This window comes from Helianthus annuus, chromosome 5 (genome assembly GCF_002127325.2).
Source record: "Helianthus annuus cultivar XRQ/B chromosome 5, HanXRQr2.0-SUNRISE, whole genome shotgun sequence".
Classification (NCBI taxonomy): Eukaryota; Viridiplantae; Streptophyta; class Magnoliopsida; order Asterales; family Asteraceae; genus Helianthus; species Helianthus annuus.
The window spans coordinates 149,838,889-149,910,977 of NC_035437.2; the positions used below are offsets into that span (position 1 = coordinate 149,838,889).

At 36.5% G+C, this 72,089-nt stretch overlaps 4 protein-coding genes and 1 long non-coding RNA gene across 8 annotated transcripts; 2 read left to right on the forward strand and 3 right to left on the reverse strand.

Moving 5' to 3' along the window:
- Positions 1 to 16,337: 16,337 nt before the first annotated feature.
- LOC110941837 (B3 domain-containing transcription factor VAL3) lies at positions 16,338 to 19,780 on the forward strand. 2 transcript variants are annotated; one of them, XM_022183521.2, is made up of 8 exons: positions 16,338 to 16,683; positions 17,618 to 17,699; positions 17,778 to 17,876; positions 17,993 to 18,099; positions 18,496 to 18,595; positions 18,692 to 18,866; positions 19,127 to 19,206; positions 19,569 to 19,780. In XM_022183521.2, the coding sequence occupies exons 1-8, from the start codon at positions 16,559 to 16,561 to the stop codon at positions 19,578 to 19,580; spliced, it is 780 nt and encodes a 259-aa protein (XP_022039213.1). In that variant the 5' UTR covers positions 16,338 to 16,558; the 3' UTR covers positions 19,581 to 19,780. The 2 variants fall into 2 exon arrangements, with proteins under 2 accessions (XP_022039213.1, XP_022039214.1); XM_022183522.2 differs by having other exon boundaries at positions 16,343 to 16,683; positions 18,692 to 18,857.
- Positions 19,781 to 23,178: 3,398 nt separating this feature from the next.
- Positions 23,179 to 28,053, forward strand: LOC110941835 (cytochrome c-type biogenesis ccda-like chloroplastic protein). Its single transcript, XM_022183518.2, has 12 exons — positions 23,179 to 23,338; positions 23,419 to 23,553; positions 24,205 to 24,260; positions 24,483 to 24,616; positions 24,707 to 24,792; positions 24,879 to 24,910; positions 25,476 to 25,637; positions 26,597 to 26,669; positions 26,773 to 26,873; positions 27,204 to 27,296; positions 27,665 to 27,711; positions 27,814 to 28,053. The coding sequence occupies exons 1-12, from the start codon at positions 23,263 to 23,265 to the stop codon at positions 27,887 to 27,889; spliced, it is 1,071 nt and encodes a 356-aa protein (XP_022039210.1). The 5' UTR covers positions 23,179 to 23,262; the 3' UTR covers positions 27,890 to 28,053.
- A 289-nt stretch (positions 28,054 to 28,342) lies between these two features.
- On the reverse strand, positions 28,343 to 33,907 carry LOC110941834 (ADP-ribosylation factor GTPase-activating protein AGD5). Of its 3 annotated transcripts, none has more exons than XM_022183517.2 (11): positions 33,693 to 33,907; positions 32,659 to 32,717; positions 32,469 to 32,559; positions 32,257 to 32,311; positions 32,048 to 32,138; positions 31,014 to 31,221; positions 30,673 to 30,853; positions 29,724 to 29,896; positions 29,400 to 29,645; positions 29,074 to 29,132; positions 28,343 to 28,685 (listed from the first exon to the last, which is right to left on the reverse strand). In XM_022183517.2, exons 1-11 carry the CDS (start codon positions 33,741 to 33,743, stop codon positions 28,490 to 28,492), a joined length of 1,410 nt encoding a protein of 469 aa, XP_022039209.1. In that variant the 5' UTR covers positions 33,744 to 33,907; the 3' UTR covers positions 28,343 to 28,489. The 3 variants fall into 3 exon arrangements, with proteins under 3 accessions (XP_022039209.1, XP_022039208.1, XP_022039207.1); XM_022183516.2 differs by having other exon boundaries at positions 28,343 to 28,682; positions 29,400 to 29,648; XM_022183515.2 differs by having other exon boundaries at positions 29,400 to 29,648.
- Positions 33,908 to 38,549: 4,642 nt separating this feature from the next.
- On the reverse strand, positions 38,550 to 41,461 carry LOC110943938 (protein NRT1/ PTR FAMILY 5.2). The gene is made up of 4 exons (XM_022185669.2): positions 41,332 to 41,461; positions 41,013 to 41,230; positions 40,110 to 40,666; positions 38,550 to 39,491 (listed from the first exon to the last, which is right to left on the reverse strand). The coding sequence occupies exons 1-4, from the start codon at positions 41,459 to 41,461 to the stop codon at positions 38,642 to 38,644; spliced, it is 1,755 nt and encodes a 584-aa protein (XP_022041361.1). The 3' UTR covers positions 38,550 to 38,641.
- Positions 41,462 to 57,220: 15,759 nt separating this feature from the next.
- On the reverse strand, positions 57,221 to 57,534 carry LOC110939382. The gene is made up of 2 exons (XR_002592216.2): positions 57,474 to 57,534; positions 57,221 to 57,398 (listed from the first exon to the last, which is right to left on the reverse strand). It is a non-coding gene; the product is annotated as an uncharacterized LOC110939382 (long non-coding RNA).
- Between the last annotated feature and the right edge of the window lie 14,555 nt (positions 57,535 to 72,089).

Below are 72,089 nucleotides of genomic sequence, written 5' to 3' on the forward strand. Positions count from 1 at the left end.
TCCTAACGGGTCGTTTATTTAAGCTTAAGCTTTGACCGGTTAGTTTAAGGATGATTCGGTTCACGCACGATTAAGCGAAAGACCGGATAGAATGTGATTTAGACCCAACAAGTTTGAATACTTGTATAATATGGGTATACTAAATACATTCTGGATTTTGAGATAAAAATGATGACGTCTGACCCGTTTCGGTCAATTTACGCAAACTAGTTACGTAAACCGAACCGAACGCAATAAGGGCGTTACGGGTAGCCAAAAGAGTCAAATGCAAGTTCCCTGAGATAATATGCTTAAAATATGATATTATATCAGTAAGTTATGTTCTATATTGCCCGGAATAATTTTAAACCCAATTTATGCCTTAGAAGGGCATTTTGGACATTTAAAAGATAATAAAAGAGTAAAATTAGAAATCTGAGTTTCGGGTCTGGTTCATACAGTAAATATACTTAATATAACATATTATATCAGTAGGGTATGGCCCATATATCAAATTTATCATTTAAAACCAAACTATGCACCGTAGGGGTATTTTAGTAATTTCACAAGGGCTAAAAATGCCAAAACTGGAAATCTGAGTTCATATACTTATACTTACTGTTATTATATGAAAATATGCAAATTACATCAGTAGGTATAAGTCTTATATGTTTAAAACGAGTATAACGCTTACTATGCGCTTAAAATGCTAAAAATGCGATTTAAGGGCGTTTTCGGGTTTTCACAATAAATCTGAGATTTTTATATTTCCAGAATACTTAAAATAATTTATTTAACTTATAAAATCAGTAGAAAAAGGTTTCGGGTCAAAAGAATGTGTAAAACTCATTTTATGGCCTAAACGATCTAAACCGACATAACCCGAAATAACTAGGCGATCTAGGATCCGTTCAGCCAAAAATTAATTAAAAATCATCAAAATTCCCAGAATATTATAATACATCAGTTGGTAAAAAGTTTTGCATCAAAACGTGGCCAGAAATAGGTTATACGCGAAAAGGGCCGTTTATGTAAATTAAGAACATAGTTTTACGCTAATGGCCATAACTCAAAATCTGGACCACCAACTGATCCGAAATTTTTGGTGCAGGTTTATATATTAGAAATAAAGATTTCTACTCTTTCACTTTTCCAAAAATCACGTTTTATATCAAAAAGGGCAAAATAGTCAACTTTATGCATAAATCGGAAACATGCATTCGAATCGGCTAAGCATAGACTTAATCAACGAAAATTCCAGAAAGTTTAACTAAAATAAAAATAGTCAAAAATACTCTCCAATACAGATCTCAAACATGCATGTACGAATCCGAATCGATAGTCTACGAATTAGTCGTTTTATAGGACTTTCGGCTCCGATTCGTATTTATACTATAGATTGTCGAGTTGATGATGATAAAACACATTCTTATATGTATTACAAGTTATTTATGATGATCAATCAGATTGCATGTCTAATATATTAACATTCAAGCTTATTTTTGCAAAAATCACTTCTGTTGACTTTTTAGAAATACGTTTGACTCGACAATTAGCATGCATATAGTGGGAATCAGATAATACCCTTTAGAGGGTTTGTTTCCCACATAAATACCAACATAAATCTGGTTTCAATTCGAGAAATGACTGATTGAAACTTGTTTAATCAGAAAGTCAAAGTGTATGATCAAACAGTTTGACTTTTAGCAATAATCAAAGCAAGAACGGATTAGAGATCGAATTAGAAGCTTACCAAGGTCCTATTGATGTTAAGCTAACACTAGAAATCGGCCTTGATGTCCAGAAATGCTTCAGAGATGCTTGAGAGCTTTTGCAAGTTTGGAAGTTCTTGTTCACAACACAAGTGTTTAGTAAAATGAGCTTTGGATCAGATTTAAAGCTGAATTGTTGATGTTTGCAAGGGGTTACTGTGGCCTAGGCATGCATGCAATGTTATTGGAGCTTTTGGGAGGTGAAAACAGCTGTTACCCACCTAAATTCGGACCCAAATCGCTGCTGTTCGCGGATTCTGCACCTGGGTTTATTGGCAGCTCCAAAGTTTGCCCATTTGTTGCAGTTTTGGTCCCTGTACTTTGGTTGCGATGATTTGGCCATGAATCTTGACTCGTAAACCCTCGAATCTGGTTTTTAAGAACCCTTGGACATTTACCAACATGGTAATGTCCTCGTTTGATTTTGCGCTCGCCCGAAAAGCCATAAAATTTGACGTTGACGCTTTTAACCCCTCAAGTACGGTTTTGGCCATAACTTTCTCATATGATAACGAAACTTCATGAAATTTTTACCACATATTCTAGTGAGTATATTTTAGCTTTACAAAGCTTCGGGTCTGCCAAAAGATCACTCAGAGGTATAAATTCAACATGTTGACACTTTTAGCCCCTATAGTTACGGTTTTGGCCATAACTTTCTCATACGATGTCACACCTGAGCAAAATCCGCGGCAATCTTGATTTCCTCACTTCACTCCTCAATGCTTACTTGCCAAATTTCGGGACGAAATTTCTTTCAAGTTGGGGATGATGTGACAACCCGAACTTCCGAGGTTAGTTTGTAATCTCGATTCCGCGCTATTTCTCTTTCATGATCTTTGCTTTGTTAAACGGGTTAAACATGTAACCTAGTCCGGCCCATACGAATCAAATCACATAAGTTGTTTGGGCTTATCTTCGGCCCACGCGACTTGGCAACAATCTATCGGCCCATTTGTGTAGGTGTTATTTAATTTGGCCCACTTGTGTATTAACTAACAATCTATCAGCCCACATGACTATGTTGTTATGATCAGCCCACTTAATGCACATATTATCGCATATATACTGTTTACTTATACTGTTTACTTGGGCTTGAGCCCATGACCGGCTAAATGACCCACCGGCCCCAACATCCTTATTAATTAGTTAACCGGCCCAACACCCCATATGTATTGTAATCTAAGCCCAACACCCTATACGTATTGTAATCTAAATCAAAGTGCGATTAGTTTAAAACATAACAACCCTACCTATTCCTTGGTTACACACGGCTGTGGAGCAGAAACCCCCCCCCCCCCATTCGCGTAGCAACAGTTCCACATCCGGAATCTTGGTCAGTAAGTTTATGTGTGTGATATTTGTTAATTGTTAATGCTTATTAGTCATGTATGATGAGTGATCGACAACATGACTTGTATATTTGATAAACATGACAGTATGATCGTATATGATGAGTTATGCTTAGGATCCATGCTAGAGTTATGAATGATACATGAATCAGTATTGTTAGGGTCGAATAATAGCATTGACTATTCGATTTGAGATTGTTTATTCGTATGAGTAAAGAGGATAGGTAATTATTATTTGCTGATGATATGTGAAATCAGTTAGTGTAATCTTTCTTGGCTATAATTTTGATTAAACAAATTTAATACGTATGATGGAATTCTTGTGATGCTATGCATGATCCTAGACCGAAATAAACATTAGTGTTAAACGACCTTTGGGCCTTGCTTAGATGGGTCGCTCACCGATTAGCGGGCTACGGGTAAGGATGGGTTATACATAGTAACAGTTATGGGCGGCTCATAAATGGTGAGGTATGTGATGTACATTTGGTCAGTAGGTTAGGAAGTTAAAACTAACCGAGTGATGGCATCAACAACTACACAAAAAGGATTGGGTGGCTTGGCTTCCATTTAAACTATGCAACCGGAACTAATGATTAAGTGGGTTGGGAATTTGGAATAATGTAAACTGGTAGGTTTGGGCTTAACGCATTGGGCCGGGGACTGCGGATAAGTATATTGGACTTGGGGCTTTAACTAGCGAATCGGGTAAAAGGTTGGTTTAACTGAACAAATGATATTTGGGCCGCACTTTAAATGGATTGACGTAATGAACTTGCAATGTGAATATGAGTTGGATTGAGTTTAATATTGGGCCAGTTGATGTAATATGGATTATTTAGTTCACTGATCTTATGTTGAATAATTATTGTTCTTGCTTGAATTGCTGCTTAACTGTTATATATGCCATACGTGACAACCACTGATGCGGTCTATGTGTAAACAAACTGTAAAACTGATCATTACCAAACACTCTTCTAGGTTGTGAGTATTGAACTTATTTAACGAGTAACTTGTCTAACCGAGCAAACCTCAGGTGAGTTCGTTGCATTTTCTCAAGCATGCGTCCCGGTGGTTTGGGACAACTGGTAAACATTCGGAAGGGAAACATTGGGTAAATAACTTAATCGGTTTTGGTTATTGCCTGGAGGGCAATGGGGGTGATTAGTTGATAGCGCTATTAGGTGGGAAACCTCACACCGGGCCGTAAGGACGGGCGTGAACTAATTATCTGGGTATGGCTATGGTTGTTAGAGGCACACTCCTCGGATACATATGGGCACCCTCCCTAGGGTATCTAACGAAGGCAACATAGCAATCGGTTGTTAAGGGGTACCCACTCCCCGGATACATATGGGCACATTCCCTAGGGTATCTAGCATGAGCAACATTGTATCGCAGCGTTAAATCGTATTAACATACATATGGTAACATAACTTGTTAACAAAACCTTGAACTCACCAGCGTAGTCTGACACACTTGTTGCATGCTTGTAGGTAATTATTGAAGGAACTTGGGAGCTTGCCGTCTGATGCGGCTGGAGTGGTTGTGGTCATGATAAACAATTACATTGATTTGGTTTCGATACATTTACACACTTATACATTTATGCTTCCGCTCAATACTTTGGTTTTGGTTTAACTTTTCAAACGATACATTTCTTTCAATTGGGTATTTCAATACATTATAATTTGTGTTTGATATGATTGGTGGCTCTTTGTTGGATCGTTGCACCTCCAATAGGGACATACCCTAGGTGGTAATTTGGGGGTGTGACAGTTTGGTATCAGAGCCACTGGTTATAGAGAACTCGGTTTTAAAAATGTTTTCATAAAACCAGACTATAACCGAATTGATCCAAACGATGACCATGACACTCAGCTTCAGACTGCAAGGTTCGTTCCTCGTTAGCTTATGCTTTATATGCCTAGTAAACGTAACTATATTTACAGCATGCACGATACGACATGGTAGGCATCATGACACATTGATAGTGTAACATAACACGTGCATCTAGTAAATTCTAATCTTGTTGGTAGTGCTTATTTTGTGTTGATTGGGGTGGGAGAAACTTCAAACATAAGTTAAGAAGCATCGAGAGGAGCATGCAAACCGCCTTATTATCATGGGTGCACACATAATAATAACGCGTGGTGCATGTAAATCCCAATGGGGCTTAACGAGTGTAAGAGGGGTTCTTCCCTGTTTGTATATGAACATGGTAGTTAATCGTCCCTAACGTGATAAACCTGAACACTCTTCTCGTTCTCGACTCCTAAATTTGTTCCCTTCCCCTATTATAGAACCATGAGTGGACGAGGAAACGGACGTAGCAACTGTTGATTGAAACCTTGTGTGCTTACTCTTTCTGTCATTTTTTTCTTCTTTTCTGCGTTAATACCCTCTTTTGGTACGTTGTGAGTGTGCATTCTTTCGTTTGACTTGCGTTACGTCATCAACTCGACAGGCATGTCTGCACCGTCCGCATCTTTCGACCAATCCCGGGCGCCAGGGAAGGCACCCGCTGCTACTCACTCACCCCCGCGTCAGATGGAGACGCGTGCTGCTTATAGGAAGAGACTCGCACAGGGCGGGGAGTCGTCCTCCCGACCTACGCATGCACTACCAGTTAACTCCCTCAGCGCTCAGGCCGAGTCGGCTGTGAGTAAGGCCCTCCGAGATTATAACCAGATTCTAATAGGACAAAACCAAGTCTTAATGGAGCAAAATCAGAAATTACTAAGAAAGGTTGATACCCTAGGAGGGCGAGTGGAAGCTCAAGAGAAGCAGATACAGGAACTTAATAGGAGAACTACTGACTTGAAGGCAGAAGCCCTAAAAGGGCGTGAGGTACAAGGTCTGATACTGAGAGACGCTCGAGTGGATCATGAAAGGCTTAACTCGCATGCCGAAAGGATAGGTATGATGGATTGGAGGGTCCATCAGTTGGAGGAAGCCCGCTTCGCACCTGAACCCGAGCCAGCTCCAGTCCCGGCACCTCCCGAACCAGAGGCGGAAGAGTCTGATGAAGAGCCCGAAGAGGAAGAGGAAGAGCCGGAAGAGGAGGAAGAAGAGCCAGAGGAGGTCTCGGATAATGACGGAGACGATGATGATGGTAGTGACCTCGGGGATGGTGACGTGGACGACTGACTCGTCTTTCAATCGTTTATCTAGTTATTTTTCTTTCAGTTGTTTTCATATAAACAATCATGGTGATTAAAACTTTTGCGGATATTCGATGTAGTGACTATATGGTTTAATTTGAATGGGTTTCTTATTTTATCGTTTAAAGGATATTTCTTGTACCGAGTCGTCACCTTACCTCTTTTTACCCTTGCACCACAAGAGTCACATCTTTGACTCTACGACAGTTACCTTAATTATGGTAAACCTCTCGCTGGCCTTTGTACTATCCGGTGCCTATGGGTGGATGCAATGCCTCTATTGGTTGATGCAATACTCTTGTAAGTTTTGACATGGTCGTTGACATGAACTTGGTTATCTAGGTATCAAGCGGAAAATTCTCTGCAAACAGAAAATCGCGCGTTCCCTCTCCCCAGTGGGGAATCCTTATCAGTTTAAGATCATCGTAGTGGTGCCGTTGTTGGCATTGTCACAGTCGTGAAAGCCCAGAAGTATCTACGGGAGGGCTACCCTACCATACTAGCTCTTGTCACCGATTCGCCACTTTAAGAAAGGAAGATCGAGTGTCTTCCACTTATCCATGAATTTTCTGACATGCCTTCTGAAGAGTGAGCTGGTTTACTTCCACATCGTTAGGCGGAATTTCAGATTGACCTTATGCAATTTCAGATTCCTTATGGGAAACAGAAATCCCTTAGGTTTGCTAGATACTATCACAGCTTCATCATAGGATTTTCGAAGGTTTCGCAACTTCAACCTCCTTAGCATAGCGGGGAGCTGTGAATTCCTGAGAAATAAAATCGGAGAACGTCCTTACAGCTTTTGAAACCCAACCCTACAACACGCGAAGCATCGCTTCTATCCGAGGGTACCGATGATCCAGCGATATACCATGATGGTGTTACGGAGAGGAACTGCACGACCTACAACCTCCGGTGGAAACCGTGGTCATTGGATTTAAGTGGGAGGCATTACTTGGACGGTACCGAAGGCACCAATTAGACCGATCACAAGATTAGCCCCCAGGCGTTGTAAAGTATCTATAGATCGAGTTCGTCGGAACTCACTTCAAGCCATTGTTTTAGATCAATGTTCGGGATGGAAATTCTTTCAAGTAGGGGATGATGTGACACCCCGCGAAAACGCTTAACAAAACTAGCTTCCTCAGCGACTGTTTGCTAAATTTCGGGACGAAATTTCCTTCAAGTTGGGGATGATGTCACACCTGAGCAAAATCCGCGGCAATCTTGATTTCCTCACTTCACTCCTCAATGCTTACTTGCCAAATTTCGGGACGAAATTTCTTTCAAGTTGGGGATGATGTGACAACCCGAACTTCCGAGGTTAGTTTGTAATCTCGATTCCGCGCTATTTCTCTTTCATGATCTTTGCTTTGTTAAACGGGTTAAACATGTAACCTAGTCCGGCCCATACGAATCAAATCACATAAGTTGTTTGGGCTTATCTTCGGCCCACGCGACTTGGCAACAATCTATCGGCCCATTTGTGTAGGTGTTATTTAATTTGGCCCACTTGTGTATTAACTAACAATCTATCAGCCCACATGACTATGTTGTTATGATCAGCCCACTTAATGCACATATTATCGCATATATACTGTTTACTTATACTGTTTACTTGGGCTTGAGCCCATGACCGGCTAAATGACCCACCGGCCCCAACATCCTTATTAATTAGTTAACCGGCCCAACACCCCATATGTATTGTAATCTAAGCCCAACACCCTATACGTATTGTAATCTAAATCAAAGTGCGATTAGTTTAAAACATAACAACCCTACCTATTCCTTGGTTACACACGGCTGTGGAGCAGAAACCCCCCCCATTCGCGTAGCAACAGTTCCACATCCGGAATCTTGGTCAGTAAGTTTATGTGTGTGATATTTGTTAATTGTTAATGCTTAGATTTCATGTATGATGAGTGATCGAAAACATGACTTGTATATTTGATAAACATGACAGTATGATCGTATATGATGAGTTATGCTTAGGATCCATGCTAGAGTTATGAATGATACATGAATCAGTATTGTTAGGGTCGAATAATAACATTGACTATTCGATTTGAGATTGTTTATTCGTATGAGTAAAGAGGATAGGTAATTATTATTTGCTGATGATATGTGAAATCAGTTAGTGTAATCTTTCTTGGCTATAATTTTGATTAAACAAATTTAATACGTATGATGGAATTCTAGTGATGCTATGCATGATCCTAGACCGAAATAAACATTAGTGTTAAACGACCTTTGGGCCTTGCTTAGATGGGTCGCTCACCGATTAGCGGGCTACGGGTAAGGATGGGTTATACATAGTAACAGTTATGGGCGGCTCATAAATGGTGAGGTATGTGATGTACATTTGGTCAGTAGGTTAGGAAGTTAAAACTAACCGAGTGATGGCATCAACAACTACACAAAAAGGATTGGGTTGATTAATGGGCTTGGCTTCCATTTAAACTATGCAACCGGAACTAATGATTAAGTGGGTTGGGAATTTGGAATAATGTAAACTGGTAGGTTTGGGCTTAACGCATTGGGCCGGGGACTGCGGATAAGTATATTGGACTTGGGGCTTTAACTAGCGAATCGGGTAAAAGGTTGGTTTAACTGAACAAATGATATTTGGGCCGCACTTTAAATGGATTGACGTAATGAACTTGCAATGTGAATATGAGTTGGATTGAGTTTAATATTGGGCCAGTTGATGTAATATGGATTATTTAGTTCACTGATCTTATGTTGAATAATTATTGTTCTTGCTTGAATTGCTGCTTAACTGTTATATATGCCATACGTGACAACCACTGATGCGGTCTATGTGTAAACAAACTGTAAAACTGATCATTACCAAACACTCTTCTAGGTTGTGAGTATTGAACTTATTTAACGAGTAACTTGTCTAACCGAGCAAACCTCAGGTGAGTTCGTTGCATTTTCTCAAGCATGCGTCCCGGTGGTTTGGGACAACTGGTAAACATTCGGAAGGGAAACATTGGGTAAATAACTTAATCGGTTTTGGTTATTGCCTGGAGGGCAATGGGGGTGATTAGTTGATAGCGCTATTAGGTGGGAAACCTCACACCGGGCCGTAAGGACGGGCGTGAAATAATTATCTGGGTATGGCTATGGTTGTTAGAGGCACACTCCTCGGATACATATGGGCACTCTCCCTAGGGTATCTAACGAAGGCAACATAGCAATCGGTTGTTAAGGGGTACCCACTCCCCGGATACATATGGGCACATTCCTTAGGGTATCTAGCATGAGCAACATTGTATCGCAGCGTTAAATCGTATTAACATACATATGGTAACATAACTTGTTAACAAAACCTTGAACTCACCAGCGTAGTCTGACACACTTGTTGCATGCTTGTAGGTAATTATTGAAGGAACTTGGGAGCTTGCCGTCTGATGCGGCTGGAGTGGTTGTGGTCATGATAAACAATTACATTGATTTGGTTTCGATACATTTACACACTTATACATTTATGCTTCCGCTCAATACTTTGGTTTTGGTTTAACTTTTCAAATGATACATTTCTTTCAATTGGGTATTTCAATACATTATAATTTGTGTTTGATATGATTGGTGGCTCTTTGTTGGATCGTTGCACCTCCAATAGGGACATACCCTAGGTGGTAATTTGGGGGTGTGACATACGATAACGAAACTTCATGAAATTTTTACCACATATTCTAGTGAGTATATTTTAGCTTTACAAAGCTTCGGGTCTGCCAAAAGTTCACTCAGAGGTATAAATTAAACATGTTGACACTTTTGGCCCCTATAGTTTGCAATACTTCACTTTTGTGCAATTTCCGCGTCGTATGATCCATGAACCATCCGTTTAAGGTTATAAACATTATGTAGGGTTATCATAGAGCCTATTTATCCATTGTTGACACTTTGGACCCTTACGTTCCATAGTTTTCACTGTTTGTCACTTTTAGTCCTCCTAAAGTATGTTTTCACATACCGGAACCTTATGACACGTGTCAAGACATTATTGGACGAAATTTTTCGAGGTGTTACACTAGGAAAATCCCACAGGGGCCGTGCCCAGGAGAAATTCTTGGTTCATAAGACATGCCTTGCCTGCTAAATCACCAACGCTTTTTGGGCTTAGTTGGTTGTGGTGTACATGAAAACTCCGCAGTTAAGCATGCTCATGTGGGAGAAGTACCAGGATGAGTGACCTCCTGGGAAGTCTCCACCGGGGTAACCAAAAACAAATCCGTGAGTTCTTGGATGGGCAACCCATCGAGGACAAAGCGAACAACATTGGTGGTGCGAGAGGCTGAATGTTACATAGTCTCATCACAGCTAACATATTGAATCATAAACATGGTTTTAAAATCTAAAATATTATGTTAACAAACAAGTTTATTCGTTTATACAATTTAATAAGCAAGAACATCCATAAAAACTTGTTTTACATGCAAACTGTTAACATCAGAGTTTTAACAGCAGCAAAATCCGACTTTCAACGGGTCATAAGTTGATGAAAATTAAACCAAATAGATCGATTATTGACTCTAAATTATAGTTCAAGAAAGTATCCTTTCATAAAACTGAGTTTCATAATTTTTCGATAAGAATATGTTAATATTTTTTATTTTATAAAAATGTGTGTCAAAACTGATTTCGGATCAGAAACATTAGGGTGTCTTATGAGGGTCATAACTCACAAAATATAAGTTCAAATAACCTAAAATTATACATAAGGTAATACTATAGGTTATAAACATTTTCCAACTGGAATGTCATGATTTTAGTAAACATAGAATTTTAATAATTTTTGGTGTAAACTGTCACTGAAAAATCGCGGATACCACCTTTCAGTGTTCTACAATTTTTCATAACTTTTCTGCTCACTGTAAAAATATAACAAAAATATTTTTAAAGAACATAGGCGTGTGGTAGCATGTCATAATATTTTCATAGTTTATTTTGACTGTTTAGTTAGTCAATAAAATCCGAAAGCTTAGCCTTTAAAATTGATCCAAAAATAACCTGCTGATTTGTTTTATTTACAACTTGATTCAAAACAATAACATATAAATAATGTGAAAACCCTAAATTACCCTTTTTAACATTAATTAGTCATAAATTGCAAAACCTAACTTGTAAACCCTAAGATAACACTCAAGCAATTGTTAAAGCACCAACATTATTCGCAATGCTTATAATTAAATACGGATTAGTCATTACATGCGACATCTATATTGTAGTCATCGCATAAGACACGCTTTGCTACTATTTGTGAGCTTGTGTGGAATTATCTGACAACACAATCATGTGAGTTAACACAGCCTTTTCTTTAATTTTTGGGGTGAAACATGTTTCTTAAACTTATCAATTAACTTTTATCTCTATACTGATTATCTTAAACATAACTTTGGGAGCTTACATAACTTAGTACAATCATTAACTTCGGCCAAGCCCACTGTAGTAGATTATAGCGCTATGTGTCTGTCAAACCCATCCCCGTATGGATCTAGGGATGATTGAAACAACAACATCCACAAAGGTTAACTTTTCGCAGTTCCTTCAGTCACAAGGTTTGATTATGCACCCCATTTGTTCCTGAGTCTTGTTTTCACAAGATAGTTTTAGATAAGCTTGACATGCTACTTACGTACTTACTTATTTTAGTAAACTATGTATGCTCACCAACTTCTTTGTAGTTGACCCAATTATTTTCCACATGTTTCAGGTAATAGAATTTGTTGATGCTTACAAGATTTACTACTCACATAGGAAGCATATCGAGACTTAGATAAATTTAACAGAGATTACTTTGTATTACTTGTTTTCATGATGTATATGCTTCAAATTAATTAATAAATATTTAAATTTTAGTTCCATGTGCTGTTGAACAATCTACCAAAGTGATGCCCTGATGTTTCCGCCATCGGTTGCGGTGTTACAAAGATTTCCACAAGAAGAATAAGAAATAAATACAAGTTGTAAAAGTTTTATAAAAATAGAATTTAATCCTCAATTTGGACCTCAAATATAGTGATGTTCCAATTTAGTTTACCATGGTAAACTTATGAAAACACTCCTAGAGGTTGTCCAAGTGGAATGGAAGAAGAAAACAAGAAGAAATGAAGAATAAAGTGAGTTGAAAGCTCACTTGAACACTTGAAACTTTCTGCCCAACTTAGAGAATTTCTTGGTGATTTTGGAGTGTTTGAGAGTGATATGGAGCTGTGGGAAATGAAAACATGTTAGAGGAGGCTTGGTATTATAGTGGTAAATTAGGGTTTATGTTTTAAAGAGGTTAGAAGATGATTGGAGGTAAAAAGAGGTGGAAATGGTGAAATCCGATTGGTTGGAAAATCCTGCTACGGATTGAGCATCCTCGCGCCACGCGACCAACTACAGGCTCTCCCGTCGCGTGGCGCGACAGGCCAATTTTCCAAACCTTTGTTTTTGTTCATGTTTGGCCCTACACTTGGTTTTTAGGTTATTTTATGACACAAACTTGCATTTTAACTTGTTTTTAGGTATACAAGGTGTATTTGAGTAGGGTATAAGTATGATGCATATATGGTTGATGTTTTGATTTTTGATAGTATTTCAAGTCTTTGTTTCGTGTATAAACGCGTATTTGTTGATTGATTGAATAACAATTAAGTATGAATGAAACATGTATATAAAAACATGAATTTACATTTTGATCGAAGTCTCCGATTATAAATGTGGAAATGAAATAAGAATTACAAGTGACAGAACGTTACACTTGTGGTTTTGATTTGACATAGAAATATTACAAACAAACACAACTTTTAACACACTAACAACATTAACAAAGTATTTTGTAAAAATCACACACAAAGTTAGGGAAGAACAAGTATTTAGCAAAATCACACACAATATTAAGTAATCGCAAAACGCGCACACAATATTAGGGTTTTGATTTGACATAGAAATAAGTAATAGCAAAAATTAGGGTATAAACAAGCATTAGCAAAACGCGCACACAATATTAGGAACGTTACACTTGTGGTTTTGATTTGACATAGAAATAAGTAATAGCAAAACGCGCACACAATATTAGGGTATAAACAAGCATTAGCAAAAATTACACAGGAAATTAGTGGACCAAGTATTCAACGAAATTCATAACAAGTATTTAGCAAAACCATACACGAAATTAGGGTGGAACAAGACAACTAGTGTTTAGTAAAGAAGTTGTCAAATAAATAATAAGTTATTAAATTGTAGTACCTTCAAGTGTTTGAATTAGGGTGACTTTATAGGACTGTAATCAAGAGTCTACGCGGATGAAGTAGAGACTAGGAGGAGAGGACTCTAAAGAGCAAATTTGTTCAAATAATTGACGGAGCATGAGTATAGGAGTCCGAAGAGAACTATAAACTCGACACTTCAACTTCCATTGTTAACGCAAGAAACAAGGAAATAGTGAGGATTTTAGTTCGAACCTCGCTTTGATGAATTTCCACATGTCCTATTCGCGAGATCAACGTCTAGCATCTTCATTTCTAGCTTTTACCATCCAACACTCGCTTCAATTCCTAGCATTATCCAATTTCCCCTTTCCCTTGGTTATAAAACCTTAACCTAATCTCATTCTTTTAGCTATGGAATGTGGGGCTCAAGTCTTTTTATAACTCATAAGAACCGGGGTTAGTTCCAGTACAAACCATATTTATCCTACAAACCGTATTAACAGATCCTAGCATTTAAAAAAAGTTAAATCAACATGTACCAAAACAATACATACATAAAAGTAGCACTTTTGAATTATATTAGCACATGAAATTAATCAAGATAATTGATTTTAGCACATATTTGAATGATATCAGCACTTTTCTTAATTAGCACATTGAAAACAAAAGGAAGATCCAAATAAAGAATTAATTGTTTGTTTGCATATTTATAGGGAATTAAATATAATTGATATTATTTTATCATTTCTCTATAATTGGTTGGATACCAGGTGACACTTTTTAAATGGTTCTTACAGTTTAGGGGAGTGGGGGCGGTCTGTTATGGCCGTCCCACCACGCGTGGAAAATTCACGAACACCTCCACCACATATATGATCACGCGTTATATTTGTAACGCGTTGAAACAATCACGCGTTGAAAGTTTACAAAATTCGAACGCTGGGCTGTGTTTTGGACCGTTATTCAACGGTAAACTTCAATAAAAAAAATAATCTTTAAACCCTTTATCTATTTATATCTCCATTTTAAACCATTTTACACACACCAAACCATAAACCCATTTCACACAATCTACATCTTTCTCAAATGGAGTTCCCTACGGATTCGACGTTTCCGATGTCTAGCGATAGTGATACCGAGTCGTCTTCCGACAATGAGACGCTAAAATATTTTGTGTCGGTGTATAACGAACTTGATACTAGTTCGTCCCGCCCAAAGAAGAAGATGGTAGACCATGATCGTGATCGTATACGTGCCAACGAAGTGTTAATGAACGATTATTTTGTGGAAAATCCGCTTTACAATGCCGAAACGTTTAGAGATTGGTTTCGTTTACCCAAAGAATTATTTTTAAAGATTGTTGGAGACATCGAAGCAAGCGAGGAATGGTTTCAAGAACGTTACGATGCGAGGGGCAAACCAAGTTTCACGCCGATACAAAAATGCACGTCGGCCATTCGCCAACTAGCGACAGGTAACCCTCCCGATCAATATGATGAATACCTAGCTATGGCGGCCAGAACTTCACGTGAATGTTTGCATTTTTTTTGCAACATGGTCATTAAGTTGTATGGTAAAGAGTTTTTACGTAAACCGATGAGCCACGACATCTCACGTATTTACGCCGCACATGAGGCTAGATGGCATTTTCCCGGGATGCTCGGTAGCATCGATTGTACACATATCGAGTGGAAAAATTGTCCAAGAGAGTTGCGAGGGGCGTATGTTAGGGGTGACATTAAAAGACCAACCATCATACTAGAAGCGGTGACGTCGAAAAATTTATGGATTTGGCATTCGTATTTCGGTGTTCCAGGTTCAAACAACGACATCAATGTGTTGCACACGTCACCGTTGTTTCAAACCGTAACGGATGGTACCGCACCTTCCTCTCCTTTCTATGTTAACGGACGACATTACAAACGAGACTTTTTTCTTGTGGATGGTATCTACCCGTCATGGTCTGTTTTTGTGAAAGCTCCCTCATTTCCTGTCGAGGCTAAAGAAATCGTGTTCAAAAAATTGTAAGAATCGGCAAGAAAAGATGTTGAGAGGGCATTTGGTGTTTTAAAGGGTAGATGGGGTATACTACACCGACCGATTCGTGCGATGAACAAGAAAGCAATACATAGCATAGTGTATGCATGTATCATATTGCACAATATGATAATCAAAGAAGATGGACGTGCAATATCCCCGGATTGGGTGCCGGATCCTCCTACACAAGTTCAAGTTCCACAAAATATCCAACAAGAATTGCGTAACGAAGAAACTCACTTTCGGTTGAGATATGATTTAATCAAACTAGTACGTTCTCTAGGTTTGGAGTTTCATGAGTCGGACGAGGAGTAGTTTTTTTTTTTTAAATTGTAGCCTAAAATATTTCTAGTATGTTAAATTAAACTAGTATGTTTTAATTTTAATGAAATTTATAATTTTAGTGTTTTATTGTTAATTTCTAATTTAAAATAAAAAATTAAAAAAATTTGTGAGTGATGGAATTCTATCACTAGTGATGACAACCGCTACTACAAAATGCTTGTGAGTGATAGAATAGTGGCTGATGATATGGCAGAAGTTGATTGGATATTGTGAGTGATAGAATTCTATCACTAGTGAGTAATGACCACCCCACTCCCTTATATATGAAATGTGGTTTGTATTTAATCCTACATCTACAATTATAATTATCTCATCCAATAAAAGTAGAAAGATATTATATTATACTCAAAGATAAAAAATCACCAAGGACAGCCCACCAATTCCTTCTCAGAAATCAGAAAAAAATTATGATCACAACTTAAAAAAACCCGTCCGAATTTCAGTAATTTGGATTTAAAAAAAAAAAAAAAAGCCACATTCATTCATTTCCAACAACTTAAAAAAAACCCGTCCAAATTTCAGTAATTTGGATTAAAAAAAAAACCTTGCCACATTCATTCACATTCATTTCCAACAATTTCTTGTATTGCTGCCTCTGCCCAACAGTCTGCAATTAATTACATTCTCTAAAGATGCTTATTTTGCATTTATTACAAGCTACACAACCCTCTTTCAACAATTTCTAGGGTTTATTGCAGGCTTCAATGGCGTCTTCTTCTTCCTCATCAAAAACTTCTTGCTTTCAGTGTCATGATTCCACCGTCAATTGCTTCCGAAACGGATGGAGACTCCGTAACGGCGAACGCGCTCACCTTTGCTATCGCTGCGCGTAAGCTTCTCCGATTCTCCTTATTTTGTTTGATTTTGTGTTGTTTGATAAGTTTTATGTGTTAATTGTTTCTGTAATTGAGTGAATTTTATGGATGATAGTTGCTTGCGTTGCAAGTAATCTGGTAGGGTTTAAGTTGGTACCATTGCATGCTATGAGTTCTAGGTTTAAAGTTTGTGCTGATATTTTTGTTGTGCAAGTGTTTGATCTGAAAACATAAATCTCATTGGTGTATTAAACAGTTTCATTTGTTTTGGGGATGTGTTTTTGAAAGAGCTTATTGTGATTTGATCATTTGAACAATGAAATTGAGATAATTTGTTGATTAAGTATGTGTTTACAAAAGAACGCCTATGCGCGAGGCGCGTTAAGCCGACAAGCATGTGTTTTTGGAGGCCTTCTTTCTCTTTTTTTATAGTCGTTAGGTTTTTAATGGAATAAACGGGTCGTCATCTTTAAAAGACCAAAGGATTCTAAAAGTTGAGAAATGTAAGCAACGTTGCAATCGTGGTCTTTCTCTTTTTACAAGGATTCCTGTCTTCTCATTGTTCATGTTTTGTTTTAATCATGTTATTAACTGGATTTAGATATATAATCTGTTTCGTGAAGCTACGTATAATTTTTCAATTTCCACTTGTGTGCAACAAGCACACCTCGCGACTTGCGTACATGATTAAAATACAGATTAAAGGTAGAAAAAAATGTTGATTAAACTTGGAGTTTGGTAGGTAATTCAATATTTGGATTCATATCATCAAATTAGATGACGCTTAAGAATTCAAATATGCAACCTTGTTGAATCAACAATAAAACATCAAGAATTCGGTTTTATCTTTGTTGAAATCTGTGCTTATGTTGTTGATTCACCAGAAGTTTGAATTACAAATTATGCAATTTTTTATTTTTATTTTTATTTTTATTTTTATTTCGTTAGATGTGTTTATGAGGATGGAAGGTTCTGTGAAACATTTCATTCAAACGATGATGGTTGGAGAGACTGCGAATCTTGTGGGAAGGTGAGTATAATTACGAGAACACATACTTAATGATGTGTCATGCATAAAAGTGTTTTTGTAAAAATATTAATTTTGCAGCTGGTTCATTGTGGATGTGTTGTGTCATTCAATCAATATTTTCTGCTGGATTTTGGTGGTGTGATCTGCATGGAATGTTCTAAGAAAAACCTCATTCTGGTGAGTTGTAGTTTACTTTTACTTGTCATATTTTTAAATTTTACCAATTATTTTGATATTTTCATATTTCTACAACCGGAAATGAAAACTATTTCTATAATATTTTACATTTACAGGCACGAAATCGGCGGTATGCACGTGAATTTCAAACGGATCCCGTAGATTTTCCAGATCTTGCCAAGAAAGTACAAAGTGACTCAGACATACAATGCATCCCGAGGACGTATCCTGTAGTTTTTACCTATATAATTTCATTCACCATTTTAGGGGGTGTTTGAAATTGCAAATTAAAATTTTGATTTCTAATTATTTAGGGTTAAAATAATCAGTTATAAGTTTTATGTTTGGATAGACAGATTCTGCTTTTGATAAGTGATTTTTATTAAACCAATCAGTTTCATACCAGCTGCAAAAAAAAAAAAAAAAAAAAAAAAAAAAAAAAAAAAAAAAAAAAAACTTAATATCGAAGGGTAAATAAGTTTAACGCAGTTTGTATTTTTCACATAAATTTCATATTATGGTCATTTTAGCTATTGCCTATTAAGTTCTTAAATAATCAGAACTTGCAAAACATTAATAATATATATCTGATTAATGTAAATCCTTGATTGTATATTAGCAACAAGTCTGTTCTGAGTCCATTGTTTGAAAAATTACTGACTGCTAGCGATGCTGACATCAGAACAGGTCGTATAGTGATCCCAAAGAAATACGCTGAGGTAAGACAATAATCATGCTTATATAATAAAAAAAGTTATCATTGTGATAAAGCATTATACTATTATATGACATTAATAATATTAACAATTGTGCAGACTTTTTTTCCAGAAATTTCTGAGCCGAAAGGGTTAATGATGAATATTCTGGATATAGAAAACAAAGAATGGAAGTTCGCCTTTCGTTATTGGCCTAATTGCGGTAGCAGAACGTATGTTTTAGAAGGCATCAGAGAATTTTTGGCTGTAAAGAAATTGCAAGCAGGTGATACAGGTAACTAATATAATACTATAATACTCATAATACACCACACACACACTTGTATAGATTTGGTCAACAGGTCAAAACACGTTTAGATTGATAGTTAATCACAACCCAAATTCATCCAAGGTGAAGGGTCGTTTAAACTTTGCAGACTTATAATCTGCCAACTAAACATCACTAGTTTCGCTTTATGTTAAACATGTTGGTTCATTCTGTTTATAACTAAACGTTATTATTTGAATTCGAGTGTGCAATTTATATCTTTTCAGTGACGTTTTATCGAGTGGAACCGGGGGGAAATATGGCAATTGGAATTCGGAAGACTTCTGCTGTGAAGCTGCCTCATCAAGTATGACATTTGCTATTTCGACCCGTTTGCTTATACAGTGACAATTTGAGTTCTTTTTTAATGGGCCGAATGAGTAAAATAAAAAAGCTTAAAAGGAAACGGGTCAGATTTTTCAAAATTGATTTATTAAAGTTTAGATCATGGTAATAAACTAATAATATAGTTTTAGTAATTATCTTCTTCATCACACTAATTATTTAAAAAAATATGGTCAAAAGTGTTTCGGTCAACCAACTCGGCTCGACCCGCAACACAAAAAGTTACTGACCCGTCACCAAAACCCCTTGACCGGCTCATAAGTTTTCAATATTTGCGTTACGATGCCTATATCCTTATGGGCTGAATGTTCTAAATATTTGCAGGCATCCACCTGATGCTGTGAAACAACATAACTGCGGGATGTCTTCTTCACAAAACGATCTTTCGTACTTGTGTTGTAAACTGGAAATTTTTGCCCTTCGAAATTGATGTGATTTTTGGAACGAATTGAATATTTATTCTTATTTATTATATTTTGAAAATAGATTTGAGACTTTGAGGGTTTTTTGCATTTATAAAAGTACTTGGTTTAATACAAGTGTATAAGTTCATTAGGCCATACATTTGTCATTTTAGAAGTTATAAAATATACATGGTTTCATTATCAAAGATGTATATTTATCATTCAAAATCTAAAAAAATGTATATATATTCTCATAAATGGCCTTTCGTTATCGGTACTAAAAGTGTACTTGTTATTTATATTGGTCGAGTATATATTATTGTTTATTGTAATTTGCTAGTATTGAGATTGTTTTATCCAGTTGATCTCCTACACATGAGGTTTATTGTTCTGTATAATAAGAAAACCATGAAATTTGTCATGGTATCAAAGCCTGAAAAATCCGAGATCAAAACCCTTGTATCAGCCATGGTCTTCATCAAAATCGGCTTAATTCATCTAGCCGATTCTATCCTAAAAAACTCTAAATATCACTATTGCTCTCCATCATCAAATCGATTCTATTCATCGAGACTATCTACTCTATAAAACAACTATGGCAGCAACCAGTACACATGATGAGGCACGACCACAATCGCTAACAAATATCACCAGAATCACAAGCTTCGTCTCTGTAAAAGTCAACAACAAGACTACCTTAGCTAGAAACGTTAGGTGGTTGCCATATTTACTTAAAAGTCATGGGACTGCTGCAATACATCGAATCTGCCAATACAACGTTCTTCAGATTCTGCGAGGTTTGAACTTGATTTTTTATCCGTTTGTTCGTGGTGTCGAAACTGCTGAAAAACAAACATTTACACAACTGAGATATAAACTACTTGTCTATGAGGAGTGTCTCGATCAATAATGTAGCTGTTGTTCCCAACCTAACTAAAAACTTGTTATCTATTACCCAACTTGTTATTGATCATCCTATTTCTTTCGTTTTCTCATACTCTAGTTTGTCACTGCATACCGCACCAACTCTACTCTCTCACTACTTCTACCACCACCTCGCACTCACTTTGGCATTCCCGTCTTGGACATCCGACTGATTATGTTTTTTCTTGTATTTCCTTTGCATATAACCCACTAGGACATATGTGGACCCTCTTCTGTTACAACCCGTTAAGGTTATACATTTCATCACTTTTACATATGACTTGAATCATTTCACTTGGTTATACCCTTTATCACGTCGATCCCAAGCTCTCACTTATTTTCCTCATTTTAAAAGCACATCAGAAAACCTCTTTTTTTCAACCATCAAATACCTACACTTTGATGATGCTCAAGCATTAACCGAAGGTCAAATCCTTCAACTTCTATCTTACTCTGGTATTACCTACCAGATCTCCTGTCTCCACTCCTTACACGCCCCACCAAATTGGTGTTGTAGAATGTAGGAACCGCCATCTCTGAAACATCTCATGACCCCCTCTATCATGACACTTGACGTTGACAAACCCTCTCCCAAATCCACTACTTGCATATATCTTCCTTGGATACGCTCCTAAACATCATGAATACCTTTGCTATGATCCCCACATACGTCGCACCTACACTTCACAACATGTCGCCTTTCTTGAGACCATATTCACTCTACCTTCACCTACGAGTGACTCCACACCACCCATAACTATCCTACCCCCTCTCGTGACCTCTGTCCTAGCTCATTCCTCCCCACACGACTCCCCCAGTCGCTCGCAACCAAACCCACACAATTCAACTCTTTCCGGAACATGTTGTCTTTCATGCCTCCTCTGACACCCCACCACCGAGCCTGACACATTCTCCTATGGTGGCCATGCAGACATAAATTGCCACCTTTCACTTTAACCACACTTTGACGGTTTGACCTTAGTGCATGCACCTCCTCAATCAAACATAGTTGGATGCCAATGGGTTCATCGAGACGTCTGGATGACGCTATTAGTAGATACAAGGCTAGACTTGTGGCTGAGGGTTTCCATTAGACTAAAAGGCTATTGACTACGCGAAGACTTTCATCCTAGTTGTTTAACCAACTATCATGTCGGTGTTAGGCAAGTCGATGTCAACAATGTCTCTCCATGGAGACCTATGAAGATTATATATATTGACTGACTTTGTTGACTCAAGTAGAAACATCATGTTTGAGTTCTCTAGAAGGCACTTTAGGGCATCAACATCTTTAAGCTCGTATGGATTTATACAATGCATCTCTAACACGTCCTTATATATTTACCATCGAGACTTCATCACATGTTATGTATTGGTTTTGTGGATGACACTCTGCAGTATCTTGCTTTAACGCGCCCTGAGATCTCCTAAACGATCAATGGATTGCTGTCAAGCGCATCCTTCGTATCTTAAGGGTGTTGCCACACATGGTCTTACTATTCGCAAGTCCACTCAGCTCAATATTCATGCTTATGCAGACATAGATTGGGCCAGATGTCCAGACGATTGCAGATCCGGTGCATGTTAGAAGTGTATATTAATCATTCAGAAAGATAAAAAGTGTTAATGTTCTTGTAAATGCCTTTGGTTTATCATTATTAAAGGTGTCGTTTAAAGAAAAAAGTGTATGTTCTTATAAACAGCTTTTGGTTAATAACATGCACCTGATATAATCCAACTTACATCAGGATAATTATTTATCAAAAGATTGATAATTAATTAATTACAAATTTACCAGGATAGTAATTTCTGACACGATCCAAAACACAGCACGAAAATATTTAGGTTTTTTATTGTCATATCCAACTCGTTTAATAATCATATATTGTTTACATTGACATGTTTAACCGTCATGTTTGTATTGACTTATTTAACCCATTTAATGAAACACGTTGGCCTTTGGCTCGTTTTAAGATTAAAATATACTTTTTATGATGTTGACCCTTTTATTACACTCCGTAACTTGTTTAACTCTCTTATTACAACCCGTCAACCCGTTTAACTCTTTTATTACAAATTGTCAACTCATTTACAACCAGCTTTAGATTACTTGACAATTTTAGCTGTGCATCGGTTAAGTTAATGCAATAAGTATATAAATCATGTTTGATTCGTTAATTCAATCCTTCAACCCAAAACTACTCATGCAACCAAAATTAGGAAAACCATGAAAATAGACAAGTTGACAAAGCAAATCATCAAAACAGACATCGACTTTAAAACGCCGGCTATGGCGGGAAAAAATGCCAGCTAAGCTGTAGACGATAGTCACTATCTACAGAAAATTACTAAAATAGACAATGTTAACTAGGGATGAGATCGGTACTATACCGGTTCCAAAAATACCGATACGACGATACTGAATTTATGGACAAGCGGATACCAAATACCGTACCGAATATATCCGTATGGTACCGGTACTTGTTATAAAACACTTTCTCTATATGGTATTGGTACCGAACCGGTATCAATACTGAATATATAGATACGGTATATACCAGTATTAGTATTCGGTGGGGCCCTCATGTTGCTTCTCATACAAAATGACCGTTGCATAAAAGATGTGGTTCAACTAACCACTGCAGTAGTATTCCCTCAATCTCTCCAACCAAATTCACACTCAGAAAGCTATGAATTTGAGTATTATTAATGGCGTCTCTCATCGTCTCATCTCAACCTATCGTCGACCACACACTATCATATCCGGTAAGCTTGATTTACGTGCCCTAATTTATCACCATCTGTTTCTTATCTAAACAAATTCAATTTTGCTTCTGAAATCAAAGCGAATTTTGAACTTCCAAGTAAATCGATTAAGAAATTGGCGAACAAAGATGATTCCGTTACGGAGATCTCGTCTTCTTCGAAGATTGACCGGAATTTAGGGATTAAAATCACTTCGTTGACGACTGCTATCTCAGGTTAGGGTTTCAATCGTAGTTTGTCATATGTATTGATGTGTATTTGTAACTAAATTTTGATGTGTTAATCTTATTGAGTGTTTGGTTGTGTGTTTAAGTGGTGTGTTTGGATTATAAGTCTCAAATCAATTGATTATGATTATGATTATGGTTTTTTAATGAGTTGCCTAAAGAAAAATTGGTTGTCTCTTGAAGCAACTTGATTTTGTATGGTTAGGTTCATGGTTTTTGGTTTGGAAAATCGGATTTAACTGTTTTGTTCCCGGTTTGAGACTTGGAATAGTCTGTGTTAACTGAAGGGCAGTTTATGCATATGTATAATATTAACGAATCCTATCTGTTAATGTTAAAAGTTTTAGATAACTAATGATTTCAATTTTTTTTTGAGAAAAAAAGTTCGGTCAAATCTCCCAAACTAAACCGTTTAGGTTGGCGTGGCCATTTTTGAAGCCGTAGTTAGCAGTTTGGCCCTGGTTTTTCATCAAAATTAACCGGCTGAACTGGACCGTGAATAAGTGAACAACTCTACTTTGTGTGTTTGTGAAATCAGACAGAAAACGTATTGTAAAGTTATATTTCCTGTCATGATTTTCTTGTAGTTGGTAGCAGTGTGGGCATATGATAACAAATGTTCTTATTTTGATGTTTTAGCTGCAAGTTTGGGTTATAGTCAGAGTGCACATGCCTTGAATATGGAAGAAATCATGGTATGAACTCTTTCTCATCAGTTTTGACTTTTTCGATTTGTTGACTCTTCTCAGTGAAGTCTAAAAGTTGTAACTATGTTTTGACTTATGAACTTTTTTTGTTTAGTTTTAAAAATGGGTGTTTCGATGTCCATTTTGAAAATGATCACAACAGTCACAATCATGTTACTGTGTACTCGATATTGTAAGCTAATGAACTACAGTTGTTTTTGTTTAAGTCAGGAAAAAACTGCTTTTTCTGTTTACACATTGGCTGATGGAGGCCTTGGAGATTGGTTTGGAGGCCTCATGTATTCAGCCGGACAGCAGGCAAATGAAGCTGTTCAAATTCAATTAGGAGCTTTAAGCTTTACTAGGTGCATCATATATCTTTAATTAAAAATTTGAGTGACCATTAATATGACATTCATGCATCGTTTTCTTGTCTCCTAATATTCTTTTCACAGTTTGGCAGTTATATTTGGTGCGGGCCTAGTGACTAGCCTTTCCCCTTGCACGTTAAGTGTTCTACCATTGACCCTTGGTTATATTGGTAAAGCATTTTGTAAAGTTATATGGTTTAATATTGTTGCCTCTCGTTATATTTGATGATGACCTGGCATGTTGCCACTATTTTAGGTGCATTTGGATCTGGAAAAAGTAGGGCGCAGGTAACAGACTGTTTTACTATTAATTATCCCATCTCCTTTTGCTTTGTGGATTGGGTCACGGGTTAAAATCGGAGTGAGTGAAATAGTTTATTTTTTATTGCGAATTTGCGAGTCAACTTTAGCTGGGTTGACTCGCATGCAAACTCCCTTTTACCTTTTTATTTAAAAATCATTAATTATTATTACAAAACAACATTATTACAACAATAATCTAAGTCATTGAATAAATACAATTCAGGAGGTTATGCATTAAATATAGACTTTTTGTGATATCAACTCGTTTGAACTTTGAACCATTCCCTTCTTACATTAAATTTGTTATCCGACCCGTTTGAGATAAAGCACAATCCTTTTTTTAATTGAATGTGTGAGAACCGCCACCTCTATTATTTACCTACAATATATGACTTTCTGTATGCAACTTTAAGATTTACTAGACCAAGTAATAATTTGAGATGGCGTTGAGATGAAATGTAATTTTTGTGCAGAATTTAACCAAATGCATGGCTTTTTCTCTCTTTTTTCCTTTTTTTTGCATTTCACTTATATAAATGGGTTGAATAAGATTGTAGGTGACTCTCTTGCATTTGCAATGGGTTTGGCGACTACACTAGCATTACTCGGTGTAGCAGCTTCAGTTGCTGGAAAGGCATATGGACAGGTGGGACAGGGTTTACCATTGGCGGCTTCTGGTTTGGCGGTTATTATGGGATTAAATCTTCTTGAGGTAATTAATCATTTGTGATTTTAATATGTATTATTCATAAAACAAGATTAGAAGAATTGACATAGTAGTTCATTATGAGATAGTGACAACTTTTTATTAATGCTTAAGAGTTAACGGCCATCTTCATCCCTGTGGTTTGTCCAATTATGCCTCTCCAGACCAAATTCCAAATTTTTACCATTTCCATCCCTGACGCTGACATTCTTGAAACATACACACACATATTATATATATCTATATATGTGTGTGTGTGTGTGTGTATTAATGAGGTGTAAAAATTGAAAAAGAAAATAAAAATGGAAAATTATGTTTTTACCCCTCATTTAACAGTCAAAGTTAACGACCGTTAACTTTTTGAATTAAATTGGCATGTTTCAAGAATATCAGGGACGGAAATGGTACATATATAAGAAAATAATAAATACGTCAAAAATGATTTCAGAAACTATATTATTATAGTAATAGTTTTTGTATATGAATAAAACGATTTCAAAGGTGGTAAATATCTGAATACACTTTAGAAGACTTTTAACCTATATGACCGGTTTCCTTTATTTATTGTTTATATTTTACAGGTTTGGCGTAGTAGAAATATAATACAATCCAGTTTCGATTAATTTCATATAAATGGGTCAAAATTGCCACCTCTAAATGTGGTGCATATGTACTTTTCTACTTATGTATGCACTATGCAACGTGCCTTTGTGTTTTAACTATTTAATGTTACATACTTACCTCGTCTTACCATAGTATGTCATTAATGGGTACAAATGGTAACTTTATCGCATCTAATGGTAAATATGTTGCATGTATCTGTAAAACGTGATCTGTACATTGCATTGTATTGTAATTTACCCTATTTTTTAGTTCTTTTGTGACATGTTTCTATTTCCAATTAGGACTATTTTTTAAACATGCTATATGGAAAAACTGTTACATATTTTGGCTAATGGTTGCAGGTAATAGAGCTACAACTGCCTTCATTCTTTGACAACTTTGATCCACGTGCTGCTGCTGCTAACTTTCCTTCAAGTAATTAAAATTAAATTCCATAATCATCCATTATTTATCTATTTTATTTCTCTCATGTTTGTGAGATGCAATCTGACAACCAAACATATCACTAATTTCTCAGGCATCCAAGCATATTTGGCTGGTCTTACATTTGCTTTAGCTGCATCGCCTTGTAGTACACCTGTGCTTGCCACCCTACTTGGATATGTTGCAGCATCCAAGGTAATATTATTATATATTGTTTTTAGTGCACAGGACACACAAAAGTAAATAAAAAAAAGACCCGTTTCATCCCGAACCTAATTCCGACCCGCCCATCTTGCCACCACTGCTTTCTAGACAACTTAGGAACACTTCATGTATTGATCAGAATAATGAAACATGTATTGATCAGAATAATGAAACAAAAGACTTGTGACATCTTTTCTAGGATAGTAATAATTGTAAAAGTAACATTATTTAATTACTTTTTAATATGTTTATAAAACAATATAACAATCATGTCCCTTTTACTTGATTACAGATTGTAATATTTAATTTATATTGCAACAGGATCCGTTAATAGGTGGCAGCTTACTATTGACTTACACGACTGGCTATGTTGCTCCTCTGCTCCTTGCTGCTTCTTTTGCTGGAGCGTTGCAGGTATATTTACGTACACCAACATTTCTTTTTAAAAATATTTAGTGGTCAATTAGTAACAAATTGTTGTGTAAAGTGTGTCATAAAGGTCATTTTGGCATGTGTTGAAACGGGTCGGGCCCACCCCAAGCAATTTTTGTCCAGTATCTTCTTTTAAATTTCACTATGTATAGTTAGTGTGTCAAAAATACAGAAAAAGTATCTCCAATTGTAACCTAATAATTATTTTAATAAACTGATTTAGGAGATTTATGCACCAAAAATATATATCCACCAATTTGACCATTTTATCTTTATCAGACTTTTTTATTTTTTATTTTTTACCTACTAAACATAACTCCAATCATAACTGGATCTGCTAATGTGCACAGAGTTTGCTCTCTTTCCGCAAGTTCTCAGCTTGGATCAACCCTATGAGGTATATATTCTATTTGCAGAAATTTACAATGATCTAGGGTTTTTTTTTTTTTCTTTTTTTTTTTTATAAAATATCTGATGCATGCTGAACTTTTGTTTGCAGCGGCGCCCTACTGTTAGGCGGCGGTGTTTATACACTTCTAGATAAGGCTTTCCCAGCTTCCACAATGGTCATGTAGATTACATTGATATATGGGACATGAATCACAGATAACATGTATAGTTTTATTATTATCCTTGATGCACAAGTTTTTGTGTATTACCAGATAGTGCTTGTATACAGTATGACATTTATCTTTTTTATTAAAAAGAAACAGATGGCAAAATCTTTACAATCTTATTATAAACTGAACTGAATTGAAAATCTTATTGATGATTTCTTCATTTTAATTAATTTAAATTTATCCCCCTTGTATACAAACTATATAATAAAAAAAATTACACTATTGATGCGAAATTTTTTTATATTCTTATTAGAAGAGAAGATTTGGTGTTAAAGATTATTTTACCTTACTTCCATATTTTACTTGAGAGGCCATTGGGACAAAAAAAAAAAAAAAAAATCGTTGTTTTTTTCCAAACTCCGCATGCACTGCTAATTATTAATAACAGAATCATCATCCAAGGAAGTTGGAAAATGAGAAAATGTAAATATGTCATGAGAAAGAAACTGAAATCAAGTTTTCTACAATTAGTCTGCATTTACCGATATATCTTTTTCTTTTAGACTAACAATTTATGGTATACTATAAAACTTGCACAAAGAAACAATAAATAGATTATGGTTTTGAGAACATCCCTTGGGTCAATGCAGAGAAATCATAGTCTTTGGCAGATCGTGTAGGAGACAAGGATGATGTTGGTGAAGAAGATTGTGATTTTGACGGTCCAGATGTGCCTACTTTGTTAAAAGACGCATTTTGAGTCATCGATCCAGAAAGTGGCATCCCACTTAGCCCCGTAGCGTAAAAGCTGCTATAAAAATAAGCTAATAAATGGGTTTGTAGTAGAGATGGGAAAATCGGTGGGTTAGGGTTGGGTAACAGGTCAAAGTGGATAATTCTTCGATTTCTTCTAAACAACTTTTGACTAGTTTTTTAAAGTCTTCGTGGGTAGAATCCGATCGCAAACCTGATATTATTTCTAAAATAATACAAAAAATTTGAATAAAATGATTTAGGTGGTTGTAAGCATCAAAAAGAAAACTTTCGACCCGTTTGACCCAAAACTGACTGATTTATTTTGACCTGTTGGCAATTTTATATAACCCAAACCTGCCGATTCCCACACAAAGAGGTTGTAAACTTCAAATAGTTGCCTTTAAAGTTCACAAAATTTATACGTTTTTGGTACAAAACCATACCTGGATGTTGGAACCTGAACTGATAATCCGTCTGAATTTGTTGCTCCCATGTTTCTCATCTAGTTCAAGACAAAGTTAAAAGTCGCTTAAAAAGTGTTTTTAATTCATACACCTAAATAGTTTTACTTGCAGCTTTATATTATTTTTCGTAGTAATACTGTTTTTGTAATCATATTTACCACACTAACAATTTACTGAGAGAATGAACAGTAAAGTGTTTTCAAGTCAACCCAACTCGACCTTTTTTGACCAAAATGACTCGTTACCCAACCCATCTGACTCGCAGCCGTCATAAATCAGCAGAGCTAAGAATTCTTAAACATTACCTGCCGAAAGTATTTTTCTAGTTCCTCTTTTCCGCCAGCCGGCATCATCATTCCCGGAATTTGGTAACCGGTTGGCCAATTTTGATTCGGTAAATTTGTACCAACAGGCAGTGGCTGTTGCCAGTTTCCGGAAAATTTAGGCAATCCACCTGATTTAGCGGCAGCTGCCATAATTAAGGATTGTTGTTGTGCCAGCATGGCAAGCTGCTGCTGATGATGAAGAGTATATGATGTGGTTGTATTACCCTGCTAACATATAAAATAACCTATATGTTATTTGAAAACGGATACAGTATTAAGGAAAATAAACATTATTAATTTTACCTTCTCGAAAAGGCTCATAATATCGCTTTTAACATCCTTCTGAGGCTTTTCTGATGCATTGTTTTGAGAAACTGGAGGTGGATCTTTGAATAAATCCTGAATTTCAGAAGCGGATTTGGACTTGTTAGGTTTCAAAGCACTTGCTGTATCTGTTTCCGATGTTTCGCCAACAGCTGCAAGATGATGAAACTAATGTCAATGGCCTGAAACACTTTTTGTCCGGGAAGGTTTTTTTTTTTTTTTTTTTTTTTTTTTTTTTTTAATAATAAATTAACATTTCAAATATGATTACAAAATTATACTATTCCTATATAATCTAACTGTTTGAAGAACAAGATGATTTACGATCTTCTATGCATTATAAGGGTTAGGATCAAATACAAAGTCTCTTAGAAATAAGAAGTCGTAAGAAGGGTATCAAACGCCAAACGGACTCCGATTGACCTCGTTCAAGCGGCATTGGAACCGTCTCATCGAACTCTACGATATGAGATTTTAGGTTTTCACTTTTGGATTTATAGCTTGTAGATTTTAGAATTTTTGTTTATATCATTGTGCTTTTTTATTTAGCATTGTGTCTTTTCTATATTTGCGGCATTGTGTCTTTTTTCCTCGACATTGTGTTATATTTTTCTGTGTTGTGTTTTATATTTTGCTCGACATTGTGTTATATTTTATGATCCATTTTGTCTTTGTACACTTCTTAGATTTAGGAGACTTTGTAGGATAACTTTACCATGAATTAATTTCAGTTTTACCCAATTGAGACAATAAGAAGATGTAACTGAATCGACCCATGTATAGTAAACGGGCTGAAATGGCCACCTATAGCAAAGTTAGAAGTTCATTTGAAGCTAGTTTTTAATTACCATGTGTTAAAAGAAAGAAATCATAACCTGAGACTTATTATGACACATTAAATAACATCTTAGGGTAACTCGGGACGTACATTCAAATCCTGCCCATAAATCATCTACAGGAGTTGCTTTCGAACCATTCTTAACAGGATCAGCGTCCATAGAAAGCATGTCGAAAAGATCAGTAGCAACCTCCACTTTAGGAGAGACCACTTCAGCAGCCTCCTTTACATTATCAACAGATACAACTGCTGACTCAGCTTTCCGTACCACCTGTTAAAGTTTTTGAACACGTAAATGTAAGTCGATTTATACTCTCTTTGGTCATAATACAGCTTTACAGAATGCTACTTCATCTTATAAAGCAGATGAAACACAACCGAAATCGACAAATTCATAAATAAAAGAGTAGAAATTTGCAAACTTAACATACGTCCGATGCTTTTGGAGGCACAGGGAGAGTGATTTTTGTAGCACAAATGTTGCTCTTTGTACTTTGTGTCTGAAATGAGTGAAATCTCTTCTTATTATCAGATATAGAGGATTCATGTTTTTGCCATTGTGTAGAGGCTTTATTTTCTTGAAATCTAGAAGGTGAAATTGGTCTTTGATCTCTAGCAGCCCATCTTTTTTCTTCATACCTTAGAACAAAAGTAAACGATAAAAGCAGTTAAGAGCATGAAGATACTACGCATCACATCACAAGATGGAAATTTCGATCTGTTCACTTATGATACAGTCGATCTATGTCCTATTGCTATCGGGTCAAACATGAGGAAACAATATTAACTAAAAAATATGGGTTGAAACTTGAAAGTCATCCGGTGTGTATTTTTAATGCATCAAAAGACGTCCAAAATCATTTAATTCAAAAATTATCTATATATATATATATATATATATATAGAAAAAGTATATCGTACATTATGGCTTAACGTACTTCACGTACGACAACGTGCATGATTTGTTCTATAACATGTGTGATTAATGTTTTCAATATGCGTGATTATTGTGTTTCAACATGCGTGATTTTAGATTTTTGAGTTATAACGTGCGTGATTTTAAAATGAACGTGCGTAATTACCTGTCGTACGTGATGTACGTTGAGCCGTAATGTATGTTAACCTTCCTCTATATATATATTAGTTTTGAACATCCTGATGAATAGTAGTTAATTCATTTTTAGTCTATTTCGTATGTAGTGTAAACTTTCGTTTGCACCTTGTAGTTCAATCATTCTATATTTTCCATTTTTGTTAACTGATTTACTTTTCAATCCCTGGACTTTAATAAAGTTATCATATAGGCCCTAAACTTCAATAAGTTGTCTGTATAAATTCGACTTTGTCTACGTTTTACATAACGTGAGTACTAGGTGTTAGAAATTCATGTTTTTGTTTTACGCTTTTTCACATCTACTTTATCGCAGACGGAAAATGTTCTTGGCAGGACAAAAAAGATGCATACTTTGCGCGAATGAAATTCTCGATGCCAACTCTGTCGTACTTTGAAGGTAGTTCTGCTTCCCAATAACTATTTGATTTCGCATTTCCCATTGCTGCATAAACAATGAAATTAAATTTGTAAAAAATAACTTTTAATTTTGTTCAACTTGTTCAGTTTCTTAGAAATTCATGAAAACACATTCAGAAACTAAAGAAATTGAATTCTCTTACACCGGATAAACGCAACCTGTTCCGGAAGCCATGTGTCCAGTGTAGCCGATCTCACCTGTATTCGCATTAATAAGTAAATAATGCAAATCAACAGATATATATAATGACCTATACATGAATAGAAACAAGTTTTTGATATATTAAAAGTTATATGCAAATAAATTTATGTACAATATTAGTTAACAAAATTTGGCTATGAATCGAATTATCACCTTTGATATGTGAACTCCAAGGCTTCTGTGGATTCCAGAACATTGCATGCATATAAAGATGCCAAGATTCACGCTAGCCCATCGAGGACCTCTGTTGGACAAAAAGGCCAACATTAGCACTTAACATGAAGAAATAACTTAGCGAAAACTCGCGTTTTAAATCCTGATATGTCATGAATATAACACTTACTTCGCTTTGCAATCAGCGCATTCTTTGTTCTCTGGCAATTTAAGAAGCCCTTCGAGTATCTGTAGACAAGTGTTGCAGAAATATCAAATGATGATTATGAGACATACATAAAAGATTACTGGAGCAACAAAATGGCAAGAAGATTATATGGGAAGCATACAACAAGAAAATGGGATAACAATATGAAGAATTTGAATATACATAGAAGAAAATTTGAAAACAAAGTATGACATAAAGAATTTGTACCAAAAATTTAGTGCAATTCGATTGATAGAATATTATGGTATGCATCTTGGTTGGTCATTGTATGTTACTAGTAGTTTACTGTTATCATTATTAGTACTTTTGTATGGCTGTTGCTCTAATTCTCTTAGCTACGTTTTATGTTTTTCTAACAACAATTTTTTACACCTATATACCACCTAATCTTGCACTCGCAAGGATTCGAACCCACACCACTTCCATGTGTGTGTGGGTGGGGGGACCATACCGCTAGGTCATGGGTAGCTACATTTTATGTTATCTGGATTACTAGACTATACAACTATACACGTAAATTTTAAAAAAGCCAGGGGTCTCAATTGCCCTAGGATAAACGAAAGATTTGCCCCATCTCCCCCCCCCCCCCCCCCCCAAAACCCTACCAACAGCTATGTTATAAGTAAAATTATACTAGGTACGTTTGTTTGCTATTTGTGTATTGGTTAATCAAGTTTACTGTTTACCCTCTATTAACAAAGCCGATTTTCTAACGAGCTACGATGATTTCTAACATATTCTAACATAAAACTATAAACATATGCTTGACCTAGCTAGGGTTGAAAAATTAAGATTATTAACCATGCAGCTTAAGATTATTAATTTCATATTCGAATAACATGCATATCTTACAACTTATATTAATAAATTAAACCACATGTTAATTGATTAACGCTATTTAGCTAATAATCACATATGAATAATATTGATTAGGTTAATCATGATGAACAAACAAAGTAATATGAAATGAAATGAAGAAGATGATGTATATATACTTTTCGGTGGCGTTCATTAAGCTCCTTGGATACGTTGGCCTTGTGATTCATATTATTCACCAATCGATTAACAAAAATCTGGATTATACGATGATGATGATGATCATCTGAAATAGATCGGAATATTCTGGAGGTTGTAATTTCCGTTTCGTTTTGGTTTCTGTTACGTGTGGAGGATTTTCGGGTCGGTGTCTCATGGGCTCCACGCCCTTTCTGTCTCATAAGTCATAATAAATAACATATTTTTAGTTGATATTTCATTTTATTAAATACAAAAAACTTCTCATAAATAACATACTAGGTAGTTAGAGGCTTAGGTTTTTCGGTAAAAACAATTCAATTCTTATTTGTGTCATATATGGGTGGATATAGACAGTGAATGATTTGAACTAGGCTTTGTGTAAGGTTGTTGGTTCGATTCCCAAGCTCAACTGGGTTTTTGTCCCACTATTTGTTACGCCAGATAGTTCTGCTCTTGTGGTGGCATAGAGTGGTAACCTTAGACATGAAGTTCACCGTTTAAAAAAAAAAAAATCCATGTGAATACTCACGTGGTTAGACCATTTAAATTATATAGACAACAATTGTAAAATAAAAAAACTACCTATAGCCACCCAAATAATGTCCACCAAATAAGTAGAAACCACATCGATGATTTTTTTATATTAGACGAACTGTTAAGAAAAAGCCATCATGTGACAATGAAAAATGCTATTATTTGAGTTAGAAACACCTAAAGAAAATACATAATAGGAGTTAATAAAGTGTAGCTGGCGACTTTCATGGTTCCCTGTTAATATACTAATTCTTTGTGGATAACGTATTTTGAGGGCCACCAAAAGCTAAAATGACAACAAAACGTGTATAAAATTGATGTCGTTTAGAAACATATTCATGTTATATATTTAATCAACACTGCAACCATTGAAAGAGTAAAAAAGAATGAGCACGAACAAATGTAACATTTATTCAAAATGTAAGATGTGTGAGAAAATAAGCATATTATAGATCAAAGAAATACTAATTGATGATGATGATGATGATGATGTTGTTGTTGTTAGAGAGCAAGCATATGCACTATTAATGGAACATTATTTATTCACCTATGTATTACACATATTTATGTATTTGAAATGATGTACTAAATTATTTGTACATACTACTTGCAATAAATTATTATATGTTACATGTAATAATAAAAAAAAACAATAATCGTTACAATTACAGTTATAAATCTACATATACAATTTGAAAACAATATAATTTTATAAATCGTTACACAAGTCCAAATTCTATTTTTGTATGGTTGCAATGTCTACTTGTTGTAACTCCTTTATTCAAATGTGATGCATTGACACTAAAAGTTGTGAAAAAAAAAATACTTGTCGCCCAACAAACTAATCAAAAGAGCTTACTTTGTAAATAATAGGTTATCACCCGTGAACTTCACAAGTTGTATTATTTAAATTTTGTGAAAAAAATAAATCTATTTTTTCCATATGTGATGATAAAAATACATTAATTGGTTGAAGATATATTAATTTATATATTATTAATTTAAAACATTGCAGTGCATTATGTGTTGTACATCATGCATTATTGTTTTATTGTACATTATTTTGTTATACATGGTGCTTGAATGTTTTTTTTTTCTCACAACGTTGGTATTGCAACTTGTAACTTGTACATTTGAGAATTGTACCTGTTTCAAGGATTCTTTTCTTTCATTGGGCTAGGCGGACGGTGGGTGAACACGTGTGACTCCCCAGATTATTTCTTTGCCTAAAAACCAAGAAAGTTTCACTAAAGCAGCCCCAGATGCAATTCCCCACCACACTTCTTTTCATAAGAAGAAAGAAGAGGTTACGGTGTAGAAGAGAGAGACAGAGGCGGTGGCGGAGACACGCCGACCTTCCTCAAGTTGCTAGGATTCGCCACTGTGTTAAAACCCCCGCTGTTAGAACAATTGGTGGTTCGTGGTGGTTCATGACGGAGCTTAGGGTGCCGGCAATCATCTCACTTCTCCAGTCAAGACATGTGAATATTATGTATCAAATCTGGATTTCAAATGTGAATGCTTGCTTCACAACCATCGTTATGCTTAAGATTGTTGTTTCAGATTATCACTTACAATGTTCGCCCAATTTTTCCCCGTTTTGTATTCTAGGATTTTTATTTCATCAATGGAAGTTCAAACCTAGACGATGATTCGACCGTAAACAAAACCAAAGACGACCAGGTATCGTTAGTAGGTAGATCTACAACTCCGATTGTTGTAATGTCATGTATTTGATCATTTTTATTGTTTTTATTTATGATTAGTGTATTCGATTTGTATTCAAGTCCCGGTTATATACGGCAGCGGCTATATAGCCGGAATTGCACTAGATTCAGGTATTTATGCATATTTCATAGTTTTGGTGGCTGCCGCAGGCTGAGCAAACCGACAGCCACGGAACAGTAGTGGCTACAGCAGTTTGACAAAAAGAACCAACGAAGATATACGGTATGTTGTCTTTTCTTACTTCATATTACCTTTAACGATTAACTGTGATGATGCTGTTGTGGATGTATGTTCATTTGTGTATGCATGCTCTTTGGTGGATTTATGTAAAGACACATTATGTGAGAAGCCAAAAGAGATGTTGGTGAATGAAAGCAATGTTCAGGTATATGACCATATAAAAATTCTTTCTTTCGGTCAGTTAAATATTGTAGGCGTTTAATTGTTTTTAGGCTTTCGTTTATTGCTCAGATGCTTTATAACCTGCAAGTTTGCAACTTTAGATCTTTTCATATATAGTTGAGAAATGGACCCATTTCAGTTATTAGTCCTTCGAGTTGGGTTGTAAAAAATATTTGGTACGTATACAATAATTGATTGTAAGGCAAACGGGTCATCACATGGATATTACACTAACAAAGCATTTGGATGTTTGGTTCTTCTGCAGCCTGTAAAGAGCCCTGTGACTATTAATTGTGATGATAATGATGGACAATTTCATGATGTGGCTGAACTTTTTGGGACACTAACTGTTGAATTGGCTTCAATAGAGTATAGAATGATTGTATTTTTTTATCATCACTCATATAATTATTAAAAATCTTCTTAAACAACTCATAATAACATTTTTGTCAGGTTGTTAAAAAGATTTTTAATAATTGGTTGTGTATATTGGAGAATATAGCCTCATTTGCAAATGGCTCGGTTAGCGTTCATTCATTAGACACTAATAAAATCATGAATACTTTTTATTTACTTTGTTTCGGTTGCGGTGTAGGTAATTTGATATGCGTTCTTGCTATGGAAAGGAAAGGAACGGATTAGTTTAACTCCTGTCCTGAAGTCCCTTTTGAAGTTTATGGAAGAGAGAAGGCTTATTTAAAAGCTACATGCCACTTAGCTTCCTCAAGGTTCGTGGTGCGGGTCATATGGTTCCCCTATGGATCAGCTCAGGGCTGCACTAGAGATGTTAAAGAGGCGAACCAAGGGCTAACATAAAGGAAGTACAAGGGACTCCAAGAGCTCGCTTTAAGGAATTGCAATGAAACATGAGTCTTTCTTCCATATAACAATTAATAACCCTTTTACACGATGAGTGTTATTAGATAGCGATTATAATTTGTTTGCATACATTGCGCCTTGATTTGTAAGGCCCCCGCCGCAACGCGACGGGGCTTTAAATCTAGTTACTGAAAGGTTAGTAACAATATTTTTTTTTCTTTTCAAAATGTGTATAAATTGACAAGTCAAACTTCTGTATCAAAATTATATAGGGCATTGGTTATATCTCAAAAGCTAACACCTTAATATTCTCAATATAACGCATTATCATCATGTTATATACTTTTTAACTAAGAACACTCAAGTTTTATGAAATAAAAATACAAATTTTGAAATGTGAACTTAGAGATATTTCGACAACATAAAATTCGCTTGAAAAGTCTTGGCAAAGACTTCTGCAAGATGCTCTATTTTTCCATAGAAATATATTCGTTCAATAAGGGATCCAGAAGATGTTGATCGTAAGTGAGAAGATTGGTTACGGAGAAATAGGAAGCCAGATTCATATTCACATACATAAGAAGTATATAGGAAGAAGAATAGTCAGAGATTTCTTTTTGAAAAAGAAGAACTAGCTTTCTTTGAATTTGAAGTAATAAGACTATCCCAATTATGACACTCATGGAGAAAGAATCTTAATAAATGCAAAGAGGGTGCATCTTTGTTCCAATAGCGAAGAGCCTGAACCAAGATTTCCAGATGAGCTGGGTAAGATTTGAGTTTTGGACTAATTTAACAAAAGTGACCAAACCTCAGGGACCATTTTGGCAGTTTACTCTATTCTAAAAATAAAAAACATAAAAATATGCTATTGGCCAAAGATTGGGAAGGTGTGCGTCATTGGCCAAAAAAAATTGAAGGCATGGAAAAATGAACGTTTGGGACAAAAATTTTGAAATAAAACGCCCAAGGGGGTGGGTAAGGGCCGTGGAGGGACTTTTTTTAGGAAAAAACCGCCAAAAAAACCCACTATGGGTGGTCTTAGACCATGTCGCCTCTGTCCAACTTCCATCCAAGTTCAAATATTGCTAATGATATGCAAGAAAATGATGATACCGCGTTTTTATTTTTATGTTTAACTTTACTTAGTATCGTGTCTTCATTTTTGGTTTTGTAACTAAAAAGATAAAAATTTTGATCTACATCCACCACCACCGGTGATAAACATGGTGTGAAATGTGAAACGTACGGATAGTTAATGAAAGCCAAGCAGAGGAAACTGAGAATATTTATATAAATCACTTTTGTACTGTTATAAATCAAATCGTTAATATACAAAGAATCATCACGGAAAAACAAAAAGAAAACATAATTATCATAAATACCTAGAAATTCAAGCAACTTCCATTTGTTCCTGCGGTTGTCGAATGAACTCGCTTATGTATCATTGTTCTGTCCACTTTCCAATATCTTCTTGCGACTCATCGTTCACTTCATTATTGTAAACGAAGTATTTAGCGACCAAAATGAAAAACAACAAGTTCACGAAGCTCAATAGCGCGTAAAACGCATAGTAATAATCCAAACGCGACTCGTTTAAGTTGTCGAGAATCCAACCTTTTCGCCCATTCTTCTTTGTAACATCAGCCACAGTGGATAAAATAAAACTGCTTAGAAAATACCCGACCCCAATACCAGTCGTCCAGTAAGCTGTCCCAAGACTCTTCATTCCTTCGGGCGCTTGATCATAGAAAAACTCGAGTCTCGCAACTTCTAAGAAGCTATCACCGATCCCCATCAACGCGAACTGCGGGAGGAGGACGAAAATACTCAAAGGGACTGTTTGGTCATTTTCGAATATTCCATGATCTTTAGCGACACTAAGTCGTTTTCTTTCCACCAAGCTAGCGACAATCATGATTACGACATGGAGAGCTAGCCCGATTGCCATTCGCTGAAGTAACGTGATGCCTCGCGGGTTTTTGGTGTATTTTCTAACGGTAGGAACGAAAAAGCGGTCATAGAGTACAATGCTTATTAGTAGGAAGATTGTGACGAATACCAAAAGACATGCGGGTGGTATGTCGAAATGCGGGCCCATGGATCGATTTAGTGTCACGCTTTGTTTGATGAAGAGTGTGTGAGTTTGAGCCAGCAGTGAGCTAGGTATGAATGTGGCCACCAAGATTGGAACCATTTTCACCATTTGCTTAGTTTGTTCCACTTGGGTCACTGGACACATTTTCCATTCGGAAACTGCTTCTTCTGTCCTCACTGCAGCTCGGTCAAGTAGCCTGTTTCAAGTCATGGATTTTTAATATTTAAAAAAAAACACCCACTTTATCGTCAAAAAAGTTACCTATTCATATTTTGCATTATTATAATAATAGTAAAACCCGTGTGCAAACACAGATGTTGTTTAGAAAACTATACATACCACATGTTTGTAACACCCTTGCGTCATGTCAGCGCACGAACCCCATAAATCTTACGACATAAACTTAAAAAAATTTACTTTTTTAATTAAAAGAAGTTAAGCTAAAATCTTAATTTTCAATAATTAAGTGTAAAAAAAACTTTATATTTAATCTTTATTAGTACTTCTGAAAACCAAAGATTTTTCAAAACATTTAAAAAAGTTAATTTTTTAAAATATTATATAACTAAAAAAGTTATTAAAAGTTAACTTTTCTATAATTGTTATAAAAAAACCTTAAACTTAGAAAAACTTACTTTTTTTTAATCTTTAAAAAAAATATAAGAACCAAAATGCATGATAAAGAAACGTAACTTTTTAAAAAATATATATAAACTTATAGTTAAGTTATTTACCTATTTTTTAATTTGGAAAGAAAAAACAAAAACAAAAACAAAAACCAAAACATATGTGTTTTATGATTAAAAAAAGTTACCTTAACGAAGATGAATGGCCGATTTTGTACTTCCCAGGCCCTGAATACTCATAAAGCTTTTTGGTGTCATCTGGAACAACCTGATTCCAATTTCGTGCTGCAGCAACCAACACCTTAGCCATCTTCGTAAACGGGCTCCCGCATGGTGGTTTATGGCGGTACATAGGTGTCCCAACAATAAAAACCACCATTGCCGCGGCTAAGCCCGCAGTCGGGAGCCCATATCCAATACCCCACCCCACGTTATCTTGAATATATACCAAGAAAGTGCTTGAGAATAGGGTACCGAGATATATACAAAACATCCACCAATTAAAGAAGGTGAGTTTCTGAGCTCGTTCTTTTGGGCTAAAATCATCGAACTGGTCCGCACCCATTGTCGAGATGTTTGGTTTGGTCCCACCTGCTCCGACCGCGATAATGTACAATGCAGTATAAAAGATCGCGGTCTGGAATGAGGATGGGTGTTTGTCGCAATCTAGGTAACTTACACTTTTACCACACGACGGTGGTTTTAATGTTGGTATCGTAACCACAAGCGACAATAAGCACATTCCCTGTTTCGATAAACAAGAAAAAAAAAAAAAAAACATTTTAAAACGTGTTAAAAAATTTGTTTGGTGGACCATGACACAGTAGTATGGATATGTTGCGCCATGCATGGATCTATCACGCAAACATATAAAATCTGTTGCGCCCGATGAAAATCATTTGCGACAAAAGTAGATGTGGCAAGCTGTTATTGTGATTTGACCTTATAATACAGTTCTTTTCTTGTAGTCAACTTTAAAAAAAATATAATTAAATAAATGTTTGAGTGACCAACATGATTGAATGTATTTTGACTCGTTATCTAATGCATTCGTTTTATCGCCTTTATGATCAAGAAACGGGTTATCTTACCACAAAGTAAATAACGGAAGCAAACATGAAAGTCCAATATCGCCCAAGATAGGTATCCGCGATATAAGCACCTAAAATAGGTGTGATCCACACGGTTCCAACCCAATTTGTAACATTATTCGACGATTTAACGGTGCCTTCTTTCATTTCTCGTGTCAGATACAAGACGAGGTTTGTTGCTATGCCATAGTACGCCATCCTTTCACACACTTCGTACCCTGAATTAGCATACGCGTTACATATTAAAAGATTTTTGGCTCTTTCATACATAACAAGTTTAATAACCGTATAAAATACATATATATTAAAAACAACTTGCCTAACATAAAGTAACAAGCTTTCCATCTCCCGGTTTCCTGTCTCAACACGGGTTTTCCCTTAAGATTAGTTGTCCCATCTTGTGTAAAATCGTCTTGTACTCCAACTTCATTGTCTCCTTTTGTAGTCATGGCATACAGTCACACAAATGCCTCAACCAGATCAAGATTTAGATTTAGATTTAGATGATATGAATATTGATTTGAATTGGGAGTTTATATGCTCATACAATCATTGCCTGGTATAGGAGTATGAAGACTCCCATTTTGGTTTGATATAATTATGCATATATTTGTCATGTTCAAACTATATTATGCTATATTTTGTCATTTTCATTGCCCATTTTATTGCAATTGAATATACACACATCTGATTTTAATAGATTTGTATATAATTATAATTCTTCCACTTAGTTTATTATATTGTTCATTTAAAGGTAAAATTGCTAAATATTATCAAAAAAAAAAAAAACTTATTATCAAAAAAAGCTTATTATAAATAAAAAACTTAGTTTGGTATTAATAGATCGTTGTGAAAAAAATGTATAACTATTTAAACCAAGTGATTTCAATATAATAGTTATGACTTTAGTTATTTGACCTCACAGTAAAATACATATTTTAACATGATTGACATAAATTTTTTAATGACAGAAAAATTCAATTACTAACACTATGGGGTATGGGGCTTGGGTTGGGGTAAAACGCCCAAGCCACCACCCTGGGTGGGTTTGGGTTGGGGCGTGGCCCTTGGGGCTTGGGTTTCAAGCCGGTCGTGGGGCGGTCTGGCCAAGCTGACATGGCGGGCTCTCACTGGACAAACCAAACTAGCCGTTGGCCAACGGCTATCTTAAAAAAATTATTTTTTCACTATAAAACTCACATTTTTCTTACATATTTTACCACATTCAACCACATCTTCTATAATCATCTTCAATTCTCCTTTTACAAAACGAAAAAATGCATCCTCATAACCGTGCTTATGACCCGAGCAACCCGTTTGCATTCCAAGAAAATAATCCTAACCCACCACCCAATCGTCCAATGCCTCGTCCATTTTTCATACACTCTTCTATGCCCCATGAAGCGAGTTATGCATTGCTTCTTGGGAATCGTTGGTTTACTAACTTCCCACACACCGATGATTCGATACTTACCCCGTTTACACAAACACCCATCAACCTTTCACCAACCTCCATCGACCTTTCACAAAACGAAACCGTCCCCGAAACTCAACCACCCAACGATGATCCTTCCGCATCGAAACCAATCAAAAAGAGAAGCCATAAGAAAAAAACCGAGGCGGATAAAGCACTCGAAACCGTCAAACGAAAACAACTAAAATCGACCGTTCCTGAAGAACTTGCATTGGCGAGGGGTTGGTTTCAACAATCTCAACATGCAACTTTAGGTATTCTTAAACTTTGTTTTTATTAATGGTTATTTTTTATATAACTTTGTAATATATTAAATTTTGTTTTTATTAAAATAGGAAATTCTCAACATCGAACCCATTTGTGGGAAGCGGTTAGTAGAGTATTCCATCAAGAATAGGGAAGGAAGGCTTATCGTGAAACCGATAGCTTATCCTCGAAGTGGAGCGAGATTAGCAGCCAACTTACAAAATATAGTGGGTTTTTAAATAAAGCAAAGCAAAACCCAAAAAAGTGGTGAAAACGAAGCCGACATTGTGACGAATGCATTGGTTTAATTCAAATCAAATGTGGGGACCGACTTCCGTTTCATGCATTGTTGGGAGATTTGTAAGTTCCATCCAAAGTGGGCGAATATCCCCAGTGGTAGCGAAAGTAACACATCTTCCAAAAGGTCAAGGGCCTCGTCCCAAGCCCAATCTGATGCACAAGATCAAGAGTTTGAGGACCTTTTGGATGATTCGCCAAGCCCAAACCGGCCTGAGTATGGAAGAGATGCCTCAAAAAGGCGTGTTCAAAAATCAAGATTTGGTACGGCATCGCCTTCAGCTGGGAGTTCGGGCTCGCGTAGGGGAATATACAGCGAGCAGTTGGATGACATTTCATGCAAGTTGGATACATTCAACGTATTCCAACAACAAAGGGCCGAAATACGAAGGAGCAAAGAAGCTAAAGATGCCGCTAGAGATGCCCAGAAACAAAAACGGGTTGATTTAAAATTTCTATCACAGCCCATTGATCACCTAGAGGGTAAAGAGTTACAACTAATCTTGGCGATGAGAGAAGAGATAAAAAACAAATATATAAGTTAGATTTTTTTTTTTCGTAATTTTCTTTATTTAAAAATATTAAAAAAATTAAATTTGTTGTTTTAAATAATATTTAAATAGCCCAGCGGGTCAGCCCAGCGAAGCCCACCAAACCCACGCCCCAAACCCCCGCCCCACCATACCGTGTTGAATGTGGGTCGCCCCATGTCTGCCCCCCAAGCCACGTGTCAACTAATGCCCCAACCCAAGCCCAACCATACCGCACGGTCTAACGTAAATATTAAATTACACTAAACTGAAAGAAATGACTCCATCTTTCATTTTTACTCTTGATAAAGCGACGTACAATGACCAAGAGTGAAACGGGTTGTTTCAAGTACAAACCAACCCTAAATGGTGATTATCCTTGGCTTTTGGTGATTGTCATCGCGAAACATTTAGCTAATGGAAATTGCATCATTTTGAAATGCGAAAGGAATCTTTTATACGAAGATATCTAATTAATTATAGGTATAAGTAATGTAACAACTGACAAATAACTGGTAATTCCGTACAATCTAATCACTATTTATATTTCTAAATCTCATGCATTTAGCGTAATTTAATTACGTAACAGTGTCGTTAACTGAATAACAGCCTTAGGACAAGAAAACAAATCTAAAACATATGTTGGTTTTAGACGTAAAGAGAAACCAAACAAGCAATGTCCTAAAAGTGTTGGTAGAAAGTGCTGCGTGCACCATTCACGGTTACACTATTCATGCCAGTAAACCGTGAAATCGGACCGAAACACTGAAAAACGACACTCGGATAACATAACTGAGTCCATTTACATAAGAAAACACTAATGAGAAAACATATCTTGCAAAAATCTAGGACTTTCCGGTATAACGCCCTAATTGCAAAAATGCCCGTTTTGGCTTAAAATATAGCATTTTTAACACGTCCGAACCTATAACAAAGCATTCCGGGACTTCGGAATAATGTCAATTGATGAAAAATATACTAAAACAATAAGATGATATCAACGGAATGTTCATAATCACAAGTTTCCGGTGTTACGTCGCTATGCGCTAAACTAGTCCGTTAGCGGTTCGACGAACTAGTAGGCGACATTTTTGGTCACGAAATAAGCAAAAGAAGAATCTAGCGAGCTAGTTGAGCTAATTTGGGACTCGGAATCACTTCATACAACTTTCGGATGCAAGAAAACAACTTGCGGAATCTCTTGTCGGAACGACATGAAAGTACCGTAAACGAGCCGACGACGAAACGAAAAGCGTTCTAAGCATCAAGACATAATTTTTACTAGTTTGGGGGAACTAGTTAATAATAATTTTAATTCTAGAACCTTAATTACCCTCTAATGGTGTACTTAACCCCCTAATCCCTATAATTAAATTAAAGACTAAAATATCTTCACTTTAATCAATTTTTATAAAAAAAAATCATATGGTAACCCCCCCCCCCCTCCCCTATGGTTGACATTCAAGGTGGGTTCCACCCCACTTGAACTTTGTTGAAAGATCTCAATTTTGAGGTATGGTTGTTGAATGAAAAGTAATCATATAATACCATACCTAGCTTACTTAAAAGACATATCTCATTCCATCCATTCTTATCACATTTTAAAACACAAAAAAAACCCTTCCTTGCTATCCTCCATTTACGGCAGCCTCAAGAACCCACAAAATCCATCTTTAAACTTCCATTAAATACTCCATTTTCTCATAATTTAGCCATTTCAAGAACCTATAAGCATGGGTTAAGCATGGAGGATCACTAGGAGCTATCTTGGAGCTTATTTTTCCTCTAATCTTCTTAGTTAGCTTGTGCACTTTGTAAGTCTACTAAACACCATATTTATGATTCTTATTACTAGTAGATTGTTATTGTACAAGTTGATTATCTTGAAGTTAAAGTTAAACATAACCAAAAACCCTAATCTCAAACATAACAAACACTAAATATAACTATATTATGTGTTGATTTATTAGATTTGTGATAGCTAGTTAGTCTAATCTTGTTGTTTATGTTGATCATGTTAGAACAAGTTGTGAAAAAAAATGGGATTATGATGATCTCGATCCTTATATATTGTAGTAATTTATAAGCATGTTACTCTTGCCATGTTAAACTTGAAAATATGATTTAAACATGATTATGTTTAAATCATGCAAGATCATCATCCCTAAAATCATGAGCTTTACATGTGTATATAACTTTTATTATGGTTCTTGAAATATTAAAAATGTAGTGAACATGAAACTTGACTTTTAAAAATTAGTAAACTTGGTATTAATATATATATATATATAAAAAAGTGGACATATAAAGATTGTTAAAAAAAGGGTGATATATAAAAGTCTTTGTATTTTACTAACTTGGAAGATATATATATATATATATATATATATATATATATATATATATATATATATATATATATATATATATATATATGTTAAAAGCTCATGAAAGAATGAAGGCATGTGTGATTATTACTTAAAAAAAGGGGGTTTTTGGTAAAGCTTAACAACTTGGTGACGATTTGGAAATTGATTGTGATTGTTGTTTAAACGCGTTTTTTATAACGTGGGAAACGTCATAGTTTTAGGGGAAACTATGGCGAATTTTTCTAAAAATCTAATCGCGATTAAAGATGGGATTAGAGGGTGATTAACAATGTTAAATGTGATTAATGGTTTTAAAAGTCATTATGGAAGCTTTCATGAAAATGGTTATGTCTTAAATGGTAAAGTGTTCTTGGGAACTAAAACATGTATTTTCACAAAAATAAATGGTGAAAATAATAACCATTCATATATATATATATATATATATATTTGGGCAAAAATTATATATATTTTGGAAAACTCATTAAGTATAATTATTATGTGCTATGTGTATGTATTTAGATACACTTAGGGTGATCAAAATAATACACCCCAGATTACAATAAATACTTGTGTGAAACAAGTATAAAATGGCACAAATATACATATACATGTTTCTTTAACATTCCAATGAAATGCTATTAAAACGGATGAATGAACAAAATGGCCGAAATGGAAATACATAACACTCGACGACGATAAAACGAGCGTATTGTCACCGCACGAAACTACTACAACATTTGGGCGACTCTTCGACGCGGAAATATACCTATAAAGCCACTACGACGACACGTCTAAAAATAAGATATTTTTAGAACGCTTAACGAATACAAATATATACTACCGATAACAAAATCCGGAAAGTTGAAAATCTATAAAATTACTAAGTATTTATTTTAGGACATGAACATATTTAAAAGTCCTATACTTAGTAAAATTTGGATAAAAATGCAAGATTATTAATGGACTCACAAAACTGATTATGGGCATGGCCCAATAACAATAAATCATGGGCTAGAGCCCAATAGCAAGAATTCATGGGCAAGGGCCCAATAACAATATATCATGGGCTAGAGCCCAATAACATAGATGACATGGGCTCGGCCTAATGACATGGGCTCGGCCCAATGACATGGGCTCGGCCCAATGACATGAGCAAAGGCTCAATGGCATGCGTGCACTGCACGAGGACGTGTGAAGAACGAAGCCGATCACACGTAAGTCAATACACATAAAATACATGAATACGCTTATGAATTCAATACGAATAGAATACATGTATACACATAACAATCGAGCGAGTAAACTATCAACGCTCTAAAATACAAGGTTGTTCCAAAAATGACAAACGAGAACATAATAAAGAATTCAAGATGAACAACTTGTACGAGGTCCGAAAGACCTAGTGTCTAATAAAGTTAGTACACATGTAGGTTAATCACACGTACAGACGCTCCCTACGGTATTTCATACAGGAACGCAAACTTGTGAGTTCATGTCCCTCCTTTCACTGATTTCAATGTTTTGTTTTCAAAAACATCGAGGGGAAATACATGCTAAAACTATTGGTATGTTAGTTACGGAGTAGAAGATAACATGATCAATGTGCATAAGTAGGATGATAACATTAATAACCATTAATCACATAGTGACCAAGGTGCAAAAGGTGTAGATCTATTGGGCTTGAGGCACGCCCCACTCCTAGTTGTTAACCGTGGAGTGCTTTTGTGATCCCAAATGATAACAAAGTGTTCTCGGTTTGGTTATTTACTTAAGGTACATTATGTCAGAGGCTCGCTACCCACTGATAGATCCTTAACAGACTCCATGAATGAATCAGAACATACCATGATTACAAGATAACATTTACGAGTTTTCATATGATAACAAATACTGCATGAACTCGCTCAACTTTTTGTTGACTTTTTAAAACTACATGTATTTCAGGAAACAAGTCTTGAGCTGGTGATTCACTATGGGATTCGGGAAAACAAATGACAACGATGGCCACTTTTGGAGGGTTTGTCTTTTATATCCCAACTTCGTATGGGTATATAGGGGACAAAACCTCATTATGTTTTATGTCAAAAACTAAATTTGTTATGTGTAAATAACTTAGAACTATGCTATGTCAAACGTTGTTGAAACTCGGAAACTATGTTGAAAACTTGTAATCTTTTGTTGAAAACTATATATCTATGGCATCGTTGTTGGTTCATGTTGTTAATACATTTGGATGCAATGATTACCTTTCTTACGTCACACACAATACGCTTCCGCTACTAGCAGGGTGTGACAGATTGGTATCAGAGCTCCGATTGTAGAGAACCGGGGACAAACTTTTATAAAGTTTGGTCTACAATCACCAAGGGCTCTCACATGAAAACAAAGTTGATAACATTACAAAGATGATTTCAAAAAGTATGACAAAATGACAAAAGGTTTTCATTGTGTCACTATAACATGAGGATCTATCACGCGAGCTCAATCGTAAGTAACAAAGAAGGATCAATACATGGTTGGTCTATGAGGAATAGACTTGAAAACATTAGGAAGTACATGTGAAACATGAGAACAAAAACATCATGAGATTTAGTGATTATATATATCTATATATATATATATATATGTGTTGTACGGAACATTTTGCCATGAATGAAAATACTGTCGACTATGAATTTTATTATTACACTTGGCGGCTCACGCGATGAGAATAACGACCTCGCGCCTATTACGAAGCTTATGGCGGACGTGGTTCCTGAGTGAGACCCTAAAGTATTGATCCCGTGGAAGATGTTTGTTTTCCCTCGGATGGGTATAAGTCTGGATTCGGTAGTGACGACGAGGCGGAGGTGGCGGCCTTGGACAACAAATCTATTAATGGAACGAGGCCCCTGAGGCTCATACTAATCGGGATTGATGACACTCTCGTCCAGACAAGGAAGATGAAGTACTCATCTTAAAGGTGCCCCTCCAGTTTCTGTTGTTGCGAATTCTCTCTACTTCTATTTCGTCTAACGTTGTGCCCTTTCACGAATAATGACAACAGGCGTTAGCACGTGGACCATCACGACGGTCCCTCCTATGTTGAAGCTATATAGACAATAGTGTCCTCTTTCTAACTGATGGTCTGCTTTGAACGAGAGAATGCTAGGGTGACCATGCAAGACAATTTATTATTACGGGGGCCCACGTAATAACAACTTATAGTGTATGGAAGTCCTGGTGGGCTCTGCGAGTCAAGCTAGTGATCACTAATCCATTCAAAATTCTTAAGTCGTTCGAGTTTCTATCTAGTAGAACACTAACCGGGATGGTTACTATAACACTCTATGATACAGGAAGACTACACGTATTGTTCGCACATAACATTCGATCTATAACACGAGTCGTACGAGACTAGTCATCGAAGGCACACGGAACTTGCTAGCCACTCATTGAGAATTTCCCTCAACATTCTCAGAATTATTGTACATAGGCTGGTTCTTTGGTGTCAATGACACCTTACCCTATCTTAGTTATTGGAAATTATTACATTAAACCCTGTCGTTTGACATTTGTCTTATTCCAAAGGATGATATGGCATGAGCCATGCTACAACCCCTTCATTGCACTATTCGACTTCTATGGGAATTATAACAAATTTGTAGAAGCTCGTGGAGCTCAAGGGATATCGGTGTATTCGTCACATGGGTTGGTGCGGCGAAGGATTTTCCTACGTGGGACGGTCGAGGTCCACAAGGTAGGAAATACATACTGTAAGGATGGAGACAACCGTTTGGTTTCTCCTCCTCACCGAATTACCTCTTTTCCCACTAAGGCATATGGTCAATACATGCAGGAGGAACTGCACATTTTGGGTTGCGTTTATTCATGTTATCATTGTTCAAACATGCATGAACAATGCGGTCTTGAGGGTTCCATGACCAATTACATTCTTAATTCTTGGATGTATGGTAGGCTATATCTGTCCAAATACAAGTCTAGATCCTTTGATACTATGTATCAAAATAACATGGCGACATAAAGAAAATCTACGCCCAAAAGGGGCAGTTAATCAACGCCCTGCTATTAAAGTCAAACTAGAGTTTTATTGCACAATATGAGGTTGATGAGTTGACACTAGTGATGGTACTGATGGTACCGACAGCTCAAGTGGTTCAAATTCCGATAGGATGAGAACGAGTAGCAATGCCACACTTGGAGATGCAATCACACCAGATTTTAATTATAAGGCATCTTCGGATTACAAGCCACGAGACCTCATCGATACGAGAGGTGCGGTAAGTTATGTCCGCTAAATAAAGACTATGAAGTCAGTTAACCGTGCTAATAAATGTACTCCTAAGCAAACGATTTGGTAAACGAATAGTCATCTGTTGAGGGAGACGATAACTTGGTGGAATCTCCAAGCGCAAACTATAGGGAGTAATGCAACAAAGAGGTTATTGTGGAATAACTCAAGGATCTAACGCGAGAATAATATTGTTCGCTAGTGGTAAAATTCCAAGGATGGGAACCAAACTCTAGAACTCGATTATGATTAGAGCGAACGTAGCTGGTTACCCCGACGCCTCTATGATCTCTAAAAGATTGTTGCATACTAGATAACACCCGAATTCAAATGCACTGGGCGTTACATTTGGGGTTTAGCCATGAGATACGAAGTTGACATCAAAATGTATACTAATAACTTTTCAAAAATTATGAGTGAGAAAAGTGAAACTCTCACCATGAAGGCACTTGCAAAAGTGCCAAGAGTAACAGTGTGGTAAGACTGGGCACAAGACGGAAACTAATGAGTTAGTTATATTCAAGAATGAATGAGTAGGTTTTAACTTTGGCAAAGAGATCACTACAAGTATGGATGTTTAGTGATGAATCATGCAAGCGAATAAGTAAGTGTATGGGTAGAACTATGAATACTCCCCAAAATCCCATTGTTGCCATGGGTACCTTCTACTCTACAACCAGCATGTATCAATCCCTTGAATACCAACGTCGGCTTAGCTCAGTGTCTATGGATACTAAGCATATCTATATACGAGTAAGAGTCATGTAGGTTAGACATGTTTTACTCTAGCAAGTTAGCTAAAGGGGGAATTAGCGTAGTCATGTAAGGTCATTAAGGGTCGTCGATAGGGTTCCTACCAACCGACCCGTTGCATCCATTTTGGTTAATACAAGTGTCAATATTAGTTTCATCCCCCCTAGAATTCGAAATATACTTGGCCAAGAGTCAAGTAAGCTAGACGTTCCCCTCATTCCATAGTATTGGCCAACGGTAAATTAGTTGAGTCGGGAGAAGGCATTAAAGGATGCACACTCGAACTTTGAGCACATAAATTTAACATTGACCATCTTACCCGTCCAATTGGGTTGTTACGGCGTAGTTTTTGACATAGACTAGTTATCCGATAATCGAGCGAAAATCATATGTCACGAGAAGATCATTCGCACCCCCCCTGTCCGACGAGAGAACATCTTTTAGTGCACGGGGAGAATCAAGACACGCTACTACGAATTATTAATTGCATGAAAGCTCGGAAGAGTCTGAGAAAAAGGATGCATCGCCCTTCTTACCCGTGTGGCTGACAAGAAGGCCGAGGAGCACAAGGTGGAGGACATACCTGTGGTAAGGGGATAACCTGAAGTCTTTCCAGAAGACTTGATGGGACTGCCTCCACAACGAAAAGTGGAACTCCATATCGATCTAGTGCCAGGAGCTGCACCAGTGGCGACAGCTCCGTATTGACTGATGCCCTTGGGGATGCAGGAATTATCTACTCAGCTTCAGGAGCTGCTTGACAAAGGATTCATTAGACCGAGTTTCTAACCTTGGGGAGCTCCGGTGCCATTTCTCAAGAAGAAGGACGGAACCTTTCGAATGTGCATCGATTACAGAGAACTAAACAAGCTAACTATCAAGAACCGGTATCCTTTACCAAGGATCGACGACTTGTTCGATCAGTTACAAGGTTCCAGCTTCTATTCCAAGATCGATCTAAGAACCGGATACCATCAGCTGAGGATACAAGAGGAAAGCATTCCTAAAACAACGTTTAGGACTCGTTATGGGCATTACGAGTTCCTTGTTATGCATTTCGGCTTAACAAACGCTCCCGCCGTATTCATGGACTTGATGAATCGGGTATGTAAACCATACCTCGACAAGTTCGTGCTCGTATTCATTGATGACGTTTTAATATACTCACGAATAGAGGCGGAACACGAACAACACTTGAGAACTATTCTGGAGTTGCTTAAGAAAAAAATTGTACGCCAAGTTCTCAAAATGCAAATTTTGGATTCGTGAAGTACAATTTCTCGGTCATGTGGTGAACGAGAACGGAATACATGTTGATCCAGCTAAGATAGAGGCCATAAAGAACTGGAACACTCCAAAGACCCCAACGGAAGCAAGACAAATTCTGGGTTTAGCGGGATACTATCGAAGATTCATTGAGAATTTTTCTAAAATTTCTCAACCGCTAACCTCACTCACTCAAAAGGATAAGAAGTTCGATTGGGGTGAAAAACAAGATTTGGCATTCCAAACACTCAAAGATAAATTATGCCAAGCACCAATCTTATCAATCCCTGACGGCATCGCTGACTTTGTGGTGTATTGTGATGCATCGCACCAAGGCTTGGGTTGTGTATTAATGCAACGTGAAAAAGTCATCACGTACGCGTCACGACAGTTGAAAGTTCATGAAAAGAATTATACCACTCACGACCTAGAGTTGGGCGCAGTGGGGTTCGCTTTAAAGATTTGGCATCACTATCTCTATGGTACTAAGTATACCATATTCACAGATCATAAAAGTCTTCAACATATATTCGACCAAATGGAATTAAACATACGCCAACGACGATGGGTAGAATTGTTGAACGACTATGACTGCGAAATCAGATACCATCCGGGGAAAGCAAACGTTGCTGCGGATGCTTTGAGCCGGAAGGAACGAGTTAGAACATTACGAGTACGGGCTTTAGAGTTGACAATCCAGGCGAACTTTACAACTCGAGTGCGCGACGCACAACGGGAAGCCCTAAAACCAGGAAATATACGAGCAGAATACTTGCGAGGAGCAAGGAAACACATGGAAACAAATAAGGATGGCACCTTATATTTCGCAAGAAGGATCTGGATTCCCTATTTTGGTGGCTTACGAGACTTAGTGCTGGATGAAGCACACAAGTCCAGATATTCAATACACCCAGGATCTGATAAAATGTATCAGAATCTGAGAGAATATTATTGGTGGCCTAAACTCAAGAAAGATATTGGGATCTACGTTGGGAATTGCCTAACTTGTGCAAAGGTCAAGGCCGAATATCAAAAGCCATCTGGGTTATTACAACAACCCATGATTCCTGGTTGGAAATGGGAGCAGATATCAATGGATTTCGTTACAGGACTCCCACGGACCTCTCGAGGTCATGACATGATATGGGTTATCGTTGATCGATTAACCAAGTCGGCTCACTTCCTACCCATTCGTGAAAAAGATAGTACCGCGAAGTTAGCCGAAATATACCTCAACGAGATTGTGGCACGTCATGGAGTGCCTACTTCGATAATCTCGGATCGTGATGGTCGCTTTGTATCAAGAATATGGCAATCATTTCAAGAATCACTTGGATCTCGTCTAGATCTGAGCACCGCTTTTCATCCGCAAACCGATGGGCAAAGTGAGCGAACCATCCAAACGATGGAAGACATGCTTCGCGCCTGTGTGATGGACTTGGGCGGAAATTGGGATAAGCATTTACCGCTGGTAGAGTTCTCATATAATAACAGTTATCACACAAGCATTAAAGCCGCCCCATTCGAAGCACTATACGGACGGAAGTGCCGATCACCACTGTGTTGGGCGGAAGTCGGAGACAAACAACTCATTGGCCCTGAACTAGTCCAAGAGACTACCGACAAGATAGCAAAGATACGAGACCGTATCAAAGCGGCTCGTGATAGACAAAAGAGCTACGCGGACAGAGGACGTAAACCATTATCCTTCGAGGTCGGAGACAAAGTCTTACTGAAAGTTTCACCTTGGAAAGGCGTAGCTAGATTCGGGAAACGCGGGAAACTAAACCCGAGATACATTGGGCCATATGAGATTCTGGAGAAGATCGGTACCGTTGCGTACAAGTTGAAACTGCCAGAAGAACTCAATAACTACATGACACATTTCATGTGTCGAACCTCAGGAAAAGTCCGACCGTTGATACAGTTATCATTCCAGCGGATGAAATTCATGTCGACGACATGCTCCAGTTTACCGAAGAACCCGTAGAGGTTATGGACCGGAAGGTCCACAAGACAAGGAGAAGTAATATCGAACTAATCAAGGTCCGCTGGAATTCACGTCACGGACCCGAGTACACATGGGAACTAATGAAGATCAGATTAAGGCAAAATATCCCCACCTGTTTAAGAAGACTCCTGCAAAGGATGGCTCAACTTGAATTTCGGGACGAAATTCTTTTTAACAGGGGGAGAATGTAACAACTGGCAAATAACTGGTAATTCCGTACAATCTAATCACTATTTATATTTCTAAATCTCATGCATTTATCGTAATTTAATTACGTAACAGTGTCGTTAACTGAATAACAGCCTTAGGACAAGAAAACAAATCTAAAACATATGTTGGTTTTAGACGTAAAGCGAAACCAAACAAGCAATGTCCTAAAAGTGTTGGTAGAAAGTGCTGCGTGCACCATTCACGGTTACACTATTCATGCCAGTAAACCGTGAAATCGGACCGAAACACTGAAAAACGACACTCGGATAACATAACTGAGTCCATTTACATAAGAAAACACTAATGAGAAAACATATCTTGCAAAAATCTAGGACTTTCCGGTATAACGCCCTAATTGCAAAAATGCCCGTTTTGGCTTAAAATATAGCATTTTTAACACGTCCGAACCTATAACAAAGCATTCCGGGACTTCGGAATAATGTCAATTGATGAAAAATATACTAAAACAATAAGATGATATCAACGGAATGTTCATAATCACAAGTTTCCGGTGTTACGTCGCTATGCGCTAAACTAGTCCGTTAGCGGTTCGACGAACTAGTAGGCGACATTTTTGGTCACGAAATAAGCAAACGAAGAATCTAGCGAGCTAGTTGAGCTAATTTGGGACTCGGAATCACTTCATACAACTTTCGGATGCAAGAAAACAACTTGCGGAATCTCTTGTCGGAACGACATGAAAGTACCGTAAACGAGCCGACGACGAAACGAAAAGCGTTCTAAGCATCAAGACATAACTTTTACTAGTTTGGGGAACTAGTTAATAATAATTTTAATTCTAGAACCTTAATTACCCTCTAATGGTGTACTTAACCCCCTAATCCCTGTAATTAAATTAAAGACTAAAATATCTTCACTTTAATCAATTTTTATAAAAAAAATCATATGGTAACCCCCCCCCCCCTCCCCTATGGTTGACGTTCAAGGTGGGTTCCACCCCACTTGAACTTTGTTGAAAGATCTCAATTTTGAGGTATGGTTGTTGAATGAAAAGTAATCATATAATACCATACCTAGCTTACTTAAAAGACATATCTCATTCCATCCATTCTTATCACATTTTAAAACACAAAAAAAAAAATCCCTTCCTTGCTATCCTCCATTTACGGCAGCCTCAAGAACCCACAAAATCCATCTTTAAACTTCCATTAAATACTCCATTTTCTCATAATTTAGCCATTTCAAGAACCTATAAGCATGGGTTAACAATGGAGGATCACTAGGAGCTATCTTGGAGCTTATTTTTCCTCTAATCTTCTTAGTTAGCTTGTGCACTTTGTAAGTCTACTAAACACCATATTTATGATTCTTATTACTAGTAGATTGTTATTGTACAAGTTGATTATCTTGAAGTTAAAGTTAAACATAACCAAAAACCCTAATCTCAAACATAACAAACACTAAATATAACTATATTATGTGTTGATTTATTAGATTTGTGATAGCTAGTTAGTCTAATCTTGTTGTTTATGTTGATCATGTTAGAACAAGTTGTGAAAAAAAAATGGGATTATGATGATCTCGATGCTTATATATTGTAGTAATTTATAAGCATGTTACTCTTGCCATGTTAAACTTGAAAATATGATTTAAACATGATTATGTTTAAATCATGCAAGATCATCATCCCTAAAATCATGAGCTTTACATGTGTATATAACTTTTATTATGGTTCTTGAAATATTAAAAATGTAGTGAACATGAAACTTGACTTTTAAAAATTAGTAAACTTGGTATTAATATATATATATAAAAAAAAGTGGACATATAAAGATTGTTAAAAAAAGGGTGATATATAAAAGTCTTTGTATTTTACTAACTTGGAATATATATATATATATATATATATATACTAGCCATTTACCCGCGCGATGCGGCGGGAGTGACGATTTACAATAGAATACTCGTTTACCGTTAGTTTATCACCTATAGGTTTGGCGGGAGTGACGATTTACAATAGGATACTCGTTTACCGTTAGTTTATCACCTATAGGTTTGTTGTTCTTCGATTTCAATATGGCGCGATAAATTGTAGCAAGTGAATTTAGAGAGAAAAATGGCTCAAGATTTTAGGGTTTCATTGTTTAGAGATGTAATCCGGGTCAAGTCGGATCTATTAGTACCTTATGTAATTTAAATTGTAATCCGGGTCAAGATTTTAGGTTCCTTTGTCCAACTATTTATACTTGTATTAAACATAACTACAAAAACAACATTAAAATGTTAAGTGTTGAAAAGGTAACGCTGTCTGATTACTTACTGCACGTTGGCAGATATTTACCAATACATATGCTCTAAAGGTCAAGTCAAGATTTGAAACCTGCCAACCGATGGGTCAATATTGTGTTTTATAACAGATGAAGTGATGGCATATCTAGTAAAGTTAACCACATAACCCAACCAACCATTTTCTTGCTACAACTAACTGATTCCGAAGATCCATTTTTAGAGTTCGAAAGCCTATTTTGACCCGTTAGTTGACCCAAACAATGAACTTGAGTGGCAATGCACACAAAGAATAACTATACCTTTTGCTGTGCATGACACTTCGTACAAGTGTATACAAGATAATCAATAATGAATACATATTGGTAGCTAGCATCATAAATATGAAATTATCTTGTTTTTGTTGGTCCAATAGTCGTTCCCATTCAAGCATCAGAAATATGTAGGTGGTTTCTAATATATAATCAGAACATGCATACATACATACATCTGTTTTTTTTTTTAAAAGTAGTTCACTACAGCATGATTGCTTTTTATTATAAACTTGAATGGCTATCATTTCAAATCCAGAAAACTGATTTGGGCTCGATTCAAGCCGACCGGTGTCACTGCAGTAGTCATAGAATAGAGTAAGTACGGAAGTTCTTTGTTGCGTCAAACCACAGGTTCAACCTCTGTTCCCTATTACCCTGCATATACCAAACAAACTTGCGATTAGTTTATGCACAGCTATTCATAATCATTTTATCATGAAATAAGGATACCTGAACAAATGTCTCGCTCGACCAATAGTTTCCCTTGACGCATTATGCAAGGTTCGCTCGGTCCAACAACTCAAGCAAATGTTTTCTATGTTTTTTAGGGGGAAGATGGGTGCATCTCTCCACAGGGCATACAAGACACAGGTCATTGGCGGAAGCCCGCCAAATTTAACATATAAAGTTTTTTTATATGTTAAATATGGCGAGCTGCCGCCAATAACCTATGTTTTGTATGCCCTGGGAGAGAAGCACCCATGTTCCCCCTAAAATGCAAAGAAAACATTTGCTTGAGTTGTTGGATAGATTACACAGGCTCAGTTTTTGCATCACAGCCTCAAACACTTTCAGTTCAGATAGATTACACAGGCTCAGTTTTTGCATCACAGCCTCAAAACACTTTTAGTTCAGACAGATTAAGAACACAAGGTCAGCTTATGCATCATAGACTCAACACTTTTAGTTCAGACAGATTAAGAACACAAGCTCAGCTTTCGCATCACAGCCTCAAACACTTTCAGTTCAGACAGATTAAGAACATTTGGACGGAAGATGTATAACCTTGTAAAGGGTAAAAGGGTTTGTGTTTTCTTGTTCCTTAACAGTTGTACATTGTGCATTAAGTGTTTTTTCAACACCTTGTTCAATTACCATCTTGTCCTTCACATATGTTTATTAAGAACACAAGCTCAGCTTTCGCATCACAGCCTCAAACACTTTCAGTTCAGACAGATTAAGAACACAAAATCCGGAGTACACAACAAGAGTAATTTGCCACGAAACTTAAACAACCTTTAAAGCATGAAGTACACGTGTTTTAAGCACAAGAAACAAATATGTAACCTGACAGAGTCAGCTTATGCATCATAGCCTCAAACACTTTCAGTTCAGACATATTAAGAACACAAGCTCCGTTAGTTCTCGCAAAGTCAACCATGATAAAAAGAAATCAAGTATTAGTAAAGATTTGATATTAGTTATAACCAGTACACTATTAACTTAAAATAAATTTAATATAAATGACATTTTGTCAAGTTGCAAATATAAAAACCTTTATTCTAAAAAAAAAGAAAAGAAAATTGATGAATGATGATAAACTTTACTTTACCTCTGCTTGAGTGAGCATGAGACCACTAAGTGACGGAACATTCTGCATATGAAGCCCCCATCGATTCGAATGAAGCAGCGTTCAGCGTCACTAAAGCCGATTCCGAGACTCTCCAAGCAGATACACTTTCTCCGGCAGCCAGAAGATCGGAGTGAGCTTGTTCTGTAAAAATAGTGATCGTGACAGTCGTTAACCAAAGGTATAACTAATTAAATTCAGATCCTAAAAAAAGGTTTCCTTGCGAGTTGCGAGTGACATACCTGAACTGTTCTTGAATCTGACATGGGATGGTGAGACCGCATCTATGGTCAAGCCTGAACTGTTCTTCGACCTTTTAAAAGGAAGACCTTTAACACTGGGTTGCTAAGATAGCTCGTTGGAATGATGACCTGTCATAGCTTGGGTGTTACGTAAACCGTCCATTTGACTTCACACGGATCACCATATGCTTTCTCTCTCAATGCTCACACATCTCACAAAACAACATCACATCTCACAAAAAGGGATGCCAAAAGCAGGGAAGTACAATCAACAGGAAAAAGCAACACTTTACTTTTGTGTGAAAGACAGCTTGCTTGCTGCAGTCTCTATAATATATCAACACTCTTCCATACACTGTTTGAAAGACAGCATGCTTGAAAGACAGCATGCTTGCTTCAGTCTCTATAAATAATTCAGAGATATCTACACTCTACTCACACTTTACAAACTCTCAACTACACTCAACTGGAAGACTCAGACATGTAATTGAGAGATGAACACAACTACGGGTAAAGCCATGGCTGCAACACACGGTTGCAAAGTGAGAACTATGCAACCTGGATATTGCCCCGCCAAGATGCTACTCGGATCTTCTATGTACCCTCAAAATACAATCATCATCACAGTCTATTGTGTTATGTAACCCCGCTTTAAAGCATGATGTACAAGAGTAATTTTCCACTAAACTTAAACAACCTTTAAAGCATGATGTACAGCTGTTTTAAGCACAAGAAACACATATGTAACCTCACAGGCTCAACTTATGCATCATAGCCTTAACAGTTTCAGTTCAGACATATTAAGAACAAAGCTCAGCTTATGCATCATAGAGTCGACAGGCTCAGCTTATGCATCATAGAGTCGACAGGCTCAGCTTATGCATCATAGAGTCGACAGGCTCAGCTTATGCATCATAGCCTCACAGGCTCAGCTTATGCATCATAGCCTCACAGGCTCAGCTACAACACTTATCATCCCCAAAAATGACCTAAATATCATAATTATCACAAAACCATGACACTTATCAGTCCCAAAAATGAAGGAAAAGATCAAAATATAACAGAACACAGTAAAATCAAAACTACAAAAACAATTTATCCTTTCACTATGTCATATCTGAAATTAACCTAACTATCATCACCAAAAATACAAATTCAAATATCACAAAACTTTCAACCTAATTTGAAATAACCGCATCTACTAACAAATCCACATCAAGATTAAAGATAAATCAACATTTAGAACCTAACCTGAGTCGATTCATCACAAAACACATGCGAAAATCCTTCGTAAACCTCAGATTTCGTCCTTCGAACATCCGTCAAGCTCTTCCTATCACTTTAATAAACATATATCAAAGACAAGATGGTAATTGAACAAGGTGTTGAAAAAACACTTATAATGCACAATGTACAACTGTTAAGGCACAAGAAAACACAAAACCATTTACCCTTTACACGGATCTACATCTGCCGTCCATTTTTTTAACTTTATCACACGGATCTAGATCTGGACCGTCCATTTCACTTCACAGTCTATTATGCATCATAGCCTCACAGGCTCAGCTTATGCATCATAGCCTCACAGGCTCAGCTTATGCATCATAGAACACTTGGGAAACATCCAAGTGATATATCGTATAGTACTTTATAGAGACTGCAGCAAGCAAGCTGTCTTTCAGACATGTACTTTTAGATCTGTGAATCTGTGATAATACTTTTACAACTGGAAGACTCAGACATGTAATTGAGAGATGAACACAACTACGGGTAAAGCCATGGCTGCAACACACGATTGCAAAGTGAGAACTATGCAACCTGGATAATGCCCCGCCAAGATGCTACTCGGATTTTCTATGTACCCTCAAAATACAATCATCATCACAGTCTATTGTGTTATGTAACCCCGCTTTAAAGCATGATGTACAAGAGTAATTTTCCACTAAACTTAAACAACCTTTAAAGCATGATGTACAAGTGTTTTAAGCACAAGAAACACATATGTAACCTCACAGGCTCAACTTATGCATCATAGCCTTAACAGTTTCAGTTCAGACATATTAAGAACACAAGCTCAGCTTATGCATCATAGAGTCGACAGGCTCAGCTTATGCATCATAGCCTCACAGGCTCAGCTTATGCATCATAGCCTCACAGGCTCAGCTTATGCATCATAGAACACTTGGGAAACATCCAAGCCATCTAGGTCGTATAACTTAGGACCTTAGTCCGACAACCATCAAACTCTGCCATCTGTCCGGCCCTTAGAAACACCTTTGTCTTACTAATCTGCATGTGACATATAAACAAACAAGTAAACATAAAAACAATTAAAAAGGTAAATCCTAACTAAAACATCGGATGTAGGAAATAACCGCATCTACTAACAAATCCACATCAAGATTAAAGATAAATCAACATTTAGAACCTAACCTGAGTCGATTCATCACAAAACACATGCGAAAATCCTTCGTAAACCTCAGATTTTCACAAAACCATGACACTTATCAGTCCCAAAAATGAAGGAAAAGATCAAAATATAACAGAATAAAGTAAAATCAAAACTACAAAAACAATTTATCCTTTCACTATGTCATATCTGAAATTAACCTAACTATCATCACCAAAAATACAAATTCAAATATCACAAAACTTTCAACCTAATTTGAAATAACCGCATCTACTAACAAATCCACATCAAGATTAAAGATAAATCAACATTTAGAACCTAACCTGAGTCGATTCATCACAAAACACATGCGAAAATCCTTCGTAAACCTCAGATTTCGTCCTTCGAACATCCGTCAACCGCTTCACCAGAAAAGTAAGAATCACAAAAGAACATGGTAAGATATATAACACTCATTGCAACAACATCAGAACATCAAACGGATCCCTTGCCAGATAAAGCTTGTGATAGATCTCATGAAACCCTAGATCTGCTCATGAAACGGATCTGGTGATAGATTCAAACGGATCTGGTGATAGATCTCATGAAACCCTAGATCGCCGAGAAGAGAGAGAGAAGAGAGAGAGAAGAAGATCTGATGTTGTTTTGTGAGATGTGTGAGCATTGAGAGAGAAAGCATATGGTGATCCGTGTGAAGTCAAATGGACGGTCCCGATGTTGATCCGTGTGAGAAAGTAAAACATTTGGACGGCAGATGTATACCCTTGTAAAGGGTAAAAGGGTTTGTGTTTTCTTGTGCCTTAACAGTTGTACATTGTGCATTAAGTGTTTTTTCAACACCTTGTTCAATTACCATCGTGTCCTTCACATATGTTTATTAAAGTAGTATATATATATATATATATATATATATATATATATATATATATATATATATATATATATATATATATATATATATATATATATATATATGTTGAAAGCTCATGAAAGAATGAAGGCATGTGTGATTATTACTTAAAAAAAAGGGGTTTTTGGTAAAGCTTAACAACTTGGTGACGATTTGGGAATTGATTGTGATTGTTGTTTAAACGCGTTTTTTATAACGTGGGAAACGTCATAGTTTTAGGGGAAACTATGGCGAATTTTTCTAAAAATCTAATCGCGATTAAAGATGGGATTAAAGGGTGATTAACAACGTTAAACGCGATTAATGGTTTTAAAAGTCATTATGGAAGCTTTCATGAAAATGGTTAAGTCTTAAATGGTAAAGTGTTCTTGGGAACTAAAACATGTATTTTCACAAAAATAAATGGTGAAAATAATAACCATTCATATATATATATATATATATATATATATATATATATATATATATATTTGGGCAAAAATTATATATATTTTGGAAAACTCATTAAGTATAATTATTATGTGCTATGTGTATGTATTTAGATACACTTAGGGTGATCAAAATAATACACCCCAGATTACAATAAATACTTGTGTGAAACAAGTATAAAATGGCACAAATATACATATACATGTTTCTTTAACATTCCAATAAAATGCTATTAAAACGGATGAATGAACAAAATCGCCGAAATGGAAATACATAACACTCGACGACGATAAAACGAGCGTATCGTCACCGCGGGAAACTACTACAACATTTGGGCGACTCTTCGACGCGGAAATATACCTATAAAGCCACTACGACGACACGTCTAAAAATAAGATATTTTTAGAACGCTTAACGAATACAAATATATACTACCGATAACAAAATCCGGAAAGTTGAAAATCTATAAAATTACTAAGTATTAATTTTAGGACATGAACATATTTAAAAGTCCTATACTTAGTAAAATTTGGATAAAAATGCAAGATTATTAATGGACTCACAAAACTGATTATGGGCATGGCCCAATAACAATAAATCATGGGCTAGAGCCCAATAGCAAGAATTCATGGGCAAGGGCCCAATAACAATATATCATGGGCTAGAGCCCAATAACATAGATGACATGGGCTCGGCCCAATGACATGGGCTCGGCCCAATGACATGAGCAAAGGCTCAATGGCATGCGTGCACTGCACGAGGACGTGTGAAGAACGAAGCCGATCACACGTAAGTCAATACACATAAAATACATGAATACGCTTATGAATTCAATACGAATAGAATACATGTATACACATAACAATCGAGCGAGTAAACTATCAACGCTCTAAAATACAAGGTTGTTCCAAAAATGACAAACGAGAACATAATAAAGAATTCAAGATGAACAACTTGTACGAGGTCCAAAAGATCTAGTGTCTAATAAAGTTAGTACACATGTAGGTTAATCACACGTACGGACGCTCCCTACGGTATTTCATACAGGAACGCAAACTTGTGAGTTCATGTCCCTCCTTTCACTGATTTCAATGTTTTGTTTTCAAAAACATCGAGGGGAAATACATGCTAAAACTATTGGTATGTTAGTTACGGAGTAGAAGATAACATGATCAATGTGCATAAGCAGGATGATAACATTAATAACCATTAATCACATAGTGACCAAGGTGCAAAAGGTGTAGATCTATTGGGCTTGAGGCACGCCCCACTCCTAGTTGTTAACCGTGGAGTGCTTTTGTGATCCCAAATGATAACAAAGTGTTCTCGGTTTGGTTATTTACTTAAGGTACATTATGTCAGGGGCTCGCTACCCACTGATAGATCCTTAACAGACTCCATGAATGAATCAGAACATACCATGATTACAAGATAACATTTACGAGTTTTCATATGATAACAAATACTGCATGAACTCGCTCAACTTTTTGTTGACTTTTTAAAACTACATGTATTTCAGGAAACAGGTCTTGAGCCGGTGATTCACTATGGGATTCGGGAAAACAAATGACAACGATGGCCACTTTTGGAGGGTTTGTCTTTTATATCCCAACTTCGTATGGGTATATAGGGGACAAAACCTCATTATGTTTTATGTCAAAAACTAACTTTTGTTACGTGTAAATAACTTAGAACTATGCTATGTCAAACGTTGTTGAAACTCGGAAACTATGTTGAAAACTTGTAATCTTTTGTTGAAAACTATATATCTATGGCATCGTTGTTGGTTCATGTTGTTAATACATTTGGATGCAATGATTACCTTTCTTACATCACACACAATACGCTTCCGCTACTAGCAGGGTGTGACAAATAATTACATGCTAACCAACATACTGACTTCATAGACGATCTCAGAACAAATTGTTTGTGCAATTAGTTTTGGGTAAATGATCTTTCCTAATAGCCAATTTATTTATTAAACATAGACTATAAAAGGTATTCAAATAAGCAAAATGCCGAAGTCTTAAAGAGCACTATTTTTATTGAAAAAAGCAGTACACTTGGTTAGCCACAAATGAACAATTAATAATAGAAATGTCAATACAAATTTTAGTCAAACCTAATTGGTTAATGGTATATTAATTATAAAGTGTAGTATAAATATCGAAAAGTTGTAGTATACAGTCGATCGGAAAGGCATGTATGAATAAACATCATTTCATTTTTTAGGAAGCAATATATAGCATTCAGCCCATCAAGCGGTTTCAAATGAATTGTCAGGTCCAACATTTCCGAATTGTGCTGAAGCAATAGATACTGATTGATCAACTAAAGCAACCAATAATACAATTTAAGCGTGACCCAGGCAGAGCAGATGTCTGGTATGCTTCAAATGATGGCTAGACCCTTTCCTACAATGACCGGAACCACTCATTTTCGATCAAGGAACAACTTATGTCTGTCGTCGCAACTCAATACCCACGGCGATCACTGTTTTGGTTCCATTATCAGTAAAACTACATTGATCATTCTACCAAAACTCCATTTTGTTGCTAAAACAAAAATCATCTAGAACTGCCAATATTCGGATAGGTACTTTAATTAGTTTTTTCATTCATTTGTATGACTTTTTTTTCCAATATAGAACTTAGTGCGTTTCGGACATAGGAGGAGTGTTTGTAAAATAATATAAAACACATTTTTTTCCCTCGAGTTACAAAAGCATGGCGGTCGAGATTACCTTCTTCAAGAGTTGGGTTTATCAAAATATATAGGATCTGTAAGACATATGTTGAAATTTGCAGCCTCCAATTTTCTACCATCAGTTAACGTACTAATGTTATTTGCTTATGTGACAATTATAATATTTATTTTATGATAATTGACATATTTTAAAAAAAGAATATGTATATGTGATTAAATTTTCTTTGTTACCTTGGAAGCCGTCTTACTATAATACTAAAGCAACAATCACTACAATAATCAATAAAAGTCTATATGCCAATATCACGATCCGAATATAGTGTGCTTGTTTATTAAACTATAGAATAGAATATTAATAAATCCCATCTTTTCACAAGGGGAATAATTAATAAATATATTCAACTCCAATTATAAGTCTTTTCATCAATATCATATCTTGAAGATATCTTTTAAATAGTATAGTAATCTAAAGACAATAAATAAGGAAGGTTATTAAGTAAATAAGGAAGGTCATTAAGACGAAGAAGAGAATGAAAGCAAATAGTTTTCCACCCTAAACCAAAGAGAGGTCGAGTAAGGGATTGCCACATGGCAATAATAGGCTTAAGTTCATGTCATGTGGCATACGATTGTTTTGTTTTAATATAGTTGATAGATTTTAGTTAATATTTCGTTTTAGAGTAAATTACAAGTTTTGTCATTTATGTTTACATCAAATCGCAGACGCTGTCCTTTTGGCCAAAAGCTTACATGCGGTGTCCTTAACCTTTCAAATCTTGCACGTTTTGTCCTTTAAGCCAAATCTGGTTAGAAATCTCAGTTAACTTTTGTCATGTGCATTGCACATGGGGCACAATAGTCTTTTTATCTCTCAACCCTTTCATTTATAACCCTCACCAACCCACAATTTCAAGAAAACCTAATCTTCAATCATTCAACTAAATCCAAATCAGAGTTCAAACAACTCACTCACATAACCTTCAAATTCTCACTAAACTCCATGGCTTCAAAGAAACTTAAAACGATACTTAAAAGACCCTTTAATATTGAAATACTACTAATCTATACTTGTTCTTGAAGATCAGGAATAGAATTAACCTCCACGTCCCCCGACACACCCAAGCACAACTCATCCACACTAGAATATTCGGAACTAATTCGCGATAATCCACCATTCGTTATTTTATTTTCTTTGAAGCCATGGAGTTTCGATGCCAAACCTTCGGAATCCCGCCACATAGTGAAAGATTTAAACAACTCCTCAAATTATCACAATTCAACTAGCAATTCCACTATTATTTCATTCCAAATCCCACTAAATCAACGCAATTTCCACTACACCTCGAATCAGCCAAACTCAAAACCCTAAATTTAAGGATCCAAATCGAACCTCAGCAAAATCAGGTTGATAACCCGGATTGCGCTGAGATTCAGGTCGGATCTCGATATCTGCAGACTCGTCAACAATTTCCTGCATAGTGTTCTGAATAAACTCATTGAACGAATCAAGCTGTTGACGAACAAGACCTTTCTCTTTGAAATATGAACTGATAACAGCCCAGGCATCCTCTTGAGTTATATCTTCTTCCTCATCGTCGTATCCTTGATCGTACTCTTCTTCCAAACCCTAATTTGATGACAGAGATGAATTGAATAGATGAATTGTGGGTTGGTGAGGGTTATAAATGAAATGGTTGAGAGATAAAAAGACTATTGTGCCCTCATGTGCATTGCACATGACAAAAATTAACTGAGATTTCTAACTAGGCTTGGCCTAAAGGACGAAACGTGCAAGATTTTGAAAGGTTAAGGACACCGCCTGTAAACTTTTGGCCAAAAGGATAGCGCCTGCAATTTGATGTAAACATAAAGGATAAAACTTGTAATTTACTCTTCATTTTATTAAATACGAAAAACTTCACTATTAGGCATCAGATATACCTTAACCTTTCTTAACTCCATATAAGTGTCACATCATTCATTTTCCCCTTTTTACTCCATTTCATCCTAAGAAAATGGTTAACCTTCTCTACCTCACCCACCATTTATGTTTTATTTTTTAATATTAATGTTTTAAATAAAATAATAATAATAATAATAATAATAATAATAATAATAATAATAATAATAATAATAATAATTATATCATTTGATTAACTTCTTAGTTAAAATAAACATTGATAATAAATAACATTAATTTCTTATTCTTTTTTTCCTAAGTTAACATGTTAACCAAGTGAGGTCACCCCTTAACATGGGGATGAAGTGGTATGAAATAGGGGCGATAAATTCTTGACACGACCCGCCAACCCAACCCGATACGGAAAAAACAGGTTTGGGTCGACTAACACAAATCGTTTTAAAAAAAAATCGGTTGGGTTCGGGTTGACCCATATTAAGAACGGGTTGGGTTCGAGTTTACCCATATAAAACGGGTTAACCTATTAACCCGTTTAACTATTTAGAAAAAAACTTTTATAATTCTGTTTTTTCTGTTTCTATTTTACATGGTTACTTATAATAATGTTAGTTTTGACACATTATATTATTTATTTGTCACACTCCACTCATCATTAAACATGTTAGTGATAACCTTTTAAAAATGCAACAACTCGCTTATAAACCATCAACTTGTATGACTCGTTTAAAAATATGGGTTAAACGGGTCAGGTTCGGGTTAACCCAAATTTGTATGGGTCGGGTTAAGGTTGAAATTATTGACTTGAATAATAATATGGGTCGGGTTCGGGTCAACCCGTCAACCCGACACGATTAACACCCTTAGGGTCTGTTTGGTATGGGGTAATGGAATGGATGAAGGAATGGAATGGAAGAGGGAATGCGATGGATCATTACCATTCTATGTCTTGTTTGGTTACCATGTGTGAATGGAATGAATTATTATTATGTATTGTTCGGCAGACAAGAAAAACGGAGTAATAAAATCAGCGGTGAGTGGTGGTGGTGGTCGGTGGTAGTGATTGTGGGTGGTTATAGGTAGCGGTGGTGGGTGTCGGCGATGGCGATGGGTGGTGGTGGCGGTGGCGGCGAGTGGCGGTGCGGCTGTGACGGCGAGTGGTGGTTAGGGGCTGTCCAAAAAGCTCGCAGTTCGGAGCTCGTTCGAAGCTCGCTTGGATTTAGCTCGGATAAAGCTTCCTCGATATGGCTCGGTTTGAAAGTGAGCCGAGCCGGCACGGCTCGGTTAGAAAGTGGGCCTAGCTCGGCTCGTGACGAGCCAAATTGGCTCGGTTTGGCTTGCTTGGTAGCTCGGCATGGCTTCGCTCGAATTATTTTACTTATAATATATTTTATTTTTATGTACATATAATATATTACAAAAAAGTGATTATTATTTACATGTATTTAGGCTTGTAGTTTGATATCTATGACATATTTAAAGGTTGATTGTCGTGCTAATGAACAAATATTGTATTTACTTGAAATATAAAACTTATTTTACGTTGTTGAATCTAATTTTGGCTTGTAATGTATTAGGTTGAACTTACTTTGAATATGTTCTTTTGAAGTATTGAATACTATTTTAGAATACTGAATTTTGAGAGCTATGTATTAATTTTTATTTTTAAAATCGAGCCAAGCCGAGCCAGCTCGGTTTAAAACCAAGCCGAGCCCGAGCTTAGATTTTCAGCTCGGTTTCAAATCCGAGCCGAACTTAGCCAGCTCGGTTTATAATCGAGCCGAGCCCGAGCTTGGCCTAGCTCGGCTCAGCTCGGCTCATGAGCAGCCCTAGCGGTGGTGGCGGCAAGGTGGCCGTTGGTGGTGGGTGGCAGAAGAGGTGGTGGTTGGCGGCGGCGGCGGTTGGTAGTGGCGATGGTGGTGGTGTCAACGATGGTTGTGGGTGGCGGTGGCGAGTGGCATTGGCGGTTGGTCGCAGTTGTAGGTGATAACAGTGGCGAGTGGGTTGCGGCGGTGGTGGCTGTCGGGGTGAGGTGGTGGCAGGTGGCGGCGATGGCGTCGGTGGTGGGTGGTGGTGGTGGTGGGTTGTGGTGTTGTTGATGAATGATGCAAGAGGGGATAGAATGGAAAAAAGACATGGGGATGGAAGGAATGATTTTGAGGGAATGGAATGCCTTTCAGAATGGGTGATTCCATTCCATTGACCAACCAAACACCGTTTTCTTCATTCCCTCGTAATCATTCATTTCATTCCACATCTCATTCCTGCATACCATTAGTTTGAAAGACATATTAACTTGCCATGTCATCTTAACACCAATAAAGTTAGAGTACACCCCAAAGGTCTTATATATGGAAAACTTGACAGAATAGTAACTAAGTTTTCATTTGTTCTGTTAAAGTTACTTAAATGTTTTTTTGACTCTCTAATATCATTCAACTTTCATTTGATATTTCAGTCTCGTGCAATTTTCAGATTAATAGGTTATCGCTTGATAACGTGCATCATTTCTTTAATTTAAATGATGATGTGAAAAATATAGAGTGACGTGGATGTCAAAACGGTATTTTACCGTAAAAAACAATTAAATACAACCTATTTTACCACGCCCTAGCCCTTTTTTGTTTCTTCTAAGTTAGTGGTGAAGATTTGAAGATACAGGATTGAAGGAACTAAGTTAGGAGCGATCGGAGTTCGTTTTATGGTTATTCTTTTGTTCATAAAAAAAACCATGATTTGCATTGTTTTGTTTATTGTTTTTTAGATGTTTTTGAACATTATGAGCAGCTAATCTTTTAAATTTTCCTAGGTTTGATGAACTAGACGATGTGTTGATGATTTGATATCGGTTTATTGAATGAATTGTGTTGATTTTGTGATTTTGCTTTGTGTCTGATTTTGAATATTGTGTGTTAGTGTTGATTGTTCTTCCTTATCGTTTGTTGGTTTAGGCACATAAAGAATATTGTGTGTATCTCTTCCTAATGATCCGAGAGATGAGCCAAGATTGCTAGGTCATTAGCCCCATTGTTTTGTTTGGTAGCCGTGTGTCCGACAGCTTGTGTTTGGCTATTTACTCGCATCTAGAGTTTCCTATGATTTCGTTATCATGGTTAATTCGTTTCACAATTTGAGGATTTTGGCATCATAGTTTGCATATATATGATAATCGTGGGATTTGGTATCTCTAGCGAGAGACGGGTCAGTTTAGCACTTCTTCACGTTGTCCCACTTTTGAGCATAGTTTATCATCCTTTGCGGGATGTTTATTGGGTTAGATCCAGGTCTTCATTTATTAGCCAATATTAGGTTTCATTGCATGTGTATTGTAAGTGCAGCTCTCGTCGGGTAACGGTGCTTTATAAGTTCTGGTCAAGTCCAAAGCCAAGAGAAGTGAAGATACAGTGTATTCGGACAAATATGTTAAAACCCCAATAAATTCGGATAATATTATGTGTTATGTTGTCCGAATTTATGGATATGATACGGTCAGTAGTTATGGCTTGCCCTAGCAAATATATATATATATGTATATGGGTGTATAGGTTAGAATTTGGCATCTATCACAATCTATCCATCTCTGTGGTGATCTGCTGTGTGTAATCACTCACAAACCGTAAGAAATTCCTCAATAGTGTGTGCACATTTCTAGAGAGAGAGTGACTATGTGTTAGTGAGAGAAAGCTCGGTTTAGAGCTTTGTGATCTAAACCAACTTGTAGATGATGTATACTCTTTCGGTTTGTAATCTGTGATGACTGATTCATTAATAAAGGGTTTCATCTTCTACATCTTTCTATCTTGTTTGTTTTTTATATCTTCTATGTCTTGAATCAAGTGCAATGTTGATGTTCTTCATCGATCCAGTGCTTTAACAGTGGTATCAGAGCATGGTTACCGATTCGGAATGGTCTAATCGCCTTCCGAATCACCATTGCTCTTGGATTGATGTTTGTTTCTGCCAAACATCATGGAGACGTGAAGATTCTGCAGAAAACTTGAAGATTTTGAAGTTGTTCGTTGACGGAGATGTTTTTTTGTTTTCCAAGATTGTTTCAGATCTGTGTTTTGATCCGAAAAAGGTAGTGTCCGTATTTAATTTTGTGTTAGAAGCTTTCTGTCCGCATTTGTTGTCAGAATTTATTTCTGCCCGTGTTTGTTTACTTGTGTGTAGTCACACATGGAAAACAATCAGGAAGGTTTCATGGTCCGCACATATTTTGTTGTTTGTCCGCATTTAGTGCCAAACCTTGTGTCCGCACTTGTGCTCATTGAGACTTGTCCGCACTTGTGAACATTGTTAAGTTGTCCACACTTATCAAACTTATCAATCAGTCCGCACTTAACTTAATTCACTCTGTCCGCACTTGGATCATGTTCTGTCCGCACATATTGTTTAAATCATTACTTTCCGCACGTAGGATTGATTTGTTTGATCCACATTTAAGTGGATTTATCATGTCCGGATTTACAAGCTTTTAATGTGCGCACTTAAAAGATCATCCGCACTTATACCCTATCATCTGGTCCACACTTACTAAACCTATCCGCACTTATAATTTTCTTTTAATGCTTGTCTGCACTTATTTCTATATCCGCACATAATTTGCTTGTCATCCGCACTTAACCTTAGATTTCAAGCTAATCCGCACTTAACAATATCAGCTTGTGCGCATTTAAAAGAAAAGGTGTCCACATTTACTTGTGAGACAATGTGTCCACATTTACTTGTGAGATAAGGTGTCCGCATTTGTCGCAACCCCCGACCCCTACCCCGGGAGCGGGCGCCTGCGAGGACAGTATCAGTGGTATTGGTGTTTATTACTTTGGCAACGGAAATTTACATCAGGTTCGTAGTTAGGAAATAGTTTATCAGAGTAAA

Coding starts and splice junctions, on each gene's coding strand:
- LOC110941837 (XM_022183521.2), top strand. CDS start 16,559: ATGGCGTCTTCTTCTTCCTCATCAAAAACTTCTTGCTTTCAGTGTCAT. Junction 16,684..17,617: donor CACCTTTGCTATCGCTGCGC/GTAAGCTTCTCC, acceptor TTATTTCGTTAG/ATGTGTTTATGAGGATGGAA. Junction 18,596..18,691: donor TCCCAAAGAAATACGCTGAG/GTAAGACAATAA, acceptor ACAATTGTGCAG/ACTTTTTTTCCAGAAATTTC.
- LOC110941835 (XM_022183518.2), top strand. CDS start 23,263: ATGAATTTGAGTATTATTAATGGCGTCTCTCATCGTCTCATCTCAACC. Junction 24,261..24,482: donor TGAATATGGAAGAAATCATG/GTATGAACTCTT, acceptor TGTTTAAGTCAG/GAAAAAACTGCTTTTTCTGT. Junction 24,793..24,878: donor ATTGACCCTTGGTTATATTG/GTAAAGCATTTT, acceptor CCACTATTTTAG/GTGCATTTGGATCTGGAAAA.
- LOC110941834 (XM_022183515.2), bottom strand. CDS start 33,743: ATGAATCACAAGGCCAACGTATCCAAGGAGCTTAATGAACGCCACCGA. Junction 32,560..32,658: donor TGCGCTGATTGCAAAGCGAA/GTAAGTGTTATA, acceptor TTTGTCCAACAG/AGGTCCTCGATGGGCTAGCG. Junction 32,312..32,468: donor TTGGAGTTCACATATCAAAG/GTGATAATTCGA, acceptor ATGCGAATACAG/GTGAGATCGGCTACACTGGA.
- LOC110943938 (XM_022185669.2), bottom strand. CDS start 41,461: ATGACTACAAAAGGAGACAATGAAGTTGGAGTACAAGACGATTTTACA. Junction 41,231..41,331: donor AGCTTGTTACTTTATGTTAG/GCAAGTTGTTTT, acceptor ATGCTAATTCAG/GGTACGAAGTGTGTGAAAGG. Junction 40,667..41,012: donor CTTCCGTTATTTACTTTGTG/GTAAGATAACCC, acceptor TTATCGAAACAG/GGAATGTGCTTATTGTCGCT.